The sequence below is a fragment of the Eurytemora carolleeae genome, unplaced genomic scaffold, assembly GCF_000591075.1.
Source record: "Eurytemora carolleeae unplaced genomic scaffold, Eaff_2.0 scaffold1694, whole genome shotgun sequence".
NCBI lineage: Eukaryota > Metazoa > Arthropoda > Copepoda > Calanoida > Temoridae > Eurytemora > Eurytemora carolleeae.
In genome coordinates this window covers 1-55046 of record NW_019397582.1, presented here as the reverse complement: position 1 = coordinate 55046, position 55046 = coordinate 1, and the positions used below count along the sequence as shown (strand labels likewise).

Here is a 55046-nt window from a genome sequence, read left to right as displayed (position 1 = left end):
ATTTCTCAGGAATTTCTTGGTGTGAAATTCCGGAGAAATTCCCAGGAATTTCTCGAAACTAATTCTTTTATTAAATTCCCCTTAAAATCCCTAAATAAGGTGACCAAGTCCTAAGAATTTCTCAGGAATTTCAGTAGAAGTAGTCAGGAGAATTTCTCAGGAATTTCTTGGGGTGAAATTCCGGAGAAATTCCCAGGAATTTCTCAGAACTAATTCTCTTAATAAATTCCCCGAAAAATCCGTAAACATGGTGACAAAGTCCTAAGAATTTCTCAGGAATTTCCAGAGAATATTTCTGGAGAAATTCTGAGGAATTTCGTGGGGGAAAATTCCGGAGAATTTCTTAGGAATTTCTCGAAACTGAGTCTTAAAACTGTGATCCCACAAAAATCTCTAATCTTGGGGACCAATTCTAGGGAATTTCTGGAGAATTTCCAAGGAATCAGTTACCGGAAATGATTCTCTAGAAATTTTTTGGAAATTCCTCAAAGAAAGTCACCACGGTTGGTGAATCTGGGGAAATTCCTCACTTTTGTTACTTGGGTAATAACTGATATGCATGTTGATAACCAAATTAGGGATAGGCATATTACAATTTTTGTGAAAAAAAAACGAAAAAAGGTAAAATTTTAATCAATTGACGCATCCTGAAAAAAAAAATTTAAGAATTTTTTAAAAATTATTTTTGAAAAGCTTGCAAAATTATGCAACTTTCTGGCGACCTTGCATCTCTGTACCAAAAGTGACCCTAAAAATGAACACCCCTACTATTTAGGCTCGAGGGTCTGAATCTATGTTTAGCTGGGGGAGGGGGGAGGGCATTTGGCACCCCCCCTCTAGAAATTTTGAAATTTTATACTATAGGTTAGGCCAGAATCAACTTATAATAAATATAACAGTGCTTAGGATCCATTTAATTCTGATGCGGATCCGGATCTGGATCCTGGATCTGCACTGGGAAAAAATGGATCCGGATCCAGATCCAAATCTGGATCCGGATCCTGGTTACTTCTTTAAGATTTACTGAATTTTTTTAACAAAAATAATTTTCAAATTTTTGTTATATTTTTTTTCGCTTGTTTTATCCTAAAACTTGATAAACCATTCAGAAATGAGGAAATTTTTATAATCTCTCTTTTTTCAAAAGATCAGAATTGGGGGTTTAGGAGTAAAAAAATTATTTTTTGCAGTTTTTGGTTGATATCTGTTTACAATTTTACATTGTACGTTTATTAGGACTGTGGTATATTTTTATCCTTTTCCTTAATAACTGAGCATATTAATATCTTTTGTACAGTATTTTCTGAATGATAAGCAAATATGCAACTAAAAAATAGTACCAATGTGTTATCAACATAGTGTTCTCTATAGAACAATTAGGCAAGTACAAAGTATTTTTTACATCATAAGTTTAGTACAAAGTGTTTCCTACAGATTAATAGGTAAGTACTATAATGCTCTACAAAACAATAGGTAAGAACATATGTGTTTGGTTTTGTTCTTTGGTACGTCAAATAATGTTATTCAACATAACATTGGTGAAAAATGAGCATTATTTTGGATTGATAAAAAATCAAATTTTGGTTTCTTGTAAACATATTGTCATTGTTACGTTAAATAACATTACTCAACCTAACTTTTGTGAAAGCTGCTACCATATTTAGGGTTCATTAACGTAAAAGTTAGGTTCATGTACGCAACTATACGTGCATGGTTATGTTAAATAACGTTACTTAACGTAACTTCCGTGGAAACTGTGCCCATATTTGGGGTTTCTGAACGTAAAAGTTTGGTTCATGAACGTCAGATAACGTTAAACTTAACGTTACATAACGTACCATTTTTTACGTTACATAACGTAAAAGTGGGTACGTTTTTACGTTCCTGGAATGTTAAATAGTGACATTAATTAACGTTAATGAGTCCTAAAAGGAACGTTATCTAACGCTCTGAGAACGTTATTTGTCTTGTTGGGTATTATTTTCAATTGTGGCTTCTCTACATAAAGTGAGTTGTGCATAGGGATGTTAATGTTTTCATTTTTCAGAAAAACGATCGTTTCGTTATGAAAACGACAACAAAAAATCGAAAACAAACGATTATTTTTTTTAAAAGTTCATTTTTTTGAAAATAGTCGTTTTTAAAACCATCGTTTTTCAAAACACACGTTTTAAAAACGATAGTTTTTTGTTAACAATCATTAACAACAACCCTTTGTTAACGATTGTTAACGTCGACCCCTTTGTTAATGATCGTTAGTGAAGAGAGGAAACCGACCTGAAGGGCATCTGTACTTATCATTGAGTAGTTTTTAAGAAAATATCAAAGAGTTTTAACTCCCCCACAACTCTTAAACTTCATGTAAGACGACATTCAATAAAGTTGCATGTAATTTTTTTCCACAAACGATCGTTTTGATAAAGTTTGTTGTTTTGTTAATGATTGTTAACAACAACCCTTTGTTAACGATCGTCAACAACGACCATTCCTTAACGATTGTTGACGATGACCCTTGGTTAGCAACAACCCTTCGTTAACGATTGTTAACATAGTTGTCAATAAATTTTTTTTTCAAAAACAATCGTCTTTTTAAAAACAATCGTATAAAAGACGGTCGCAAATCGTTTTAATAAAAACGATCGTTTTCAAAAACGATCGCTATTTGTTTTCTAAATGTTCAAAAAGAGTGGGTTGTTTTTAAAAACGATCGTTTTTTTCCGAAAATGAAACGATCGTTTTTGAAAGTGAAACAAAAAACGATCGTTTAACAAACGTTTACAAAAACGAATAACAACCCTAGTTGTGCATTTCATATAATTGAAGGAATTATCGAAAATATAATCTTTGTGAATCTTTGCATGGAGGTTCACTTGAAAAATTATGCTTACAGTCCCATTTTATTTTAGAGTGGCCTTATAAGTCACCGCAGTTGCTGCAGGGCAGGTATACAGACTTTTTCCTAAATTTATGAAAAAGGTAAAATTAATTCACTAAAATGTTAAATATCAAATCAAATCAAATCAAATCATTTATTGGGCCACAAGTTTACAACATTCATAATAATAAATATGACTAAACAATTATATATATATATTTTGTGGCCGGGGAGCTACAAAATAGCTCAGGTTGTTTTCACACGAGCTCCCCTGGTTCAGAATATTAATGATAAGATTCAAACGTAATGCAATGTGCATTAATGGAGCACATAAATGGCGAAGAGTAGCGGCGGTGGCAGTTGGAGATCAGGAGGTGGAGACATAGCATCAATCTTTAAAGTCAGAAATACAAAAAGTTTTAGGCTCAATAAAGTAAAAGATTGTTCTTGATCAAGAAATATTATTACTACATGTTATTCTGATCAAGATAAAAGATCAAGAATAAGCTGAATATTTCTTCAGACAAGGATACATATATGATATTCATTATATTTATCAAGTATTAAAAAATATGAAAAGATCATATTAAAGACCTTGGAAACCCCAATCTAACCTAAGAAACTATAAATGAACAAGTATAGCAAAATAGTCGATTGCATTCAAACTTTGAGAATCTATCCAGAAAATGTTGCTAAAGTTTATATTTAAATTCATTTTTACTAGCAATACAAGACAAAGCTGGGTCAAGTTCATTCCAACAGGAAGTGAAAGAATACAAAGGAAATCTCAATATCTAAATTCCTGGGGAACACTGGATCCATAAAGAAAGAACTAAAAGCTATGGAGTGCAAGAACATAGTTTTTAGATGAAGAATAAGGTCTGGAAAAAGGGAGTATTTTTGATTCATAAAATATAGGTTCAGAATGAGCATTATATCTAGCTTTAGCAATTGTTCTAATACATTTTCTTTGTATAAGACTCAGAGAATTAATATTTTTTAGACTGGTACAGCTTATAACTGGTAGACAATATAAAAAAGAGGATGGACAAGAGCATACTAAATACTTTTTAGAGCTGAGGTCGAGAGGAAATTTTTAGCCTATTCAAGGAAAACATAGACTTGGAGATTTTATTTAGAGCAGTTTTAATATGATAATCAAAAGTGAGGTTTTCATCAACTTAATCACCAAGAATTTTATATGCAGGACAGGGGGCAGAATTATTATGAATTCTCTCGATAGGATAGATTAATTCAGGGTCGACGGGTACATCAAAATCATTATTATTGAAAAAAATCTAGCTTCTGGAATAATTTTATTCTTTGGATGAAATATCATTATCTTGGTTTTAGATGCATTTATCACAAGTTTGTTTGACCAAAGCCAAATTCCAATTTTTTGTAATTCAGTATTTACAAATGAAACCAACTCATCAAAGTTTTTCCCCTTGCATAGCTAGACCTGAAGTAATATAAACTTGGTGAGAAACTCATGTATAAAGAACTCAATAAAGGAAACTTTACAAAGAGAAATTAAAATCAAGGTTTTTTCCCCTTGCATAGGAGTTTGGGTTGACAGCAGTATTAGGAATTTTAGCTCGAATATTGTTAGCAATTTCAGAGAAAAATGTGTTAAAGGAATTTGCAATTTCAATTGGTTCAGTTATCAATTTACCATCCACTGAAATTTCTCTCAAAAAACTAGATTTAGAGGAAACCCTGTTTAAGGATTCATTCAAAATCTTCCAAACAGTTTTAAGATCTTTAATTTAAGTTGAGATTCAAAATAACTGACCTTGCTAGCTCTAATTAACCGGTTAAAAAGATTTCTATAATTTTTACACACCTCAAAATTGAGTTCTGTACGACAAGCTAAGTAAGTTTTATAAAGCTCAAGCTTACGTCTCCGTGATATTAGTAATCCTGCGGTCATAAATTTATTAATTTTGTGATAATTCTTATTAAAGGAAACTTTCCTGGATGGAAAACTCTAATCAAAAATGTCGAAAAAATGTCCCAAAATTTTGAAAAAGCTACATCTAGGTCATTACAATCAAGAAATTCGTTCCATTCAAGGTTAGATAAACAATTTTTAAAATTATTTAAATTTCTTCACAAAAGAGCAAGAGGATTATTTATTATTTATTAATTTTTTCAACTTTCCTCTTAAATTTAATTGACAGAAAGGAAAGCAGTGATCATGAATTTGAACTTCAGACCTAAAACTTGAGTTAACTGACTTATATATGATTTGATCAATGAGAGAGTGGTTATGTTTAGAGAAATGTGTCACTTAATAAGTAGTATTACAAAAGCCATGGCTAAGAAGTTTATTGAAATAATCAGAACTCAATTTGTTTGAATTAATTGAGAGAAGATCAATATTACTGTTGGTTAAGATATAAACTTCTTTATTAACTCCAGCAATAAATGACCATAGGAACTATTATTAATCCAACCATACTTTTACTCTTTAATTTCAAACATTACTGATAAACAATAAAGCAAAAAAAAATTGTTTATTTAAAAAAAAACATATTATTCACACCATCCTTTTACGTGAAACCCGAAGAAGTGGTCAAAGCAAATGGCTCTATCACATTTATCACAGTAAGTTTGACACTTTGATGTACAACCTCTTAATGCACATCTAGATCTTTGATTCATTCTCACAATGAGAACCTGCTATCAGCATAGCTAATTTAATAATCTGCAATTTGCCTTACATTGCATGTGCACACTTTCCTTTTGCCATCTAAAGAGTTACTCCAATACAATTCATAGTTTTCTAGACTATTGTTTCCTGAAAGTAATAGTATCCCAAAACACTTTGATCTCACTGCTTTTGATTCCAGAAAGATCACCACTTTTTGTCAGAGCATACTGATTGGAACATTTGGCTATTTCTTCCAAGATATCCTCAGAGATGAACAATTCAAACATCTCATTTGGAGAGAAATCTCTGTATTTCTGGAAGTCAGGTTCAGGAAAAGGTGGTGCTTCATTGCTTGTTTTATCTCTGATTTTGTTATCCCAATACCAAGCATTTCGAGCTATTATTAATTCAGGTTCATCGTGCATGGCCTGATTCTCAGCCGCTTCCAAAATTTCATCAGATGGATCTCTCATCAAGTGGGTTAGTTCTCCAAATTCAGCTTCCTCAATATTGAACTCATCCAGGCACTCCCCTCCAGACAGAGTTCTCCCTTCAGACACTTTGGCCTATGCAAAATATTTACATATAACATAATCATGAATATTTACTGATGATGATGTGGGGAAATATTTAATTGAAGTAATTAAAACTTTATTCCAACCTGTAAAATTGGCCTTGCAATTTGGGTTGGATGCCTTTCATCTTCAGAATCCTCATATCCCTCACTGCAGTCACTGTTCTCAGGGGGCATCGACTAAGTAAAACTTTGATTATTTTGATCTAGCAGGGAAAATTTTAAGAAGAAAAATAGTTCTTTTTTTCCAAGCCACAGCTTAAATGCATTTAAAACACTGAACCTTACTTTTAATCTTTCTAGTCGCCCATGAAAAATTTACTCTCTGAACAGATAACTTTGTTGGCATAGGCATGATAGATTATTTAACCTAGATCATATGAATCTCTTAATTGAAAGATGTCGCCACCAATTTTAAACAAATATATATAGGTTGATAGCCTAAAAAAAGTCATCTTCACTTTTCAAGTTTATTCTAGATTCAAATTCTAATTAATAATTGCTATTGTTTACGTAAACTCAATCGTTATTTAATATAGCCCAAATTTAAATGAAATCTACTTCCGTATACAAAATATTGTGATACATAATATATATTCTGTAACAACATAACCTAATGGAAAATAAAAATATTTAGTTTTATAATTATTTATTTATGATATGTTTATGGGAAAATGAAAACTCTAAATTTATAGTATTCCAAATTTTTTTTAATTTTGTGGAATTTTAACAAAATGTGGGACTTTGCGCTTTCTCACACAAAAACTAAAAAAATGAGGAAATTTTAGTGATATCAATAATTTGAGTGCAAATTGGGGAATTATTTTATACAGCTGGAAACTCTATGGACACCCCAGAGTGAAAACTATAGTTTTCAGGGTGTATACGGTAATAGCACCAACATATATCAATGAAATAAAGACAACTTTCTTTTTTTAAGTTTTATTTGTTAATAAGATTTTTTGAATTAAAAGTTTACAAGAAAATAAAGAGAAGCTGTTTTGATTGCATAGTTTACTTTTTTCCCACTTTATTGTGTATCCATGCTGTTTAAAAGCTTGATATAATTAAAAAATTTTATTGAAAGGTGTCTTGAATAATTAGATCTGTATAACTCACACAAGGTTTAAACATTCAAAACTAATGAATACTGCACAAAAATTCATATTTTTAAAAAGTTCTAGAAAAGTTTCAGCAAAAATAAAAAATTACAAAGGGAGATAGAGAATTAATTTAAAATTGTAATATCACTTTCAGAGTTTAACACAGAATTTTGAATTTAAAATTTTAAAGAAATCATCAAAAATTTAAAATTCAGTGAATCATAGTCTAAAATATGTTATTTGGCCTTAACTTTTTAACATTTTATATTTTAAAGAACAGAATCTTTCTATAAAAACTGCATTTACTTCAACATTCTTGCTCAAATTATGAATATTAATTTAAAATATTTTGAAAGATTAAAGTCAGAAAATGTATGAAAATATGCATGATATTTACAAGATGTTTAAAATGTTTAAAAGCACTAATTTCATTTAAACTCTAATTTGCTAGTTAACAGATTTCATGTTCAATGTACTACAATTTAAAGTAGAACAGATGATAAAGCCACTAATCAAAAATATTAATGATAAAGAATTAGGAAAAACAATAGACAAATCATATGATGAAACAACCTTGAGATGGTTGTTACCTGAAATGAAAAATAAGGTGTGGTTTGGCTAAGTATCACATTCTAAATTACATCAAATCATCTATGAAAACCAATTTTAGAAAAAAGATCTTTTGAATTAGAATCCACAATAACAATGACTAACTAAATCAGGTTTAATTTAAAAATTATGGAAACTCGTCTGAATGAGACCTTGTATGTTTCCAGTTTAAACTTTTAAACTGTTGTATTTTGGTTTATTATGTTCATAACTGGTAGGAAAACTTTTCTTTCAAATCTTGTCACAAACAAAATAGGTTCCATTAAAGAGCCTCTAATAAACCTCCCATTTTTTACATATATTTTTACAATTGTTATGACTACAAGGGACATTAAATCCAAAACACTTTGCCCATCCTTTGGGATCCTGGCCCATATTCAGAGTAAAAGTCTTTAATAAAAACTATAACCAACATTTTATTAAACATGACGGGGTCAAAAATTCCCAATTTTAAACTTTTTTTGAATCAAAATTATAATAGGAGTTCTTTTTATATGAAAGCTCTTGACCATTTTCAAGACAATGTCAGGTTCTCCATTTTCAAACATCCTGAATTTGAAACATTGGTGTGTTTTCGAAATAAAATCCACTTTCCCGTTTTTGAGTACACAATCTACAATTCAAAACAAAACTCACTTTCATAACTTTTTTTTAAAAGAGATTTTTTTGTCCCCGGGACATGATCAGGTTGTTGCAATCAAATCTAGGAATTTTTCTATTGCAAAAGTTTGGTGTTGTAGGGTATTTTTTGGCGACATGGAAATGCCTCAACACGGAAATGACTCAACATGGAAACAGATCAACAATTTTTTTTGAAGAATTTTCGGTTTTTTTAGAAATTCAAGGAAATCCCTCCAAAGTTCAGAACTGTTGAGGGATTACCGAAAATTTTATATCCGTTTCCCAATATTTATAGTTGAATGGTTTCCTCTTTTTTTTTGATCAATTTCCTCATATTTTTAGGCCCGTTTCCTCATTTTATTGATCAGTTTCCGCTTTTTTCAAAAACTTTAAAGTTTTCAATCTGTTGATTGGTTAATTTAGGTCCGTTTCCTCAAATTTTTGATCAGTTTCCGCTAATTATTAAAAACTTTAAAAATCTCATTTTGTTGATCGATTTCCTTAAATTTTAGACCAGTTTCCTCATATTATTGATCCGTTTCTGCTTTTTTCGAAAACTTTAAAAATCTCAATTTGTTGATTGGTTTCCTCAACCTAATCCTTTTCCTTAAATTTTTGATCTGTTTCCGCTTTTATCAAAACTTTAAAAATCTAATTTTGTTGATCAGTTTCCTCAAATTTTAGGTCTGTTTCCTCATATTTTTGATCCGTTTCCACTTTTTTCAAAAACTTTAAACTTCTCAATTTTTTGATCAGTGTTCTTAAATTTTAGATCTGTTTCCTCATATTTTTGATCCGTTTTCGCTTTTTAAAAAAACTTTAAAAATCTCATTTTGTTGATTGGTTTCCTCAAATTTTAGGTGTATTCCCTCATATTTTTGATCCTGTTTTTGCTTTTTTCAAAAACTTTAAAAATCTTAATTTGTTGATTGGTTTCCTCAAATTTTAGGTCCCTTTCCTCATATTTGTGATCCATTTCCTCTTATTCAAAAACTTTTAAATCATCTTTTTTTCGTATCCGCAGGGGAGTACCGAGAGCATTTTTAAAATTTGAAGTATAAAAACAGCATTTTTTAATTGTTGAAGGGTTTGCTCTGTGCTCAATAATATGAAATGAACGACAAGAGTAAATTAATTAAACAAACTTTTTTTCTAATCTTCTAGTGCCGACAAACAAAATACCATTTCTACCCAACTAACACAAAGCGGAGTTAAATCAGGGTAAAAGTCGATTATTTTTAAACCAGAACCCAAATAAAACCCATGTACTGAAAACGGTTTTAAGACGGTTTTACAGAGTGTTTTCAGTAGACATAGATAAGGTTTTAGACGTTTTAAAATCTTCTTTTTAAGTTTTAAAGTAGAGAGAAATTCGTTTTTTAACCATAGGTTTTACACAAGTAGTCTAAAAAGGATTTAAACCAAGTGTCATAACACCAATGCCAGTTTTTTAAATGGTTTAAAATGGTGTCATTTTATTTTTTTTATAAAACACAAGTTAAAAACGCTTTAAGAAGTTAAGCAGGTTTTACACGTGTAATATCATTTTTTTTAACAGAAATAACCAGTTAAAGATCAAACTGATTTAAACTGTGCTAAAAGACATGTTATGCGACTAGCGTTGCCTTAGTTTATACAAAGTCAATACCGTGGAATGGCACCTCAGTCTGGATAAAATAAAATTCTTTTAGCAACACAGAAAAAGCATTGATGAATATAATATGAATTATTTCCAATAGAACAAAAATCATCATACCCATCAGGCATTAATCAACTGTGAACCGCCCATATTTATCATACATATATCCAATACAAAGAACAAAATCTATTTTGATATTTAAAAACATATTTACCACAGTTATCCACGGTTTTCAGCACATAATAATCACAAAAAAAAACATTTTAATCAACTAAATTAAAGTCCAACAAAAATACTGTAAAAACTAGAAGCAAAGAACGTGTGTTTATGTTGCGTCTGCACAGTATACAAAAACTATATGTAGAAAACCGGTTCTTTATCTTCAGCTTATCCTGGAAACAGTTGTACAGAACGTCTCTACGTTGCTGGGTTGAATAGTATCTCCCCAGAGAACAGGAGCGTTTCACAGACTCTAAGTACGCTGCATGTGCTAGCGTAACAAGACATTTTAAAATGATTTATTTTCGGTTATTAATGTATCTTCACGTTAGTTTAAACCAACACCATTTTTAACCGTTTTTTGCATGCGTAAAAGCTATTTATAGTCAGTTCTTACTTGTTTTTTCTCTTCTCTAAAAACTCTATTTTTCTAACACCATTTAAAAACGTTTTAAAGGAAGTATGTTACAACCATTTAAAAACGTTTTAAAGGGTGGATTTTAATCCAATTTTATCCATTTATAATTTAAGATTTAGTGACAAAATAGAAAGAAATTGATTAATCTCCTCAAACTCGAATATGCCAATTCTGATATATTTGCAACCTGATATTGAATGCCTATCATATTATATTATTATTATATATTATATACTAGATTACCTTATAAAGTTTGAAATATCAAAGATAAACACATTCAAGTTGCAAAGATATAGGAATATGATTAGAGGTTGAGGAGATTAATCAGCTCCGTTATTTGACACAAAAATTAAAATCATCAATGGATAAATATTGATTTCTATATTAAATAATTCTTCTACAGCTAATAGAACAAATTGAAAAAAAATACATTTATTTTTACTCCTTTGAATCTTAATGAGTATCTAATTAAAACAAAGTTTCTACCATATTTAGGGTGTTCGGGTAAAAGTAAAAAAATTAAATGCTCACTGGTAACAAACATTATGCACATCTCTAAATAGATTACACTCCATATATATTTTACTACATTTATTTATACTTTGAAATGCTTAATTTCTTGAGTTGTTATTGATAAGTTAAAGAGGCTTTATGCAAAAATTAAAGTGACTCACTATTTATAGAATGTTAGGTCCAATTCACAACGGTACCCATAAAAGCGTTGACTGATTAAATATGCATTATAGATATCAATGTTTATAATTTAAGAAACTGTCAATTTTAAAATCATAACACTTATTAACCTAGAAAAACAACTAAATCTTCCATATTAGTCTTGACATAAAAGGTATCGTTATAAATCGGGTGCATTGCCATTCTAGTATGACACTTGAAATTGTAGACCCTTCAATTGTTTACAGGAAGCAAGTCGATTAAAAAAGAATTAAGTCTTTGTCTCTGTTACGCAACCCAGTCACGTATATGGGATATGAGGGAAAGGTCGCCCCTGTGCTAATATTCCTACAAGATATCTGCAGCGCCCCTGGACTTCGTACTGCATGAAGAGGGGAGTTTCCAAGAATAAAAATAAAGCTGCTCAAAACTAGGTTTTATATGTATTGTTTATACTCTAACGTACATTCTAATCAATTGAGATGTGACTTTTGATGGCGATGTTCGCCAATGTTTTTGTCTCTTTGTTCTTGTGATATTGTGTGAAGGCTCAATATGGTAAGATTTACGCTAGAGTTACTTAATATTATTGTACTATTTAGAATAAATCAAAACCTACAGTTTTTTACGCCCAAGTAACTTGTTTCTCAAGATTATTGTAGTATTTTCTGATTTATTTGTATTTTCTAGTTTTCGTCATTTTTTTATGGGCTTTTTCTGTAGTAAAAATATAAGAACTCTATTTATGTTATTTTATAGTTGAACATGCTGATCTGAATAAATCCTGAGTTCTTTATTTGATGGTCAAAATGAGTACAAAGGATAGAGAGAAATGTTCTGACAAACCATCGCAGAATATCACTAGGCACATGTATTCGCTGGTCGCGAAACAGTCTCAAACTCTGATTTTCAAACCCCTATATCTCTGCAAGCCAATGTCATTAGATTCTAAAATTTAACAGTTGGAAATATCAAATTTTACACAATAGGAGACTTTTAAGTTCATAAAAAAAGTAAAAACTGATCAACAATAAAAGATTTTTAAAGTTTTAGAAAAAAGTGGAAACTGATCAAAAATATGAGGAAACGGACCTAAAATTTGAGGAAACCGATCAACAAAATTAGATTTTTAAAGTTTTTGAAAAATAGTAGAAACAGATCAAAAATATATGGAAAAGGACCTAAATTTTGAAGAAACCAATCAATAAATTGAGATTTTTAAATTTTTTGAAAAAAGCAGAAACGGATTAAAAATATACCTAAAATTTAAGGAAACCAATGAACAAATTAAGATTTTTAAAGTTTTTGAAAAAAGCGGAAACGGATCAAATATATGAGGAAACAGATCTAAAATTTGAGGAAGCCGATCAACAAAATGAGAATCTTAAAGTTTTTGAAAAAAGCAAAAATGAATAAAAAAAATGAGGAAACATATTGGGAATCCCCTCAAAAATATTTGGAAATATCTCAAAAATATTTGAATAAAATAAAGCGGAAACAGATAAACAATTCTGGTAAATCGATCAAAAAAACAAGGAAACTCTTCAAAATTTGAATTTATAGGGATTTCCGAAAAATTTGAAGAAATTGTGGAAACACCTCAAAAAACCTACTTTTGAGGGGTTTCCGCTTATTTTTGATCCGTTTCCGTGCTGAGGCATTTCCGTGTTGAGGTGTTTTCATGTCACTGTATTTTTAGTATTGATCTGCCAGTATTCAAGATAAAACCAGTCATTTTTACTATCTTGGTACAAGAGTTTGATGAGCATCAGAGAGACGAGCAATTCTGACACCACACCACAGAAGACTCCAACTTCAAAACACTATTTTCATCCAAACGTTATCTCCATCTTTTCGAATCCAGATAAATATATCAGATAACATTATTAACAGTTGATGCACTGACAAAACTTAGTTCCAATCTAGTGAACAAATATCCATGAAACTAGTTTATCCTTTGCTTTTCTACACTTTTACAGAGCATTTTTAATCTTATATACGCTTCAAGCCTTTTTGGCCACAACCACAGCAGAGTAGAGCTTGAAACAAATCATGATAGTGCTAATCCAGCGCATTTACTAGTCATTGTCCACCAGACCACCTATTAGAAATAGTTGTTACTTAATGCATTTCAAATATTGTTATGATTTCTATTTATTTTTCCATTTAAATTATTGCAACAATAAAGTTGAAAATTTAGAACAGATTTATTTTGAAACATGGAAAAAAAATGTCAAAAATGTATTTTATAAGTCTATCTTTCATTTTTTGAATCTGTAATTTGCTATAAATTATGGCTCATTATATTTATTTAAAAATGTCTTTTGTACATATAAAATATTGTGATTATTACATGTAACAATTCTGTTAAATCAAATAACCTGACAAATATAGAAATATTTCGTTTTAAAAAGTTTGTCATTTTGTTAACACTCATTAATAACAACCCTTCGTTAAGGAACATTAACAACCCATCTTTAACAATTGTTAATGTTAACCCTTCATTAATGACAACCTTTTAATAATGATTGTTAATGACAACCCTTTGTTAGTGATTCTTAATAAAGAGAAGAAGAGAGAGGAAACCGACAAATTGAGTAGTTTTATAAGAACATATCAAGAATTTTTAGCTCCCCTACAACTTTACCTGCATGTAAGACATTGACAACCCTTTGTTAATGATTGTTAACGACTACCCTATGTTAACAATTGTTGATAACGACCCATTGCTAAGTGCCCATCCTTGATTATTAATGATTTAAATTTAAACCTGAAATGTTAGGGGACGTGGGTTTTATAAAAACATAGAAAATTTCTTTTTCTGCAGTAAGAGAATTTATTGCGTGACAATGCCAGCATGCAACTTTAAACTTAATATTTATTTAGAATCAAACTATTCTAAATTTTCTAGCTTTTATTAAGTGCTAAACGAACAGATGGCATTGTCAAATTTAGTAAGACATTGACTTTAGAAATAGACTCATCGTTTAAGACATTAAGTCAAATTTAACTTATTTTATTTTGAAAAAACTTTAAAANGGGGGGGGTCTAGCTATTTTTGCTCTAGTGCTCTAATTTTTGACACAAAATATATTCTTGACTTTTCTAATATCATAATTCAAAGGTTTTTTGTTTTTGTTTAAATTATTTACTTTTTAGTGGATAGAGTAGGAACTGTCAAAATCTATTTTATTTTTCATAACAATATTTCTCAGACTAATTCATATTTTATTTAAATACAAAGAATGAGATATTACAAATAAGCCATTGCAATTAACTATGCAGTTTGGACCCGCCTAAGCAAGGGAGATTGTTTGGATTGGTTGGTACAAAGTTAGTGAACAATAATGAATATAATTGTATGCACATCAAATTCACATATATTTTGTATGTTTATATCAAACAAACTGATACATTGATATTAATAAATATAACATAGAAGATGTTTTACTTGTCCTTATGCCTCAAAAAGATTTTAAAGACGATTATGAAATGGAGTCTTATAAGCAATTTTATTGAATGTTGTCTTTCATGCAGGTAAAAAGTTGTGGGGGAACTAAACTTCTTGATATTTTCTTTACAACTACTCAATGATAAGTATCAATGCTCTTAAGATCTGTTTTCTCTCCTTTAACAAATATTTGTCATTAACAATCATTAATGAAGGTGTTACAAGAGCTCATGCTGCGTCTCAAGTCTATGAATCACCCCTGTTCTACCAGTATTTATCCATGTACTCTAGTGACTGTTTCCATGGGAGAGAAGGTGAAGAAGAATTATTTATCATTTGCGCATGCGCCTAAACTCATGTGTTTTATCCAGTATACCAGTATTTTTGATCCTATGAAGAATGGTGATCCTGATAAGAATGATGATCCTGAGAAGAATGGTGATCCTGAGAAGAATAGTGATCCTGAGAAGAGTGGCGATCCTAAGAAGAGTGGCGATCCTGAGATGAGGTGCAATCCTGATTTGTTGGGCAATCCCTGTTTAATGTGTGATCCCTGTTTAGTGTGCAATCCCTGTGATCTGGAGCCAGGTTGGGGTCCTGAGAAGAATTGTGATGATCAGGGATCAAGGAGCGATCCTTGTTTGCTTCTAAGATACTTTGGAATGGATGAGATCTATTGGTTTGGAGAATGGTTTGAAGAGATGTCAGGGATTGATGAATTATCCTGGATTGATGAGTTCTCCCGGTTTAGTGAGAGTCCCTGGTTTGAAGAGATCTCCTGGTTCAGTAAGATGCCTTGGATTTATGAGATCCGTGTCTGACGTGACCCTGTGGATCAGGATCTCTTGGTTTGATGAGATTTTCTGGATTAGTGAGAGTTCATGGTTTGAAAAGATCTCCTGGTTCGGTGAGATGCCTTGGATTGATGAGATATCCGGTGTTGAAGAGAGATCCTTGTCTTGGAAGATATCCTGGTATAATGTGATTTTTTGGTTAGTGACCTCTTGGCGTAATAAGTTATCCTGGTATAAGTGGTACCTGGAGAAGGATGAATTATCACTAGGATTAGGAGAGCTGAACCTTAACAAGTTTAAAATGTATCCAAGGGATCAGACTGGATTGAGGGTTTAAAAAGGATGAAAAGAGAAAGGTCTGGAATGCCCCTGATTTCATATGAAGGAGCGGAGGAGAGAGGGTTCATTGATCTCACGACCCTTGCTATCCTTGCTGGTTACAAGTTTCAATCAGGGAACATGACAGCTATGAGTGTGCAGACCCAGGGAACCTTAGTGAACAAGAATGTATCTACCGGAGATGATTACTGGGGTGTTAGATGGCAGCAGATCCCAGAGTCCCTGAAGTGTTATGCGCTAGGAGATATCCAGTTTGGATTCGTTACTTACATCGTTTTAGCTGGACTGCTCCTAAGGGATGTGTTTCCTGATCAATATGTACTCTGTAAGTTCTTGAAGTGTGTTAAGAAATCTGCAGTAGACTGGTTCTTGGAGTTTGTGATGATGTCTCTAGAGGGGGTGGAGTATCATCAGAAGATGGAGGAGTTGGCCAAGACTAGAGAGGAGGTGATAAGATCTCTGAAGTACAGGGATGAGAAGGAGAGGTTTTGTGAAGTTTCTCCTCCTTAAATCAATCTCTGGTCAAGAATTCTAGGAGACTGGCGCAGAAGCCTGAGAATGGTTCCTGGTACAGATGTATGCGCTGGCCCCTGCCAAGGTCCCCTGGTCTGATGGGGGACAGATTGAAGTTTCTAAAGAAGGAGATAAGATATATTCTAGGTTTAGATTGACTTTGGAGGAGCTGGATGCTCAGTCCTGGAGAGCTCCTATCTCTGGGATCCGGGGATTAGTCTTTCCTGAGGAGCTGGAGTTCAAGCTCGAGATCCCCTGGGAGGAGAGATTCTTCTAAGGAGGGATAAGAGATAGTGATATAAACTTAAATGGTGATAAACTAGTTGGTGAACTGTGTAAACAATTCTTTTTCAGGTGGAATCAGTAGATCAACAGGATTCGGTCGCGGGGTCCAGATAGAACTTTTTTCTTGCTTCTCGTTGGTTGGCGAGTGTTACACGAGCTCACACTGCATCTCAAGTCTATGAATTGCCCCTGTTTTACCAGTATTTATCCCTATCTTCAAGTGACTGTTTTCAAGGGAGAGAACCGGTTTTACCAACAAATTGTTTATCATTTGCACATGTACTACAACTCATGTGGATCTATATATTTCGTTTATATTCTGATTATCTTGCAATTATCGGAGGACTATGATATAATCTAGAACGGATTAGAAATAGCTTAGTATTTATGTAAATATATATATAGATATTGTAACGGAGTTCAAAGTGTGTATTTTTAACAAAGAATGTCAGATCATGGTTGGAATCAATTATTTCTGTATATGGGAACTCTGCTGGGTGTTTACATAAACTAAAACTCCTTTTTTGTAAAATTCACAAACGAATGTAACAGATTCTTTAAGAATTGATATTTGTGCTTTTATGAATAGTTAAAATGTATTTATATATTTGTATTTTTTGTGAACATCCTGTGAGCACTGTGTATTTTTAAGTATAGACTCAAGGTTAAGGTTACGCCTTAAACCTAACGTTGAAATCTTGGAAAGATGATATTATCAGTTGTAGCTAATCCTTGAGCAGCTCCGGAGTTCTAAACCAACTCTGTACCATCAAAAGGGGATTTTATTGATATTCTAAAATCAGAATAGAGTTATCATTTTCGGACCAAGTCCTGGACCAGAAAGTTCATCTACGCCTGCAGTTTCAAGCAGCTCCCTACAGAAGCAGCCTTCTACGGTTCTGCTCCAGACAGCTCTAAAGGTTCATCTACACCTACAGCTTAAAGCAGTTCCCTACAGAAACAGCATTCTACAGTTCTGCTCCAGACAGCTCTAAAGGTTCATCTACACCTACAGCTTAAAGCAGTTCCCTACAGAAGCAGCATTCTACAGTTCTGCTCCAGACTGCTCCGTGTTCTGAAGACTCATCAATTCCAGCAGTTGTGAAGCTCCCTAAATCCCCCCACAGAAAGTAAAAACGCTCCTATATATTCTGTAACAAGTTTTTACCAATAAACATTTTTCAACCCCCACCATGTATCATTTAGTTAGACCTAAGGTTTAACAATATATATAAAGAACATGCTGCCGCCCTCTATATAAACGAACAAAAGCTGAAGGGAACCTCAGTGCACACAGAACCTAAGTAGAAGAAAGATATAACATAAATCTTATCTTCTTGTAGGTCAGTGCAGCTCACAACATTCACTCATTCATAAATAAGATTAATCTAACTAACATCTAACTCTGTATAGCTAGTTATAAATATCTAGCTCAGTATAGACAGACTAGAATATATATAGTTCTGCATAGCTAAATACAATACATAGCTCTGCAATGCTAAATGAGATAAAAACCTCCGTAAAGCTAAGCCGGATAAATAGCTCCGTAAAGCTAAGCAAGATCCTTGGCCCTGCAAAGCTAGATAAGACAAAAAGCTTTGTAAAGCTATATATATAAAGATAAATAAGATCCTTAGCTCCGCAACGTTAAATAAGATAGCTTTATATAATTAAGCAAGACAAATAGCTTTGTAAAACTATATATAAAGATAACTAATTCTAGATTGTTAATAATTATATTAATAGCTAAGTAACTAATAATACCACAAAGGTTGATAAAGCTTTATTATAAATAACGATGGATTAGAGTTTGTGGCATTGTTTTTCTCTGATAACTCAAGTGAGATAATCAATGCACGCTAGATAAAGTAAATAGCTCCCCAAAGCTAAATAAGATATCTAGCTACACAAAGCTAGATAAGACAAATAGCTTGTAAAGCTAGGTAAAATAAATAGCTCCGCAAACCTAAATATGATACCTAGCTCCACAAAGCTAGATAAAACAAATAGCTACATAAAGCTATATAAAGGATACTAACTCTTTATAACTAAAAAGATAAATAAGTATTGATTATCTAAGTATATTAAAAGCTAGAAATATCTCTAACAATACCACAGAGGTTACTTTAGCTGCAATGGAGGTTATAACCATCTCATCCTCTGAGGATGACCCTGATGATCCTAGTGTATGGATTCCTGATCAGTCTGATGCTGAAGTATCTGAGAGCTCTGAGGATGAAGGAGTGAATGATCTTGATGAAGGAGAGACAGAGAAAGGTGATCCGGATGATGTCCCTGGTCTGAAGGATGAATCTGAAGAAGAGAATGAAGCTCCACCAGGGTTGGAGGCAGATGAATCCTCAACAATAGGAAATGAAGGAACCTTAGAGCAGATACAGTATCAACTTAGGGATCTAGTGAAGATCATGGAACAGTTAGGGAACCTAAGGAAGTACCAGACTGCCTCTTCAGCATAGTTAGTGATCCGCTGGAGTACAGGAGGTGGAGCTTGGGATCGAATACTGATCTCCTGAATAAACAAGAATTAATAAGCTTAGATCAATGAACATGTTAAAGAGAGTTAATTATTGCAATTTATTAGGTAAGAAAGGAAAGAGTTCTGTTTGTAGACCAAAAGAATCTCGGGGTTTACAACAGAATTTCTGGTGCAGGCGTGTTGAAGTTAACTTTTTTGCATTTGGTTTTTGAAAGTCAAGAAAATCAAGTGTAAGTAACTTTGTACTTATCGCACCCGCTCAAATTTTAGTTAATAATCCAACGTTAACTAAATTTATTTATATTATTATGACTAAATTAAATTGCAATTATAATTGAACATAAACATAAAATTATGAAAAACCAATCCATAATTTCAAAATTATATTAAATGTTAATTACTCTCTTATAATAAAAATTCATCTAAAATTAAGAAAGTTTTAATTTTAGAAATATGAAATTCAAAACTGTTCTATCATAAAACTACAAAATACTTAAATTGATCTAAAAAAATAAGTTTACATTGTGAAATTATGATTCTGCAAAATTTTTTTGACAATTATCTACTCAAATTGATGATTAGCAATTAATTTTTGCAGCAGTTAGTTTTGCAAGGGGGATATTCGTGTTTAGACAACAGACAATGTTAAATAAACACAGTTAAAATGTTGCAAAACGAACATAAATTGAAATATGCACTCCAACCATATTTTAAATTTTGAAATCTAAAAATACATTTTAATGTTTTACTTTTTAAACAATTTAAAACATTTTTATCTTAATTAAACTTCTCTTTTAAAGTATGTATTCCCAAACATATTTTTTGAAAGAAAGTTCATTGTAATGTTTTAAACTTAAAATAAAATTTTAAGTCGGGTTTAAATTGAAAATTTATAATCTTGATAAAATTGTTTTTCTTTTAGAATATGATACCAAAAAAACATATTTTGAGTTTAAAATATAATTGACTGGAAGATAAAATTTCGAGATAAATACAATATTATCTTAATATTATTGTTCTGCTTAAATTTTGTACTCAAACCATGATTAAGCAGCTAAAAGATAAAAAGTTATTTTCACAATTTGAGAAAATCAATATCATAATTTTTTTGGACTTTTAGAATCAAGTCTTATCTCAGAATATGCAATTAAACATATTTTATCTTAAAACTGCTTAGAATGTTATTTTTATAATTCAGATATAAGAATCTTTTATAATTCAGAATGATTGTGAGGTTATGTTTGGAAGTTTTGCTTTGCAATGATGTGTAGACGTAAACACAGTTGCAAAATTGCAAAGTTGCAAAAACAAAACTTAAAATATTGAAACTATGAATCAGCGCTACCTAATCATAATTATTTAGATCATTTAACAAAATCAACTAATTAGGACGTTAACATTAACACCTTAGCAACCAAACTAGCCAAGGGTTGAATATAAATTCAGAGCCAGTATTGGTCCAAAGAATTAAACAATAAGGGCGGGGACGAATCGGAGCATAGAAAACTCTCCACACATACTATTATATATGAAAGAAAAATAAATCAATGCAAACACTTGTATTATTAATATTCAGCGAGTCGGTTTTTCTTACAGTTTATTATTTACAAAGATACAAAACTAAAAAGAATGATACTATACGAATCAAATATTATGAATTGAAGTAGTTTCAGAGTGATGGGGAATCTTCAAGGGAACCTCAGTTTAAGGGAGCTGACGATCAACTAACTCTTTTCCCTTCATTTCGCTCCATCCTGGGCTCTCATTTAACCCTAGTTCCCCAGGAGCTGGCCGGCTAGCCCCCCAGCCCCCGTGCCTCTGGAATAACGGAACTTTCAGCTTGGCTTGGGTTATTTATAGAATTCACATGCAAACTCAAATAAATCCGTTAGGATTCAAAATAGGATTCAAAAGTCCAACCGAAGGGTATAAAGGGGGGGGGGTGATGCCCCTAGCCAGCTATGATCTCAGCGATCTAAAAAGATCCTTGAATCGCTGATCGTAAAAGATCAACAAAATCACCCATTGTTACAATACACTGAAGCAGACCAGGAGCTCAAGACGCTGTACCAGAGCCCTGCACACAAGCAAGAGAATTCCGAACATACAGAACTTTATCGGAAGCATAGTTAAGAAAATGGTAAACACTTTACTCGTTTAAACATAACCCAAGTTTAATGTAATTTAGCCAAAATATTAACCTAGTGGAATAAGATTTGTTTGTATATATGAACAGAGGCTCATATTTTACTTAGACTTGACTTTGAGATTGAACAAGGATAGTTATTTCATATACCATAGATAAACATACCTAGTTTAAGACTTAAACAACACTTAAAATAAAAAGTAGATAATTCTACAGAATAAAAATACAGTTCTATTGCCAGCTTTACAGATTATACTTATTAAGTCCTAGAACTTCAAATCTAGGCAGATAAGGTTTAATCAGTAAATCACCAAAATAATAAGATTCTGTAAGTATAGCGATTGTAAATAGGATTGTAAGTAAAAATAATTAAAGCATATTTTTATGAAATCATAAAAGAGATTGAATCTTTTGCTGAATGTAATATAAAACCATAATCATTAAGTCCTAGAAATCCACTTTAGGCAGATAAAGTTTTAACATTTGATCACAAAACCCATTCAATTTGTTAAACATAATATTTAAAAGTAACTTTTAAACAGCAGTCAATAAGCCCTAAAACTCCAACTTCAGGCTGACAATGTTTAAATAATTATAAAATCCGAAGTTAAATGTAAAATCAAAAGCTATCTACTTAATAATCAAAATTTTAATAAAATTAAAAGAGATAAACATTGAGTGTAACAATAAACTTGTGAATCCAAACCACAATTTTATGTTTACACTAAATACTGAATAACTCATTTAATCATATTAAATTTGGTTTAAATTTAAAATAATTTGCGAATGTTTTAAACTGTTTTGCTTTAAAGAATATAAAAACCAAAAATGTTTTGAACGTTTTCATCTTAAAATCGTAAAAACCTTAATCTAACAATTTTCTTTTAAAATATAAAAACCAAAACATATTTAAAATAGAATAGTATTTTTGAAAACATGTTTCTTTTTAAAACTAAAAATGATTATAGACTTTAATAAACAAAATTTTAATTAACAATAGATAGTTCCAAATTCTAAATTTACTAATTTTTTAAAACACAATACCAAAGATAAACAATGTCCAGGGGGCCAAAAGTGGGGGGGGGTATCAGATAAGAATACCCCTCTAACCCAGATCAGCTGGATTTACAGTTTATTACCCTTGAGATGGAAACTACTTCCTCATCGGAAGATATGGGAACTGGGTCAATGAACCCGGCTCTTAGTGCGGCTATAAATAGGCCGAGCACAGCTTATAACCCAAATGGAGGTTTTCCGAGGACAGTTAATCCCTGGCTTGGGACAATTCCCAAACACAGGAACCAAATTATCGTTCCTATGCATGTGGAAAATACACCCCAACCCAGATCCGGATCTGGGTTTCCTACGATTGATATATAGCCTCCAGGGAAGGGAAAGATTCAATTTTAGATCAAATCCCTTGAACCCCAGGGTATGACAGTAAAAGAGGAATTGACAATTATATCCCTGATAATACTGAAATCCTATTCTTAAAGTTGAAGTTGTCCTATGATAAACAGAAAACTTTGAAGACTTCTTGATCAGGATGGGGGGATATACGCAAACTTTAGACTAACGGGATGTTTGTTTAAAAAATACCATGTTTTAAACATTCCGCCCCCCTTGTTCATTTGCGGTTTCAGAGACGGAACCTTCTATGGAATCCTACTGTTAAATGTCAAGGAAAGTTTAATGTAAAGGAAAGTTTACCTAAAGTTTAACCTGTTTATAAGGTCATTTCCCCAAGGGAAAACCAAATTTTGTAGAAGAAGCCATTAGGGGTCTTCTTCATAAAGACATATTGAAAACAAAGATCCTGGATGTCATTTCTATCCAAAATATCACTGAAGTTAAGATTGAAACTTTTGATGCTTTATGCACAATAGTGCAAACAAGCGTTGAAAATATTTAATCCAAAACTATAGCTGGGGAATTAGATATCATCAGTACAGATATCCGCCTCATGAATTACAGTTATGTCAACACTAGTTCATCCAAAAACAGGAAGACTAGATATGAAGTAAATGTAAGGAATGAGAGTGCAGAACTGGATGCAATTAATAAATTTAAAAACTTTTAAAAAGTTTAAGAAATAAAACGCGAAAATGAAAGATAACCGGTTTGTTAATGCTGGAAGGCAGCCCACAGAGGCGGACATTACTCCTGTGGCAATAATGGTCATTTTAGTATGAATTGTCCCAGAAAATGGTACCTGGACAATATGTTTCCACAAAGTGGATAAGCTGAACCCAAAGATGAAAAAGTTAGACTGGATTCTTCTAGTTTAGATTTAGAATTAATTATGTTAATTATTAAAAGAAAGATAAATAATCTTACAGAGTCACTCTTTGGAAATATATAAAACTGAATTGAAGTTTGAAAGACAAAAGGTTATCTTTAACATAGATGGTCAGAAATTAGATTTAGTTAATATTACTCTGTTAATAAAAAATTCTAATGATGACAGATTTATACAAATCATGGCTCAAGATAAATAATTGAAACAATTGTATTTACATCATTAACGGCAAAGAAAGTAATAATTAAAAAGAACTATTTGACATTTTATCTGTCAATTTGAAAATGGACAGAGAAATAGGGTATTTTCAATCCAAAGAAAACTCTAATTTTCTAAACTCCAATAATTACTGCTTTTAAATACATTAAATAAATATAGCAAAGAGATAATTTTAGTTCCTTGTCTGAACTTGGGGATAAATAATGTGAAAATTCCTTTGAAAGTTAGAATAGAAAAAAATTGTTGATGCTTTTTGGCTAAATTAAATGAAATTAATACCTTAAACCATAAACAAGAGTCAGAATTATCCGAAGCTGCAATTCAAGAGCGGAGGAAATTTATTAAAGGAGATATAAATGTTGTCCTTTAAATCCATTTCAAGAACAAGATCTTGACCGGCAGCTCAAGCAGTGGCTCTTCGCCGGAAAAATCAAACCCTCTGTATCTCCTAGGGCAGCTGTTCCCTGTAAGAAAAAAGGATTAATGATTTAAAAGAGTTTTTGGTAAAACCAATCCGGGCTTATTATAAACCCTTGAGCCTTATATTTTAGATATTGATTTTTCTGTTCGGAAGTTTGAACATATTCTTAATCAAGACAGATTAGTCGTCTTCCTTTGATTTTGATAGAATACACAGACCAAGGAAAACTAATAAAACGGCAGATGCTTTATCTAGGACCATTATGCCACAAAATGATCAAGATAAAGTATTCCCTGATATAGATGACAATGTATCATATAGATAATAAAACTATCAATCAATCAATCGATCAATTAATCAAAATCATTCTGACAATCAATCAATCTGTAGACAATGTTTGAATACTAACCAAGCTTGCCCACATAACCAACTGACGTCGACAAGACATCAGGGGGACGTCGTCTTAGGTCAGACCGACGTCCTGACGATGTCGGTCTGAAGTCGATTTATAGTCGTTTAGACGTTGCATTGACACAAAACGCACAATTTTTGACCTTGTAGCGACGTCACCTTGACGTCGGGACGACATCAACAGCGACCAACCAAAACTGCATCCAACCTATTACGACTTCCTATCGACCTACTGAAGCTTCCTCTCGACCTACTGCAGCTTCCTTTTGACCTACTGCAACTTCCTTTTGACCTACTACAACTTCCTTTCGACCTACTGCAACTTCCATTCGACCTACTACAACTTCCTTTCGACCTTCTACAACTTCCTTTTGACCTACTGCAACTTCCTTTAAACCTACAAATAAGTGAAAATCATATAAAACCTACGATAATATGTCGTACAATTTCAACATTTAACCTACAGAAATAACCAGAAAACTCCGAAATAGGAAGATGACTTTACAGCCAAATTTAAGTGAATTGGAAATTGTTGCAAGCACTTTTACAAGACACGTATTAAATCATTACGAAATAAGTCTGTTTACAACAATCTGGAGCAATTGGACTATACATAAAAGTCAAAGATTGTGTCTAAAAGACATTTTTATATTTTAGAGTTTTCTGATTCTTACTGTATATACTGCAATCATGAATCAATTGAAACTAGAAACCTACAGTTTAAAAAATGTTGTTGCTTTAAAATATTTAATATCAAAATAACTTGAATTGTTTAGAAACAAACATAAATATTTGATTAGAAACAAACATAAATATTTAATGCACAAATAACTGGATATAAATTGTTTACAACATTGTCTTCACTCTTCACTTTTATCTTTTTTAAAGTTTATATTTTTTTCCGTGATATTTCAGCTCATAGCTCTATAGCTCGGGCTTTGGACTCCTTTATATCCCTTATACTTCGTGAACTCTGGTACTTAGTGCACTCTAGTACTTTGTGCACTCTGGTACTTTGTGCACTCTGGTACTTTGTGCACTCTGGTACTATGTGCACTCTGGTACTTTGTGCACTCTGGTACCTTGTGCACTCTGGTACCTTGTGCACTCTGGTACCTTGTGCACTCTGGTATTCTGTACTGTAAATTCGTAAACCAAGTAGGCTGAACTTCATTCTATATTCTGAATACAGATTGCCCGGTTCTAACTGAAATAAAAAATCGATGAATAAATAGAAAAGAAGTAAGAGAAGGAAAGATGGAATGGATGAAAGAAAATTATTGAAGAGGAAAGAAGGACTAAACAAGGACTTTCAAATTTTTATAGAACAACATTTAATTGATAAATGAATCTAACAGCGGGTAAATGAATCGTAATTTTGAAAACAAAAAAATTTAATTTTTTTTTATGATTGAAAAAAAAGAACGAATAATAAACAATCAAAATTAAATAAAAGTTTAACACATATCTCTATCTATAAATGATATATATGTTAATATTAATCAGAAAAGGCTTTTAAAGGGACTGTACACATAATTTCAAGTGACCCTTTATCTGATCAATAATGTGAAAGATAATTTTTTTTTCAAGTTAAAAAGTTTAATCCACACAATTTCCCACTATCGTTTCTGTATCAAGAAATCCACAAGTCACTTTTAGAGAAACCACAATTGAAAATAATCCACAAATTCACAATTCACAATTCACAAAAAAGAAACAAAATGCATTACACCATTTAAAATTTGTAAAATTAAGAAAATTTACAAGAAATTTATTTAGACCAATGTCTATGTTAATAAAAATCAAAGAAATTTTAAGAATTTAAGAAAAAAAAATATAAAATTTTTCAAGAAAATTACAAGATAAAAATTCGCAATTTTAAATTTTTAAAAACATAAATCTGCCATTTTATTTGTAAAAATGTCAGCTGACCTAGAAAGATTAGGAGAGGAATCTTGTGATCTTCCTGGCCCTGGCGCCCTTCAGCATTGTCCTCCTCAGCTCAAACTCCTCCCAGAATAGTTTTGATGTCCTGAGAAGGATCTTCTCAACTCCACGAGCAACTCCGTTTTGTTAGTGGATCTCCAAAGTGTTTGGGTCTCTTCATACGTTTGAGTAGATTCCTCTCTCCGAACAGCTCTGAACGATAATTATTTTTAAAACAAAGAATATTTTATCATGAAACATGTTTTTTAAGTTGTATTTCTTTTCTTACAATTTATCAAATTAAGACCCTGGCAGAAGATATACAAGCAAAAAAACGACATAAAAACGAACCATAAACAATCGATTTTTTTTATTTTTATCGTTTAAGGATAACAATATCTATATATAAATTTGGCTTGTTTGTTTGTTTGTTTGTTTGTATACATCCAATAAACGTCAAAAAGGCTGAACTGATCGGGCCCAAATTTTTTGTGGGACATCACGTGACCCAAGGGAAGGTTTAAGAATGATCAAATTTTAAAAAATTTGCCTCCATCCAAATTCGATTTTTGAAAATTTTGAAAATTCACAAAAAAATTTTTTGAAAATCCGCTAATTTTTTTGTTATTTGGAGAACCCCTGTGTATTTTTTTCGAATAAAAACTTTATAAATGAAATAAAAGATTTCTAGTATTTAAAACTTTAACTTGTTCTTGAATATGTTCCTGCAGATTTTAAATGCATGAGGGAGAGGGGGGGGGGGAAGGGTGTCAGGTGTATTGCTTGTTAGTTTATTCCTTATTAATGAAATTCCAAAGATATAATTTTTTACCTAAATGTTTAAGATAATTTTCAACAGACTCAGCAGTAAATTGTAGTAAATAGAATATTCGTTGTCCATGATTGGTTGTTTGTCAGGGTGTCCGACATGTATTGTGGAGTGTGAACTGCAGTGCAGTCTGTAGAGACTAACTGGTTACTGGTCTGCCAGCCGGGGCAGGATTAGAGCCATTGGCTGGCTATACCTGTCCAGTTTCTTGGAATTCAGGGATTATTATTCTTCTTTTTTAATTGAGAAACAAATATTTTTTCTCTTTTCTTTAATTAAAAAAATCATGTCAAACAATTTTACGCAAAATATTACAAAATTTTAGAGAAGGATGGGCGAGGTTGAGAATTGCCTATGTCTTTGTATGTGTCAATTGGAATCAAGGGGTGTCAATTACAAATTGTAGATTTAAAAAAAAAACGTTAAAAAATTAAATAATCTTAAATGGTTATAAAATAAACATTACAGGAAAATTATTTTTTTAAAGGGTGGGAGTTATTAGGGGACCTTGTGGGGAGGGGGGGGGGGTCAATGGGTACTATGGAAATGCCTCACCACGGAAATGCCTCAAAATAACAAGATGTGACAGCAAGCCCTGCTGCAGTAGGTCCAGACCTCACATAACCTAAATTTACCGATAAGAATGACCTTCCAAAATTATGCGACCTAAAATGACCTAACCTGACCAAAAAATGACCTTATAGATAAAGGTTTTTTAAGGTTGGTTAAGGTCATCCGACCGTATTATTGGTCAGAAAGTATATAAAACTGGTGTCTGATTGGACTACCGTTTCTGTAACACTGTAGACCCAACTAGATTTCCGACGCTTATCTATCAATACTTGAATAGGTTCTTCTAAATTCAATACAATATTTTAATGTTAATAACTGTTCAATTGTAACTTCAAAACAGGTTCACAGATAAGAAAAAATTCTGGATATTCCAAATAATACCTTTATTTATTAACTTAAAAACCAAATGGGGGATATATATAAAAATAAGCACAAAAGTTGTAATGTCATAATCCGTATAGATAATATGATGATATAAGAGAACAAATTCCAACCTATAATTTGAACTTATATAATCAGGGGGATCTTGATGTAATCTAGAACGGATTAGTAATAGCTTAGTTTTTATGTATATATATATATATAGATATATATATAGAACATGCTGCCGCCCTCTATATAAACGAAGGAACCTTAGAGCAGATACGGTATCAACTTAGGGATCTAGTGAAGATCATGGAACAGTTAAGGAACCCAAGGAAGTACCAGGTTGCCTCTTCAGCATAGTTAGTGATCCGCTGGAGTACAGGAGGTGGAGCTTGGGACCGAATACTGATCTCCTGAATAAACAAAAATTAATAAGCTTAGATCAATAAACATGTTAAAGAGAATTTATTATTGCAATTTATTACGTAAGATAGGAAAGAGTTCTTTTTGTAGACCAAAAGAATCTCGGGGTTTACAACAACTAATGTGGTAATTATTACTTATTAAATGATTGGATTCTATTGTATTCCTGTATGCTTATATTTACGTCTATTTAGCTTCAAAACTACAGTTTTTAATGCCTGGATAGTATGATGTTATGATTTGTTAATTGGATGAATATTGATAAATTGTATTATCTAAAGCTTTTCTGTAGTCTAAAAATATATTTATTGTCAGATTGAAGCTCTGTGCCTTAATAAAACTTGAAGATTATCCTGTCTTGATAGATCATGAAATGATCTGAGAGAAGAGGAGCTTACGGTTAGGCCTAACGTCATACGGCACAGTATTAACTGATTTATCTTGAGGGCAATGCAATAGTTGCAAAACAGAAGGGTCATTTTTAATAATTGTTAACCAAGGATTGTCGTTTACGATTGTTAACAAATTGTCAACAAATGAACTGTATATTATTTAGTTATAATGTGAACCCACCAAGGATGTATAACTGTATCCTAGTTCATTCAACCCAAGCCAAGTCTTATCATGAGTTGAGGACTGGACAAACAAATAATAATGATTTAACCCGTTACTCTGCATCTGTTACCAACGGGGGAGGAATTTTCCACGGAGACGAGATTCAAACCCTGGGGAGCACGGATAACGGTGCTTTCGTCAGCAGAGAAAGCAAACTGAACGTCCATTTTGTGCCCCGGAAGAGGGTTAGTCTTGATGAAGGATCAGAGGAGAGCGGTCGATAACATCTCCAGTAGCTCCAGGAGGAGAATAAGCTCCATCTATGATTCCAGGAATAACTTCGGTTGATCCTTAGTTTGTATTTTAATAATAATGTAAAATAAATGTCTATGCAAAGTTAGTACTTTAATTGATTCAATCTGGCTTGTTATATTGACTTTCTCTTTGTAAAGTTTCCTTTATTGAGTTCTTTATATGTGAGTTTCTCACCAAGTTTATAATAATATAATATAGTTTTTTTATAATGATTAAAACAATTATTTCACTTTTTGTTTTTTGTCGTTGTTTTCATAACAAAACATTAGTTTTTCAAACAAATGAAAACAATCCATCCCTACACATATTACACCTCTATCTATTTACTGCTCTGTTTACAAAACTTTCCAAATCATAGATATTTCAATGCAGATAATAGTTAGGCAAACCCAATATATGAAAAGAAGTGTTACATCTTATGATTTTTCTATAACAAACAAAATTAATTTTTCAAGCACAAAAATACATTTTGTTACTTTTAAACCATTTTTTATTTTTGTAGGCACTAAAAATTAAATTTACATTTTCCTTCCTTACTGGCAAACCCAATGGGACATTATCTGAAATTTATTAAAGGAAACTGTAATAGCTAAATCATTAATGTTAAAGTAAACTTTGCAGATATAATCTTATGAAAATATGAGAGTTAATCCTAAAAGGTAATTACAGTACTTAAAATTTATAAGAGAGAGAACAAGTATTTTTCATTTGTGAGAATTTTTAACCCACATTTTTACTCCCAATTTTGAGATCTTGGTATAAAAAGTTTCATTTTAATCGAAAATGTTTGATAAATTATGTGTTATGTTGTGATTTTTACTTTTTTGTTTGTTTCAGGTTCAAATTCAAGAATTAAAAATCTTAAACAAAAGTAAAAATCTCTGCAAAAAATCATAATGTTCATCATGACTACACAAGACAGTTGCATACATAAAAAAAGGTTGAGTCCTTATTAATGATTTTTTAGATACATTTTCTACATGACTCTCATTACTCTGACACTGATTACTCTGCATATATCCATTAACATATGTATAGGTACTAGTTCATTAATTAAAAAATAGGATCAATTTCTGTAAATTATGTTTTTCTTGTTTAGCGGAATTCAACTTAAATTATACTCCCATCATGGAAATGCTTAAAGGTAATGATTTCCAAAACGTTGCCATCATCCAAGAAACAGAGCACAAAGGGAGGAATAAGAACATACTTATACTTTCTTATGCAAGGTATATCATTAATATATAATTGACCCTTTGATAAAATAGCAATCTTTTCTGTTATTTAATATTGAATTCAGGTCTGGTTCTTCATTCACAGGCGACCTTCTTAGTGCACTTCCAAATACTATGTACTATTTTGAACCATTCAAGATACTCAAACTAGATGGACTGCAAGAGGTAACACATGTTACGTACATGCTTTATTCATGTTATAAGTAAAATTAAATTCTTAAATAATATTCTTTCTGTCCATACTGTTAAACCAAGAGTACCTTAAATATGTGCTAAAAGTCAGAGAATTTACAGATTTTTAGATTTACAGATGTCTAATTAACAAATTAAAAGTTTATATTTGGCAAAATAACTGACAATGTTTCCATTATTTCACAAATAAAACAATTGTTTTATCAGTGACTATTAACATTTTTGTTTCTTTAATTAAAAATTATCACTTTCTTTCTGCAGTAAACACTTTTCTTTTGTGATAAATTTCTGGTTACAAAGAGTCCTTTTCTTCCTTCTTTCTTTTACTGACTTTTTTGATCAAACATTCATTTTTAAATATTTTATTTTTTTTAGATTTTATCAATATTATTAAATAACTATATGATAACAGATGCAAATATTTTGACATTTCTAAATTTCTTGGTTTTCCTTTTCTTCTTGTTCATACATCTGTCATCATATACAGGGTGTCCCAATATGCATGGGAATTCATGTTCACATTTTGTTTGTTTATGTTTTGACTGCATGCGGTTGTACTTAGTAAAACAAGAAAATTGCAGTATGCAAACTGAGTAAACTTATCCGTCTTCACTGTTGATCTTGCGGAGACACTATTAGACACATCTTTACAGTCTTTTACCGTTTTCATAAAATAAACTCTAGCAGACATAATAATATTATGGGTTTGAAATTAGGTATTGCAATGCTAATTCCTAACAAAGACGATATCCAATTCATCACTGAATTCCTATGTTTCTTGGGACACCCTGTATTTTGGCTAATTTTGAAAAAAAATAATATTTTGAATTATCAATTGCAGTTTTCATGCTGCTAACTAAAAATTATGTTGAGATGATTCTGCTTTCCTTTATTTATCTTAATTGTTTAAAAATATGTTAGATCTGACTTGGGTTCCAACCGGAATTCCGGGTTTCGGTTTAAGTACAGAAATGATCCGGAAATTTTTTCCATTTCCATTATGGAAAAGGTTCCGGAAATCCGGAACGGTTTCAGGAACAATTTTTTTTCTGTAAACCAGAAATTTCCGGAATGTTGTTCCGGGATTATGGAATGTTCCAGAATTCCAGAAAGTTTCAGGAAAAATCGTTCCGGAATTTTCCGGAACAAGGTACCAGAATTACATGAAAGCCTATTAAATCTATGTAAAGACAACAGTTTCCAATTCCATATAGACAAAACCAGTAAGTAAAACTAACAACGTTTGGTCTGTTTGGTAGAATGCGCGCGTGCGTGCTATTATGAGTTATAGTCATTAGTCAAAGTTACTAGTATGAATTGTGATAAACAGAGGGGGCTGGGGGGGGGGCTAACACTAGCAGTAGCGTAAAGGGGGGGCAACAATCTTCCTGTCCCCCTGAGCTTAAGCGCCCCACCCCCACGAGGGAACCCCCAGACGCCATGAGCCTCTGCTATGCAGACACGAGCCTCCCAGAGTTGCTAGGCAGACCAAGCCTCTGCTTTGCAGGAATGAGCATGGGCAACACATCAAAATGTGCCTGTGTAATACAGTAGGTTTTTTAAACTTGTGTTTTAAGTTTAAATAAAATATTTTTTTTGAAATTTTTAGACATAGTTGTATGAGATACTTCTCAAAGATGAGAAGTATTTATTAATTATCATAAATAGTGCCTAATTATGAAAAATAAAGTGGTATTCAAAACTTTAAACATTTTTTACATGAAAAGGAAAATATTTAGAAACAAATTTGAATTGAATTTTATTTAATCTTTTATAATCTTTGATTTTAGCAATACCTTTTTTTGAAGTTCAAATTAAATTTAAAAAGTTTGTATTTATTATATAAATCTTAACGTTTTTCAAAAAAAGGTATTGTTTAAATCAAAGATTACAATAAAACAAACCAAGTTTACTCCAGAAATATTTCTCCAAATATCTTCCTTTCTGCGTAAGAAATGTTTTAAGTTTTAATATCTTAAAAACCACTTTATGAGTCCATACCCAACAAACAAAAACCCGTGAAGAACGCAAGATTATTTGGTTTATTTCACACAAGTGATTTGTCAATATTCCGTGATAACTCACGTGTTGTCGAGGTGAATGTCGACGATTTGATCACTGGTCTAGGGCCGAGTTTTTGCACTGCAGATACCCGTGATTCAAAAGTAATTCTCTTGCTGTGCACGGGGGCTTTCAGCACAGTTTTGAACTAGTGATACATGTCATGTAAAAATCCCGTTAATATCTTGTGCTAAACAAAAGAGATATAAACATCTCGACGAACTATCCCGTGTATTAAACATGCTAAATACAGGTCGCAAATAAATCCTGTAAACCTCTTGTGATATTTAGACTAGTTAAAATAATCTTGGCAAATATATCCATGTCTTACACGTTATGAGTTAAGGAATACTGTCGGGATTTAAACACGTACAGTTCTCATGCCTCAATCTCTTAATAGAAAGGTTACATGGTTTCACAAAGTGATGGTGACATGGAAACACCTCAACTCAGAAGCGACTCAACACGGAAACGGGTCAAAAATTATTTTTGAGGAATTTCCGTTTTTTTAAGAAATTTGAGGAAATCCCTCTAAAGTTCAGAATTGTTGAGGGATTTCCGAATATTTTGTATCCGTTTCCCAATATTTAGAGTTGAATGGTTTCTTCTTTTTTTTTGAACAATTTCCTCATATTTGTAGGTCCGTTTCCTCATATTTTTGATCCGTTTCCGCGTTTTTCAAAAACTTTTAAATTCTCATTTTGTTGATTGGTTTCCTCAAATTTTAGGTCCGTTTCCTCATATTTTTGATCAGTTTTTGCTTTTTTCAAAAACTTTAAAAATCTCTATTTGTTGATCCGTTTCCTCAAATTTTAGGTTTGTNGACTTTTTAAAATTTTAGAAATTTTATATTTTTTTGTAATAGAATGGTTAAAAAAAATCAGTGAACTTTTTTTTCTCGCAAAATCAAAGGTTCAGAAAAGCAAAAAATAACAAATAATGTTACTTAAAATATTAAAGATATAAACTACAGTGAGACCCTTAACACTGAGGAAAATTAAGACAACAGCCATTATCTACAAATGTAATGAATTGTTATAAAGCAAAATGGTTTTACAAAAACCTTAAAAATCAGTTGTTATGTGAAATGGGTCTGTGCACACTGCACAATTAGTCTAAAAGTTGTCTTCCTGTTCCACAGTTTTGTGGTTCTCACTGTAACATTTTTATAAAATATTGATGAAATAGTGTATCACTGATTCCACAGAAAGGACTAAATATGTGTACTAATTTGTTTAAACCTTTCACAGTACGTACACTATATTGATTGATACACGAAAAAGAGTTTAAATGAGCATGTACCAAGATCAAAAAACATACACAAAAGTGTCTAACCTTTAAATAAATAATACCTTTGTCTTATCTGTGTAATTTCTACAGCTAATAAAAAAATATTTGATAAATATAAAAAAATACAGATTTCATCCAGGATGTCCCAATAAACATGGGAATTCAGTGACGAATTCTGCTATGTTTACAATTTGTTTGTTTATGTTTTGACCATGCATACGGTTGTACTTAGTAAAACAAACAAATTACAGTAAACTAACAGAGTAAACTTGTCCGTCTTCACTGTTCATCTTGCAGCCACATATAGACAAATCTTTATAAATGTCATTTAGTGTTTTCACTAAATAAACTCTAGCAGACATAATAATATTATGGTTTTAGAAATTAGGAATTACACTGCTAATTCATAACAAAGAGCTGAAATCAAATTCGTCACTGAATTCCTATGTTTATTGGGACACTCTGTACACGTTCATTAAATGATATACATTCTAAAATTATTGAATAACTTTTTCGAACTAAAAAAGGATTAAAAATACAATTCTCTACAGGGAAAACCAGAAAGACGACATTAAAGCAATATTTAAGTGTATTTGATTTTATTACAACACAAATGGCCTTAATTTCAGTAGCCTAAAATAAAAAAAATAAATAATCAGTGCACACTGTACCATTGTTGTGTTTAATGTTCATCGAACTAAAGTCAAAACTTGAGTCTAAAAGTCGTCTTCCTATAATTTCACAATTTTCTGGGTCTCACTTTAAAAATGCAGGGTCACATGTATGTATGAATCGAACCATGATACGAATACACTTTAGTTTTTAATCAAAAAGCATTTACAAAAGTTCATGACTTCATAGAAAAGAATACTTTACTCTTTTATTTGTGTAATCTGTAAAACATTTTAAAAACACATAGGCTAAAGATTTTTAAAAAATTGAAGATTTTATAACATTCAGCAAAAGATATTCATTCAGGGTTCCCTGTAGCTTTAAAATTGTGTGTTTCTTTCTTTGCCAGATTTTAATTCTAGCTGAACTGCCAGGCATTGTCCGTGCAATTAAAAAAACGAAATTTTAAGAAAACTTAAATTTCAAATTAAATTTTTTTTTTTTTGCCGATGTTCCTCCCGGGATACTTATGGGTTCCATCAAAAATAATTAACCTATTTGGTGCGTTTCAATAAATTGAGTTTTTGAAAAAAGCAGAAACAGATCAAAAATATGAGGAAACGGACCTAAAATTTGAGGAAACCAATCAACAAATTGAGATTTTTAAAGTTTTTGAAAAAAGCGGAAAAGGATCAAAAATATGAGGAAACGGACCTAAAATTTGAGGAAACCAATCAACAAATTGAAATATTTAAGGTTTTTAAAAAAAGCAGAAATGGATCAAAAATATGAGGAAACGGACCTAAAATTTAAGGAAACCAATCAACAAATAAGATTTTTAAAGTTTAAAAGCGGAAATGGATCAAAAATATGAGGAAACGGACCTAAAATTTGAGGAAACCAATCAACAAATTGAGATTTTTAAAGTTTATGAAAAAAGCGGAAACAGATCAAAACTATAACGAAACGAACCTAATATTTGAGGAAACCGATCAACAAAATGAGATTTTTAAGTTTTTGAAAAAAGCAGAAAAGGATCAAAAATATAAGGAAACGGACCTAAAATTTGAGGAAACCGATCAACAAATTGAAATTTTTAAGGTTTTTTAAAAAAAGCAGAAAATGGATCAAAAATATGACGAAATGGACCTAAAATTTGATGAAACTGATCAACAAAATGAGATTTTTAAAGTTTTTGAAAAAAGCGGAAAAGGATCAAAAATATGAGGAAACGGACCTATTATTTGTAGAAACCGATCAACAAAATGAGATTTTTAAAGTTTTGAAAAAAGCAGAAACAGATCAAAAATATGAGGAAACGAACCTTATATTTGAGGAAACCGATCAACAAAATGAGATTTTTAAAGTTTTTGAAAAAAGCGGAAAAGGATCAAAAATATGAGGAAACAGACCTAAAATTTGAGGAAACCAATCAGGAAATTGAAATTTTTAAGGTTTTTTAAAAAAAGCGGAAATGGATAAAAAATATGAGGAAACGGACCTATTATTTGAGGAAACCAATCAACAAAATGAGATTTTTAAAGTTTTTGAAAAAAGCGGAAACTGATCAAAAATATGAGGAAAGGGATCTAAAATTTGAGGAAACCAATCAACAAATTGAGATTTATAAAAGTTTTTGAAAAAATCGGATACAGATCAAAAATATGAGGAAACAGACTTAAAATTTGAGGAAACCGTTCAACAAAATGAGATTTTTAAAGTTTTGAAAAAAGCGGAAACAGATCAAAAATATGAGGAAACTGACCTCAAATTTAAGAAAACCGATCAACAAATTGAGATTTTTTAAGTTTTTGAAAAAAGTGGAAACGGATCAAAAATATGAAGAAACGGATCTAAAATTTGAGGAAACCGATCAAAAATATGAGGAAATATATCAATTTTGAAGTTTTTGAAAAAAGTGGAAACGGAACAAAAATATGAGGAAACGGACTTAAAATAGAGGAAACTGATCAACAAAATGTGATTTTTAAAGTTTTTGAAAAAAGCGGAAACAGATCAAAAATATGAGAAAACGGACTTAAAATTTGAGGAAACCAATCAACAAATTAAGATTTTAAAAGTTTTTGAAAAAAGTGGAAAGGGATCAAAAATATGAGGAAATGGACCTAATATTTGAGGAAACCAATCAACAAATTGAGATTTTTAAAGTTTATGAAAAAAGCAGAAACAGATCAAAAATATGAGGAAACGAACCCAATATTTGAGGAAACCGATCAACAAAATGAGATTTTTAAGTTTTTGAAAAAAATCGGAAACAGATCAAAAATATGAGGAAACAGACTTAACATTTAAGGAAATCGTTCAACAAAATGAGATTTTTAAAGTTTTGAAAAAAGCGGAAACGGATCAAAAATATGAGGAAACTCACCTCAAATTTAAGAAAACCGATCAACAAAATGTGATTTTTAAAATTTTTGAAAAAAACGGAAATGAATAAAAAATACGAGGAAACGGACCTAAAATTTGAGGAAACTGATCAATATAATGGGATTTTTAGTTTTTGAAAAAAGCGGAAACTGATCAAAAATATGAAGAAACGGATCTAAAGTTTGATGAAACCAATCAATTTTAAAGTTTTTGAAAAAAGTGGAAACAGATAAAAAAAATGAGGAAACGAACCAAAAGTATTTGGAATCCCCTCAAAAGTATTGGGAAATCCCTTGAAAATATTTTAATAAAATAAATGGGAAACGGATATACAATTCTGAGAAATTGATCAAAAAAAGATGAAACTCCTCAAAATTTGAATTTAGAGGGATTTCCGAGAAATTTGAAGAAATCCCCGAAACATCTCAAAAAAACCTTCTTTTGAGGGGTTTCCACATATTTTTGGTCCGATTCCGTATTGAGGCGTTTCCATGTCCCCCAAAGTGATGCGGTTGATATCTAAGTGTTTGCCCAAAATGGTCCAATTCAAATTTAATTGTATCATTTCCAAACCCTTGTCATAGAAAATTAAATATTATTAAATCTTATTTGACCATTAGTTGCAGGTACAGGATTATGTGTGTGGATTATTTAATTGCACTACTTCTCTGCAGAAAAGACTAAAAGGGTAAAAACATTTTTTCAAAATTAAATTCAAATACTAAAATATTTGCTGTACAGCCATTTATGATAGTTAAAAAGAATTGCAATCCACAAACTTCTTCTGTAAAAAACAATACACATATACATACTATGATGGGATTTAGTGTATTACATAGTAAGTAGTTTTGGGAAGACTAGGGCTGCGCAACCTTTTTTAATGAACCTAAAGAATTAAAGAATTAAATATTAATAGAAGATTTTGCAACTGAAAATAACCATTCATGTGGATATTAGACAAAAAATAGAAAAAGAAAGAACAAATGTATTTCAGAGTAACTGCAAAATTTTATAAATTTTCCTCTTAAACTTTATGATATTTTTGCATGAAATAATCTTCAACAACCTATTCACAGCTAAGGCCCTTGATGATTTCTAAAATATCTTCTGTTAACATCCTTGAGACATTAAGACAGAAGAGTACTATATTATTTTATTCTGTTGGCAACTATTAAATGAACTGAATTCCTAAATATTATATTAATTGCTTGTAAGCTGTGACTAACAAAATTTTCAAATTTAACCAAGAATAAAAATTTCATAGTTAAAAAGTTTATACATCAATAAGTCATGCAGTATTGATCTAAAGAAAAGTTGATTTGTTAACTATGACAAAGAACCCAACTAAACACTGAGGATCATTAGCAATATATATTAATTATTACAAATTGAAATAAAATTGATCACAATCCTTTTTTAATGTTAATTCTTATACATTATATACAATGAAGTTTTTTTCCAGAAAGTAATTTAAAATATTTTCTTTTTGTAAAAAGCATTTGTAAAATCAATTTGCTAAATATGAATAAAACTTAGAAATGGATATTATGGAATTCGTACCCGAAATGTTGACTGTGTAAATGCTGAAACTAAGGTTGAAAATAATTCATCTTAAGATATTAAACATTTTGATCACAAGATTTTCCATCTAGCTTTGACATTTTGTAAATCTTTATACTGTCCTCAAAAACTAAGCCAAAGTTAGATTCAATATTATGATGGTTCTAAGGCCACTAATTAAACATGTTTATCATGATCATTACTTTTCTAATTTTTCTTTGTAGCTAAGCCAATACAGGCTGGGGGTCCTGAATCTATGTATTGTCAGGGGGGGGGGGAGCATCCCAATACCACCAGAGGTAAGTGAAGTTTAAATATAGGGTTCATTAAAAATTCAACTATTTAACATAAAATCAAACACAATCCAATAATGAAGAATATATTTTTGGTGATTAAATCAATCCGACTTCACAAGGATGGATTAGAGCCCTGGATTTACTCTTCAGATATTAAGGTAATCATGTAGATTTGATTTCAAATGACCCAAATGCAAAGATTAGAACAATCAAAACTGATTATTTTCAACTGTAGTTTCTCTACAAAAGTAACTTTTGAAATTTTACCCCAGGAGAACAAACTAATCAATTTTAAGCATAGAAAAACGAAAATATCTTTTTAATGAAGGTTCTAATAAAGTCCTTTTGTGAATGGGACATTTCCATCTTTACGTTGACACTTTCACTTTAATTATAGTACAAAGTAAATTAAAGTTGTTATCTTTAAACTTTTTATTAGAAAAATTGCTAAGAATTATTTAAAATATAACCTATAAGAACTGTTTCGTTTCGTCTCCACCTAACCCTGCTATAGCAACAACACATCTCTGTGACTCTCTCTCTCCTAGCCTGATACCAGCTGACCCAGCTGTTGCTATGGGGGGGAGTTTAGAACACAAAACAATGAGAATTACACATAAACTCTTGGAGTTGTATAGGGAAGGAGTGGATCTAGGAATGGATATCAAGCTTAACCTGTTAAGGTTACTGAGGAATCTGATCCTGAGTCAGCGCCTGAACCTGAACCTGATCCTGAGTCTGCGCCTGAACCTGAACCTGAGACTGAGTCTGCGCCTGAACCAGAACCTGATTCTGAGTCTGCGCCTGAACCTGAACCTGAGGCTGAGACTGCGCCTGAACCTGAACCTGAGACTGAGTCTGCGCCTGAACCTGAACTTGAGACTGAAGCTGATCCAGAATCTGAAACTGAACTTGAAATCGAACTTAAACCACCTGTGAACATTGCAAACCCAGTTTTTACTTTCTGTGAAGAAAAAGAATGTACAGATTGCCCAGTTAGACACAATGCAATTAAAGCATATGAAAAAGTAGACAACCAAATAAAATATCAGTTGGTTAATAACTATAGGAAGTTCTGTTGTTTCTCAGCAATGAATGACGAGGGAGTCAGCTGCGAAATATTGCACTGGCATTCAAAGTCTAATCTGTGTCTATCATATGAATCATTTATATAGAAAATAAATAATGTAGTTTTTCCATTTATGAAAGTTGTAAATTTGTAATACAATTGTAATATTTTAATCTCTGCTACAAAATAAATATTTAGATTTAAAAAAAGAAATGTTTCTAATTCACAGAAATTGTTAAAGTAACTGTGCTTAGATATATTCGAATGAGTTTTTTAATGTTAACTATGATCCATAGGTTGTTCATCTTGTGCGGGATCCAAGAGGTATGATAAAATCAATGAACTCCCGTTCAAGTGATTTTAAGCAGACTTTGAAGAATGTTTCACAGCTATGCAATACAATTCAGGTTTATTTGAGGATTTATTTCATGTTTCTCCGTTTTTCTACAGTTAATCAGTTGATTAATGGCTTCAGAACTACATTACTTGTTTCAGAACTATTCTCAAGAATGGATTTTCTTATTAATATTCCTTACTGATTCAAAACTTTTACTGGAATAAACAAATATTTTCGATATTATTATGTATTAATATATTTTTTTAAGGATCTGTATATAGCACATATTTTGAAATATTCTTACTTACCCTTTTTAGAAATATTTACTGAAAAATTCAAATGTTCTAATATTTTCCTTTCCATTCTTTATCACTTTAAAATTCACATTCATTCTTAATAAACAATTAAACAAATTTAGTAAACCAATTGTTTCTTAAAAATAAACTATTTTTTTAAAATCCAAATTTTGATACTTGCTGATCTAAGTGAAGTATTTTAACAATGAAAAAAAAAATATTGAAATTATAAATACAATTTTTAGGATGATGTTAGTCTGAAAGATGGTTTAGGCTCAAGATATATAAGAATTCGGTATGGTATATCAATGGTGGACTCAAAATTCTAAATTTAAACATGATTTACTAAATTATTATCTGAATCTGTAACTAAAAGTATGCAAATACACTTTTCCTATATGATTATAATGTACTAGGCTATTAGGCCCCTTTGCGCCTATCTTTTATTTCAATTTTGAACATTGTAAACATTAAAAATCAAAGAAAAACAATTCACGGATTTATTAGATTTTAAACTTTTTACAAAAATTAAAAAAATACATTTTTTTAAAATTTTGATCATTCATAAACCTTCCCTGGGTCATGTGATGTCCTAAACTAAATTTGGGCCTGATTGGTTCAGCTGTTTTGACATTTTTTGAATATAAACAAACAAACAAACAAACGCTCAGACAAGCTAAATTTATATATAGATATATATGAATTTTAAAGATAACAACAATTTGAAAGAGCAAATCAGAAAGATAGCCTGTATCAAAATAATATTCTTTAAGGGAGAAAATGATGGTAACAACAGTTAAAGTTATCAATCAAAATGGAACTCTTAAAATAATTTGTTATCTCTGCAGCCCAAAGTATACTGTTAAGCAAGATACCATAAAAATCAGATGCATTTCAACTTTGATGTTATTAACCCTTATATATTTTATATTCCGATTTTCTTTAGGTACGAAGACTTAGTTGAAAATACTGAAACCAATTTGGAACAGATTTACAAATTCCTAGAACTACCTTATTCTGATCAGGCATTTTTTATGATCATATTATAATTTTAAAAAAAGTACCATCTGTAAGCAATTACTTTTTTCATTAAAAACAGACATAAAATTATATTAATCACAGCCCAGATAAGAAAAATGAGTTTCATAATTCTCAAGAAATTTTCCAAATTTGCAAAACTGGATCCTTATTTCAGTATTTATTTGGGATAATATTATGAAGACTTAGTTTTGAGATATTATTAATAATTTCTCCGAAATTTTTTCTAAAAAGTTTCTTAGGACTTGATCAAAAATTGTATGGTTTTTTTGGGAAACTAAATAAGAAATTTTAGAGAATTTCTCTGGAAATTCATGAGAAATTCTCAGAAGTTAATCAATCATTTTAACAATTTTTTGAGTGAACTGAATAAGAGACTTGGGTTTGAGAAAATTCTAACATGTGACTCTGAGGTGCTCTTCTTTTATGCACTGTCCAAACAAAATCTTTTTTTCATTACATCCTAATCAATAAAAAATTATGATGAACTTTAAATCCACCTGTAAAACACATTTTTAAAAAAAAATAAAAAATTGTAGGATTGATCCTGATCCTGAATAGGGTTTCCAGTCAAAATTTTATTGCACGAAAATCGTGCAAAAATTGCGCAAAGATTTGCTTACGTTTTGAGTAAAAATTGCACGAAATTTTGATGTTTTTTGCACATTCATGTGCTAAAGCTATTTCGTGCAAATTCTGAAAAAAAATCTTGGTATTTGCGTATTTCATTTTTTTCTGCTATTTTGTGATTTCGAGCTATTTCGTTATTTCCTTGAATTTTGAGAAACAATGCAAGGATAATATGAATGAATTCAAAATTAAGCCAATCAGAGTCATCTCTACTCCAGCCTGCTCGGTGCTCACACATGCTGGCTGAATGAGCCCAAATTCTCAGGTTTTAGGTCACCGGACCGTACCAACTATTAGACCTTTTACCGGCAATCAATCTCAAGTTTGTTTTTAATCTCTGTGACAGAAACAATCTCAAGAACTGATGAGGGTCAACCCAGACCAAAATATATTTTCAATAAATGTGGAACTAACATCTACATTTTTTTACTCTTCAGAGGTTTGGTTCATCACCATCACCAAATTTTAAATGTAACTGAGTTTCTTAAGAAATAATTTATCATAATCACATTCACTAATCATCTGTCCACTCAGGCGCACAACAAAGGGGGCCAAGTGGGCAAGGCCCCCTCTAGAGCCTTTCCCTTAAGAAGTCTTGCCTCCCCTGTAGGGGGGGGGGGCAAGATGTCCACCCTGTTTTGCAATCCGGATTAAGGGGAGGGAACTTACCCCTTCCTTAAGAAGCTTTGCCCCCCCCTGTAAGGGAGGCAAGAAGTCCTTGCTGTTTTGCAATATAGCGATTCATGAAATCCTGTGAAAGGGAAAGGGGGTTTTTTAAGTATTTTATAAATATTTTTATTATCAGTTCTGCCACTTTTTATGATTTTGCAAAAATGACCTGAATTCATGCAAATATCATAAAAAAATTATGACTTAAATTTTGTATTCATGCAAGATTTCATGCAAAAAAATTATTTATTTTGAATAAATGCACAATTTTGTGCAAAACTGGTTTCATATGCGGAATGATTCGGAATTTTGTGCAAAAAAGTCATTTCATGCAAAACCCCGAAACTGTTTCGCAAGAGATTTGGCTGTTTTGTGGAAACCTAAATCCTGGACCTGTCTTTTAACACATTGCTAACACTTCTAGTAATCCAAGTTTGTCTTTCCTGTTCCTGCCATTGTCACATTAATTTCTTGGCCGCTGACTCTGATTTTCTACTCACAATATCTTTTTAACCCAATATTGTAGACTTTAAATATTATAATTTATGAATTCAAATAATCTATGTTTGAAATAGCAAAGGTTTACACCTATTGGTTGCCAAACTTATAGTGTTAGAAATTTTGAGTTTGTGGCAAAAACTCAATTCCTTTTGAAACTTTTTTCTCCTTTCATGTGTTTTTCTGTTTTTTTTTTAAACAGCCTCCTCCAAATGCTTTTATGTTATCACGGATTAAAGAATAGGTCTAATGACTGTCTGTCTGAAGTTGAAAGTTTTCAATCTAGCTGCACCACTTTATACAAATAGGTAGCCTTTATCTTTTGTAATGAAATCAATGTCTCTTGTGGGACCTGATTCTGGTAGGAAACTGCTAATGTAGAATGTGGATCTTTATGCCCCTGAAAGAACAATACCATTGTTTAAATAAGTATCAGGGATATTTAAAGATTTCTGCCCCCTTCCTAAAACACTATTTATTGACCTGTATGGTTATCCATGATCTGTTAAAGGCATTACTGATATGGTAACCCATACATTTTGATTAAAATCGACCACAGTGCCTAAAATTATTCCAATTCATATTTTCAAGTGCTGGGTTTATTAACTATAGGGTTCAATAATCATTACTATAACTTGATCCCAGATTCTTAGTCTATAGTTTAAACTAATCCATTCAGTGTTTACAACTCGATTTCCTCCTCATCCTTAGGAATCTCAAACTTTAACTCTTGGTTGTCTTGGAAAGCACCTTTGTCCTCTACGCCCACAATCTTGTCATCATAGGTCCACAATCTTGAAGTATCAGCCTGAGACACAGCACTTGTACTTCTCAGATGTGCCATCCTGGAATGACCAGAAGCAGGACCCATCAGAACAAATAAAACTCCTTTCCTGATTCCTTAACAATAGGAGCCTTAATCACTACATCCTCCAGATCTTTATCATCCTCCTCTTTTGATCCTGCATTCCACTGAACTAACCTCAGTATTGTCTCAGATAAAATCTTAGACTAAGCAGCTAATAGGGAGCATGTCCAAACATCAGGGCTTAATTCCTTGCCTGCGTAGATCACTGAGCCTCCTGCAAATTCTATAGCATCAGCTAAGGTGGCCATGTCAAACTCCTGAAGGACAAACTCCTGAAAGACAAACTCCTGAAAGACAAGCTCCTGAAAATACAAACTCCTGAAAGACAAACTCCTGAAGAGACAAACTTCTGATGAGACAAACTCCTGACAAGACAAACTCCTGAAAAACAAACGCCATAATATCAAATTTTTAAAAAATGTTTCACAATTTATATTTAATCTAGTTGTCTTGTGTTAATGATCAAATTAAAATCTAAATTATGTTCTATTTCTATTATACAATTACTAATATACCAGTTACATAAAGATTATACACACACAAGTATATACATAAACATCTATAGAAATGGAACCTTGACAAGTAGGAACCTGGTTAAATTAAATGTAGTTCACAGATGCTCCACGAGCATTGTAATACTTTACTGCTTGAAGCATATTCAAATTACTGAAGATTGAGAATTTTTTCTAAGATATTTGCGGATTTTTTTCTCCTAAAGTTTATAAATTTTATCATATTTCCTTCAGAGAAAAATTTCATAATTTCAGGAGTTTATTCCAAAAAGGGTTGTTGAGAAATACTATGCAAAATTCAATATGAAACTTTTCTATACTTTGCTCATGCTTGTTATAATATGAAAAATTTATGTCAGTTAAAATATTTCATTTTACAAGAATTAAAATCTAGATTTTCTGGCATTACATTATTCATGATTAACACGTTGGGAATATGTGTGATCTTGCACTGGTATCCTTGCTACATGCAAAACATGTGAAAAAAATATGGGAATTTTACTAGAATATGTCTGCATTTCTTACCCTTGCTTTACATTGGATGAATCTGCAAGATTGTGAAAAGTAGCTATAGCAAGAATATAACACAAGGAGGGGCTGTGAATTAATCATGTGAATTATCATCCAGTTCTCCACCATGCTAATCTCATCAAAAACCTGAGTTTTGTTAGTTGGGTTATATTCCTTTTAATGGTGCATAAATTCTTGAACACTTGATATGCAGCAGAACCAGCCTGATTCTTATAATCAAGATACTTCTTGGTTGCTTCTGTGATCCACTGGGTATACTTCATTGAAGGAAAAATCAGTGATAACCTACTCATGGAAGCTCTGGAGTATAGGCAATTCTCTTTCTAGCTTGTCTATACTGTTCACCTTCGACAGTCTCTCTAATCTTTAAAGAGAACCAGAGATATAAGCATAGAATGAAGTAACATGGTATACGTCCTAGGAGGAAAAATCAGAGATAAGCTACTCAGGGTAGCTCTGGAGTATAGGAAATTCTCTAATTCGAGCTTGACTATACTGCTCACCTTTAACAGTCTCTCTAATCTTTGCAGAGCATCAAACATATAAGTATAAAATGAAAATTTAGCATTATCATCATTAGAACTAGGCTTTCATGATATGATTTATAATCCTTGACAACCCTCCATAATTTCAGATTAACAAGATAAGAATCAAATTTATTAATAAGCTTAATCTTAATTTCCTCAGATAAATGACAGTTATACAATATATTTGCCTTGTGCATAGAATTTCCCCAACCCAAATAGGCCAGCTTCACAGATTTAGGAATACAGTATTTTTGGCATTATTCCAACATCTGCAGTACTCCCTTGAAAAGTATTAATACTATGGATCTCAGCTTTATCACATAGTTCCTCTCTTCTTAAACACCAATTCTCTTCAATATGCAGCAGTACATTACTGGAATCACAATAATCTGAATCCATATCAGGGAATTTGACATACTACAGGTACATCTACTGTCTTACATTTCTTGATCAATGCAATCTAAGGGTTCAGTATCTACTACATTCTAATTTAATTCCCTGAATTGCTTTTCTACTCTTTCTATACCCTTTCTCACGATCTCTTGTTCCTTGTAACTATTCTCCAGGTTTATTTTATCTATTGGAAACTGACCATCATCGGTATGAACTTGAATTGAGGAATCATCACCTGGTCCGACAGGTTCACTACCAATCCTCTTAAACCTTCAGTTGCATGTCTACTAGTGTCTACAGTTTTCCTTAATTCCCTAACTTCAGCCCTGATGTAATCCACAGCCGGTCCAGGGGCACTGTCTTTAATAATCTTTTGGATAGAGTTGACAACCTCTCTGAGATTCTCCGGAGTAGGATGTTCAGGTATATCCTCAAACTATTCCTGAACCATATCAATCCTCTCCAGTTAAGCAGTATCCACTCTCTCAACCTTTCTCACTAACTTGTCTAACCTAGACTCAATCTTAACTAGTCTTGTCCATATCTCAGTAGTATTAGAACATATCAATTGACTCCTGTATCAATAGACTCATCACCCTGCATAGCTACATTCAAGGATATTACACTGTCATGCAGCCTACTTATCTTCTCTTCCTGACTATTCTGTCTACTTACTCTTCATCATAGCTATCAAATCAGTACAGGTTGAAATAATTTCTATTCCTAAACTGAGGGTTCATATGTAGACGAGGTATCCAGTCTAATATATCGGTTAGATGGACTCAGATCCATGCTGTCCAAGTTATGCTTAAGGAAGTTATTAGTAGGATTAACAAGGGTTTTCTATCTAGCTGAACCGAAACCCACTGTACAGGGCTCAGATCCTGATGCCACTACAGTTCTAACACTAAAAAATTCTATCCTAGATAGATTAAAACCCCCTTCCCCCCTCTTGACAGATAAGACGGTAAATATTATTAATATTATCAGGAAAATCTAGAAAGACATCATCAAGATTAGAGTTCCTAGAATCATTTGTTGTAGTACCATTATTTGGAGTCTAGTCAGATTGTAAATTTGTTGAAAGGTAGTTAGGTAGGTTGGCTACTTTGCTTACAGCATTCAGTTTATCCTTTAAACTCCACAATTCACCAATCATGATCACCCCTTGCAAGTAAAATTTAAGAAATCTTTTGCTCAATTTCAGTACAAAATGCATTACGTTTATTATCTATTGTAGCGATCCAGAAAGTGATGATATTGTGAACAGGGAATATTTACCCTGGTTTTATTTTAGTGTTGTTTATCTCTAGTAAATAGAGTTATACATAGAACCTGGAGCAGTGGGGCCCTGTAAGAGTTGGGAATTCCTATCAAGGATTCACCTGGAAGTTGGAAAAACTAGGGATTCCTGGAAAGGACAAGCAGGTCAACCTGCAGGATCTAGAGAGTTAGTCTACAACGATCTTTGGTATGAGGAGGAGAAGTAAAATGATCGGGACATTGTGAGAAGACTCATGTACATTATGCATCAATCAACCTATAATTAGTTTGCTTTTCTATTATTAATTACTGTCTTGTGACTCGTGTTATATGGTTAGTGTGTGAAATTGATATTCATTTCGAGGAAGATTTCAACCTTTTGAGTTATTAATATAAAACACTATTACATCTACAGTATGTATGTAATTAGTAGTAAGGTCCCCTTATTCTAAAACATCAATTTTGATATGGGTATAATCAATTCTCAGTCTCATATTAATAGAACTTGAACCCCCTTTAGATATGGTTTGGATTCTAGTTTCTAGATGGGACCCCTTGTTATTTTAATATAAATTATCAATAAATAACCTGACATTGATATTTGGGGTGGAAATGCATAATTTTTCAAATTAGGTAATCTATCTAATTGAATGGGATCATCTGGGTTTAAAGTACTGCTCAGAACATACCCCTTGTCACTTTCAGAGGCTGAACGCCTTCTTCCCATTTCCTGTAAATTTTCATGTTTGGAGTCTTAAAAGTTATTGAGATTGAATGCAACACAATCAAAGAGACAGCCCTACTTTTTGATGGATATTTTTAATGTATTTATCTTAATTACCATATCTTGTTTGGAAATTGTCTCATTTAACACTCAGTTGTGGAAAGAAGTGACCTCAATATCTAGACTACTTACAAGCACAACGGACATAGCACCCTTTCTCTCAACAGGCTTAGAAAGCTCTGCTGACATTACCATATCTTGTTTGGGAATTGTCTCATTTTCCGCTTAGTTGTGGAGAGAAGTAACCTTGATGTTTAGACTACTTACAAGTGCAAAGGACATAACACCCTTTCTCTCAACAGGCTTAAAAAGCTCTGCTGACGCCCTTCCTCTCGGAGGTTCGAATACACACTGATTCTGAGATTATTTTAAAACAACTTTATTTCTAGCTATTTACTATCTTGTTCAGGTAAAGAAAGCTGTTTCCAAGCACAACAATCCAAGGTATTTATAAACATAAATTGCATCTCTTTACTTTGTTTTTAATGGAAGCATAAACATAGTTTTCTGCAATAGCATGTGTCGTGTACTTTTTGACAATTTCAGAAATTATTATCAACTGACTATCATCCCTCTGGTCATCTTTGACTAAGTCTGACACATTTTCATAATTTTCATGATTATTTTTAACTCTTTTACACTGGGTGGCCATTATTGTTATACAATTTAGAAAACTCAGTGTTTCTCAAAATACAAATTTTTCTTGCATATTAAATAACCCAAAATTGCAATATAACCATAAATAAAACATAGTTTTTTACAGAAACTCTTTAAATTTTTGAACATTTTTAAAAATTATCATATTTTGCATTTTTCTGAAAGATCCAAATTGCAATACAATTATGTGCAATACAAAAAATTTATATTATTATTTTTACCTGAAGAGGCTAGAATAAAAAAAAAAGTTTTATCTTTCAAGATTGTACACTTAAAAAAAAGATATAAGAGAGAGGATTTTTAGGTGGCTTGTCGACAAGAAAATATGACTTGGAATAAAAAATTACAAGTTAGAAATACTGTTTGAAATTAGGGTAAAATCTGGAAATGGTTTTTACGGTACTGTTCGAGAAAGCGGGTTCAGAACAGACTCCTGGAAAATGGGTCTCCACTTGAAAGAAATTAGGTAATTCAGATTTTGGTTATACATTTATTCATACACATTTACTGTTAGAGCACAAATGAGGAATTTCCAGAAGTTTTCCAGTATTGGTGACTTTGAAAATTCCTGGGAAATTTCTCAATAACAAGTTCTCTTTTGAAAATCCTCAATTTTGAGAATTTTTTGGGGGATCAGAGTTTTTATAAATTCCTGATAAATTCTACGGAATATTTTTCAAGAAATTCTGGGTTTTTGGGGAACTGAAACCATATCTAAAAATAATTTATCAATTTTTGCATTTGTTTTTGACAATTCAGTTGAATGAAAATGCAACATACAAGACAACTTCAGTAATTGATCAAAAACAACTATAATATCTTGTCGGGTATACTTCTAAACAGTTTGAGTTTATTATTGATTCTCAGAACAGTCCAGCATGGTTGGGGAATTTAATCAGGAATATGCTGAGAATATCTCATAATATTCCAAGAAAATAATTTCTTGTATTATATAATTTATGAAAAATAATTTGGGAAATTAATTCAGAAATTTTAGATTGGGAACTGTGGACTTAACAAGTAAATATTACTTAATTATGAAGGTTTACATATTGCAAAGGAAGAGCATCAAGTTAATGTTGAAAGTTCTTTTATTAATAATTCTTTTTTTATGTAGGATAATAGAAGAACAGTGCAGCTCAATAATGGAGAAACTGAACTACACTATATTTAATCCAGAACTCAATTCAACTGATAAAAAAGTCTAAATAAATTAGTTAAACAAGTTAATTTTGTGAAATATTTTCTGTTTTAAATCTGAAAACTACTTTTTCCCCATTCTTCACTTTAAATGAAACTTTTTTTTCTTGTTTTTTTTTATTTCAAGTTTATTTTATTTTTAAACATAAAATTTTCATTTTCTTTCTTTTTGTTTAAAATTGTTTTGAAAATCATTTTTTTTTAATTTCAAAAAAGTTGTTAAAATCGGATCTATATCCATACACTTCACAACTTTAAAAATACTAACAGAAATATTTTCATTAAAATAAATTTTTTTTTTCTCATTTACAAAGATTTGATGTAGATTAGGTTCAAGAACTAAATGATTGTTCTTAACCCATCAAGGCCAAATAAGACATTAATGTTGTGTTGAAAAGTAATTTGTTTAAATTGTATTTTGATTTAACCATGTCCAATCTCAATGATTTTTTTACAAGTGTAAAGTTTGAGGCGTGTGGTTTACTAGAGTAAATTACATAATTTAAAGTTATTATTTAACCAGTATTTAGCTATGTATGATTTATTTGATATTGCATATGCTGCAATTTACTTTTTTGACATGGTTAGAAATGGTTTTGCACAAAAACCTAGATACAGCATGGTGCTTTTACATATACCATAGTTTAGTAGTATACCATAGTGAATTATATTTAAGCTACTGAACAGTTACAGGTTGGGATGTCTAAATCTTATACATATTTGTTTCATCAGATGAATGAAAAAAGGGACCCTGTTAACCCAGCAAATATTTTACTGAAAACTGTAAATGATATCCTGGCTGGAATACCTGGATATCCTGGAATACACTGTAAATTTTTTATTGTATATTTTATTCAACATTTTCTAGTTGCGCTATCACAACAATAATATTGAATAAACTTTATCTAAATTTTGAATAATTTTGTTTACCAAATAGAATCCAATAGGATAGGAATATTCCTATTATTGAATATTTTTTTCAAAACTTTGGAATAGAATACGTAATTAATCATGAGTTGACATTGCGAGTCATATTCATACAACTGTATTGAATATATTATTAAAAATTTAAGAATACCACTGTTGGTGCAGCAGTGCTGCAACCTAGTGGCAAAATCTGGAAACACGATTTTACATAATATTGAATAAAAAACCAGTTTATATTGTTTATTTACAGCCAGAGACACCTGACGGGGGACTTACACATCATATACATTAAATTATATTGAATAAATTATTCAAAATTTTTGTAAATATTAAGAAATCATAACATTAAACTCTAAAAATGTTCTCCTAAAATGAATTAAAACTCGTTAACTGGGGTGTATATATATACCATACAGGGGGTGGGGTGTATATATATATACTATACAGGAGGGTGTGTTTGAAAATATACTATATTGGGGTAGGTTGTATACTGCACAGTGTGTGCCTAAAAACTGGCATTCCGACCGGCCGGTCAAAATTGACCTGGTTCGAGACGGTAAATTTTGATCGGGCAGAAAAAAGACAAAAAAAGAGCAGTACACATAAACTTTTTACACTGAACATAACATTAGCATAAAGTTGACAAATAAATGCACACTTTTCATAAAAACAAATAATTTTTAAAAACATTTTTTCACTGATTTATACCTGTTGTCCCCAGAGGTTTCAGAATTTAAAGATGTTGACATTGTATTTACCTCCCAAGTGAAGCCGGTTTAACCTATCGACCTGTCACCTATTTGCAAAACTTGGCATATATGTAGGAAGGATCTGGAATAAAACGAGACGACATTTGGTTTAAAAATGAAGACGCTAAAAATTAAAAACCTTACCCGGTCAAAATTGACCGTCCCGTCACGAATGGGTTAATTTGAAAATTTGAGGGTCTGGATATTTTTTTAAAGAATAACTGTAAAGCTAAATATCTTGAAGTATTAAATCAATTAAAAAAAACTTGAGAAGATAATTCTAGGAGAAAATTATAGAAATTAAGTAGCAGAAAAGCAAGGAAAGTTGAAGTTTTCTTTGAATCCCCATGCAAAAAAATCATTTAACTCTTTTGGTATGGAATATTTTTTATATTGAAAGCTCAATCTCGATATCCAATGTGCAGCACTTTTAAAATTGAGGAAAAATGCTTGGTTATAAAATTCAAAACAGAAAAGCTCTGAATTTTTGAAAATGATATAACCTGATTAGATTGTCTATCCTCTGCTCCTCCTTGTCCTTCTCCTTCTCCTTCTTGACGATGAGGTTGTTGGTCCCAAACAAGCTGAGCAGGGATCATCTATCCTTCTCCTCATTCTCAACCTTCCTCTTCAACAGCCTGCAATATAACAAACCAGAAAGACCATTGAATGATATATTTTCAACTAGTTTGGAAACCCAGCTTTGTCTGGAAACAAAACTTTCCCTGTAAAAAGTCAATCCAACAAACCTAAAATTTTTGAATCCAGCTAAGAAAATTTCCATGGTTCTTCAAATTACAGAAATTAAGTAACAGAAAAACAAGGAAAGTTGAAGTTTTCTTTATATCCCCATGCAATAAATCTTTAAACTTTTTTGTATGGAATATTGTTTATATTGATAGCTCAATCTTGATATCCAATGTGCAGCACTTTTACGTTTGAGGAGAAATGCTTGGTTATAAAATTCAAACCAGAAAAGCTCTGATTTCTTGAAAATGATTTAACCTGATCAGATTTTCTATCCTCTATTCCTCCTTCTTCTTCTTGACAATGACGTTGTTGGTCCCAAACAATCTGAGCAGGGATCATTTATCCTTCTCCTCATTCTCATCCTTCCTCTTCAACAGCCTGCAACATAACAAACCATAAATACCATTGAATGATATATTTTCTACTAGTTTGGAAACCCAGGGAATGGTTTTAGAGGATAAATTTTGGCAATAGCCTTGACAATGAAAAATTTCAACATGGTAAATTAATAAGTTATCAGAATTAAAAATGCAGTTTTAAACCTAAAAAAATCAACAATAGGGTCAGTCCTAGTATACGCCCCCTCCTATCAATTTTGTGCATGACCTTTTTTCAACAATTTTCAACAAAATTAGTATATATTTAGGGTTAGGTTAGATTGAGACACTTTCTGAGCAGAGCGCTGCGGCTGTAAGACAGGCTAGGGGGCCGAGCACTACAGCTAGGGGGCCAAGTGCTGCAGCTACGACAGGCTAGGGGGCCGAGCGCCGCGGCTAGGACAGGCTTGGGGGCCGGGAGCTGCGGCCACAAGGACAATTATATCCATGTCTTACGTGTAAGTCCATGTACAAAATTGATAGGATTGGAGGCGGAGGGGGTCCAAAAATTGTATGTTAGGAAATTATCCAACAATATCTTCCCCATAATTGATTAGATAAATGTTTCAAATCATACTGTTGTGAATCAGGAATTGCTATCTTTGCAGGGTCACTACCTGTATACGTGAATACTAGCTTGGAAGACCAGCTTTGTCTGGAAACTCCTCTCATATCATGAAGTTCAATATATTACTATCGGTTCATAGTTCTTCAGATTAAATATCACGAATATATGGAACATTTTAAATCAAGTCTTTCTTGCATCTTCTCTTCATTTTCTTCAATTCGCCTTCTTTATCATTGTAGATATATCCAAGGCCTTCAAGAAATGAATCATTGCTTCTTTTATTACTTTAAATGGCATGATTATTCTCGAATAAAAAAACACGCTTCTTGGCTGGTCCGATTATTCAGGCTACAATCTCATTGGACCACATATTTGAGTGGCAAACAATCACAGAGCGGGATTTAATGAGGATTCAGTGTACATGTAGGTGTTGCTGCAACAGATTCTAAAAGCTGACTGAAGTCTGATTGAACTGTTAAACTGATTCTGCAAATGGTAGTGACGTACTATATCAGACTGTTTACCAACAACACGCTGTTTAAAACAGAAAAAATCAAAAATTCTGAATATTTTTGCCACCTTTTCCCAATAAATTATTTTTTTATTAAAAAATTCTAAATTTTCAATTCAATATCCAAGAATTTTTTATTCTCTGTGCAGAATTAATAATATTAAATAAAACTGAATCTATTTATTTTGCTTTAGTAATTACTTTCATAAATCTTTAAATAAATTTGAATTTAAAAAAATGTATTTTCAGGAACAAATTATTAAATAAAAAGTAATAGCATTTACAAAATAACTGAATGGAATTTTAAAAAGATATATTTTTCGAGCTGGAATTTTACACCCGCATAGAACAAACGACCCTGTTTTAGAGTCTGAAAACGACCCGCACGACCCCAAAAACTGGCGCCGGTCCGACTCTGTTTTAGTACTAATAAAAGAGTCGTTTTTAGACCGAAAAGACCCTGAATCCGTCTCTCCTCAAAACGGATGGGTGTCGGTTTACTTCACGGCA

General features: G+C 31.7%; 1 protein-coding gene and 2 long non-coding RNA genes across 4 annotated transcripts; 2 read left to right on the top strand and 1 right to left on the bottom strand.

Moving 5' to 3' along the window:
* The first annotated feature begins 11697 nt into the window (after positions 1 to 11697).
* Positions 11698 to 12372, top strand: LOC111715027 (uncharacterized). The gene is made up of 2 exons (XR_002768160.1): positions 11698 to 11944; positions 12146 to 12372. It is a non-coding gene; the product is annotated as an uncharacterized LOC111715027 (long non-coding RNA).
* Positions 12373 to 25745: 13373 nt separating this feature from the next.
* Positions 25746 to 27717, bottom strand: LOC111715025 (uncharacterized). The gene is made up of 3 exons (XR_002768159.1): positions 27520 to 27717; positions 26694 to 26900; positions 25746 to 25968 (listed from the first exon to the last, which is right to left on the bottom strand). It is a non-coding gene; the product is annotated as an uncharacterized LOC111715025 (long non-coding RNA).
* A 2648-nt stretch (positions 27718 to 30365) lies between these two features.
* On the top strand, positions 30366 to 50744 carry LOC111715026 (carbohydrate sulfotransferase 1). Of its 2 annotated transcripts, none has more exons than XM_023490262.1 (13): positions 30366 to 30407; positions 30716 to 30786; positions 30893 to 30977; positions 31049 to 31148; positions 38147 to 38214; positions 39063 to 39120; positions 39475 to 39540; positions 40748 to 40858; positions 41330 to 41379; positions 42031 to 42109; positions 49207 to 49241; positions 49828 to 49920; positions 50572 to 50744. In XM_023490262.1, the coding sequence occupies exons 1-13, from the start codon at positions 30388 to 30390 to the stop codon at positions 50660 to 50662; spliced, it is 927 nt and encodes a 308-aa protein (XP_023346030.1). In that variant the 5' UTR covers positions 30366 to 30387; the 3' UTR covers positions 50663 to 50744. The 2 variants fall into 2 exon arrangements, with proteins under 2 accessions (XP_023346030.1, XP_023346029.1); XM_023490261.1 differs by having other exon boundaries at positions 30848 to 30977.
* Positions 50745 to 55046: the final 4302 nt, after the last annotated feature.

Coding starts and splice junctions, on each gene's coding strand:
- LOC111715026 (XM_023490261.1), top strand. CDS start 30,388: ATGAGAGTTAATCCTAAAAG. Junction 31,149..38,146: donor AACTAGATGGACTGCAAGAG/GTAACACATGTT, acceptor TTTGACCATTAG/TTGCAGGTACAGGATTATGT. Junction 42,110..49,206: donor AACTACCTTATTCTGATCAG/GCATTTTTTATG, acceptor TATCTTGTTCAG/GTAAAGAAAGCTGTTTCCAA.